General features: G+C 39.7%; 1 protein-coding gene across 1 annotated transcript; it reads left to right on the top strand.

Annotated features, from left to right (window-relative positions):
* The first annotated feature begins 38,032 nt into the window (after positions 1-38,032).
* Positions 38,033-61,417, top strand: FGF5 (fibroblast growth factor 5). The gene is made up of 3 exons (XM_081103264.1): positions 38,033-39,130; positions 46,455-46,558; positions 59,578-61,417. Exons 1-3 carry the CDS (start codon positions 38,788-38,790, stop codon positions 59,926-59,928), a joined length of 798 nt encoding a protein of 265 aa, XP_080959390.1. The 5' UTR covers positions 38,033-38,787; the 3' UTR covers positions 59,929-61,417.
* The last annotated feature ends 10,672 nt before the right edge of the window (positions 61,418-72,089 follow it).

The following is a 72,089-nucleotide window of genomic DNA, read 5'->3' as shown; positions in this document are numbered from 1 at the left end:
GGGTAGTTCAATTGGTTAGAGCCTCATCCCCATATACCAAGGTTACTGATTCAATTCCGGGTCAGGGCACATACAAGAAACAACCAATGACTCTCTCTCTCTCTCTCTCTCTCTCTCTCTCTCTCTCTCTCTCTCTCCTTCCTCTTTCTCAAAAATCAATAAATTAAACAATTTTTAATTTTTTTAAGAAAGAGCTCTGGCCAGTTTGCTCAGTTGGTTAGAGCCTCATCTGGATGTGTCAATTTTGTGAATTCGATCTCTGGTCAGGGCATACACAAGAAATAACTGATGAATGCATAAATAAGTAGAACAACAAATCATCTTTCTCTCTCTCTCTCTCTCTCTCTCTCTCTCTCTCTCTCTCTCTCTCTAAATGAATAATTTTTTTTAAAAAGAGAGACATGTCTGTTGAGCACTTAAAGAAGCCCTGAGGATGTATATATACTCTTGATTACAGTCACACAGAAGTGAAGACACCTTCGATATTTTTCTCTAGGGCCCCCATGAAAATGATTCACAAGAAAAATCTAGCAGGATGTAAAGTTGGATGATGGAATTTGGAATGATTACCTCAAAAAGAGGAAGAACTAGAAGGGACATGATAACTGTCTTCAAATAGCTGAAGTGTTATTAAATGGAATAGCAATTAAATAAATAATTACGTTTGTTTCCAGAGGATGATAATGGGACTAAAAGTGGCAGCACACTTTTACTGTATAAAGAAAGTGAGGGATTTTTTTGGAGCCTAATTATACATTTCCCCTCTATTTGGGTTATACCCTCTTTCTATGGTTTAGCTACTCTAGGTAAAAGGAAGTATCTTCTTCATCCTACAGAAAATTCTATTATGTGAGTCCTTCAGACCTGATTATATATTAAACAGAACTAAAAGGAATGTATTAAATCTTCTCTCAGAGGGGTTCTCAACTATGGGTGTGCTTTTTTCCTCTGTAAGATATTTGGCAGCATCTGGGGAACTTTTGATGTTATACTTGAGGTGGGGTGCAGCTAGGTAGAAACCAGGGAAGTTGTTAAACTTCCTGCAATGCACAGGATAGTCCCCCTAAAAAAGAGACATTTCTGAGGGTGAGAAAGCCTGGTCTATCAAGACAATAGACTGGTTTGCAAAGCTAGCCCTATCTAGTCCTGCTGTGTAATTCTATTTAGCTAGTCAGAAGTGAAATATTACTTCATTCCTTCTCTTAATGTTTTCCAACAAATTCTTATTATCATTTCCTCTTTCCAAGTAGTTTTTTTTTTTTCTTTTTGGGAAAGTGACTTTATTTTTTATTATTATTATTATTAGTTAAGGTATTACAAATGTGTCCTCATCCCCCCCATTAACCCCCAACCTCCCCCCCACACACAAACTCATGCTCCCATCCCCCTGTTGTCCATGTCCATTGGTTTGGCTTATATACATGTATACAAGTCCTTCGGTTGATCTCTTCCCCTTACCCCCGCCCTCCCCTACTTTCCTTCTGGGGATTGATAGCCTGATCGCTGTTTCTCAGTCTTTGGGTCTGTCCCTTTTCATCAGTCTATGTTGTTCTCTATAATCCACAAATGAGTGAGATCATGTGGTATTTATCTTTCTCTGACTGGCTTATTTCACTTAGCATAATGCTCTCCAGTTCCATCCATGCTGTTGCAAAAGGCAAGAGTTCCTTTTTTTTTACCGCAGCATAGTATTCCATTGTGTATATGTACCACAGTTTTCTAATCCACTCATCTGCTGATGGGCACTTAGGCTGTTTCCAAATCTTAGCTATGGTGAATTGTGCTGCTATGAACATAGGGGTGCATATATCCTTTCTGATTGGCGTTTCTGGTTTCTTGGTCCAAGTAGTTTTATATTTTGGGTCAGTTTGATAAAGGTCTTATACTGAAAAAGATGAAGGAGAAAATTATATTTACAATTTTCAAAATATGACCCTTGTTAGGGGTGTCGTAGAAGTATTCATGGATGGCTTCTTAATATGACAGGATAATATTTTGAGCTGCTAATTTTAATCCCTTTACCTATGTATTTTCACTTTCCATGATTTCCATTCATTATGCCATCTGGCCAGAATTGAAGTAAATGTTTTTCAAGACCATCACCCTTCACTTCTTTCTAAAACCCCAGCTTTGGAGTTCATGCCATCAGATTATATATATATATATATATATATATATATATATATATATATATATATATATATAGATGGCCTAGCTCTTAATGATTTTCATATCTATATTATACTTCCTTCAATATCCTTGCCTCTCAGTACCTTGATCTCCTTTCCTCTAATGATCTTGTCCTTCACCACAATCATAGTCATAATGCCTTAACGACACTGACTGCTTTTACTTAATTTCATTACCACTAGCTTTAGCGTTCTCTGGCAATCAAAGAAGTACATTTCCCTAGATCATTCACCTTCCCATTCTTCCAGATGCTGTTCCTTTATTCAATTTCCAGTGCATTCTTTCCCCGTCACATTCTCAGATGAAACAGAGTCAATCAGAAGTAGCTCTTCATATTTGCACTATCACATCTTGAAGATTATCTGAATCCATGACCATTTACTCTGCCTTTCCTCCTGCTATTGGAGATGAATTGCCTGTACTCTTGCCTAGGACCAAGTCCTTCACCAGTGGTTCTCAGTGATTTTGACCCCCAGGGGGCATTTGACAAAGTCTACAGACATTTTTGATCATCACAACTTGACTTTGGGGGAGGGGTGCTTCTTGCATCTAATGGGTAGAGACCAAGGATGCTGCTAAATTTTCTACAATATGTACAATATGTAAGAGAGTCCCCACAACAAGGAATTGTCTGGCTCAGTATGTCAAAGTTGCCAAAGTTGGGGAATCCTGTGCATTGAATCCCATACAACACCTTTCCCCTTCCTCTTTTACATCAGGTTGTTTCTCTTACTTGATCATTTCCATCTTCATACAAACACACTCCCATCATAAAGTATCTCTTATCTTAAAAACTTCTTTCCTCATTCCCACATTCCCTTTTATCTGCCTCCCCATTATTATGGTCCCCTGAACAACAAAATTCATAAGTGAGTGAAAGAATTTCCTCTTTTTTCATTCTCTCTTGACCTAATTGTAGTCAAGATTTCTTTCTCGCCATTCACAGATATAGTATTTAGCAAGGTCACTTATGAGTAGCAGGCTGTCAAATTCAGTGATCAATTCTTTTTTTAAAAAGAATACCACTAACTTTATATATGTAACTGCTTTCAGAGAGGAAGGGAGAGGGAGAGAGAGAAACATCAATGATGAGAGAGAATCATTGATTGGCTGCCTCTTGCACACCCATACTGGGGATTGAGCCCGCAATCTGGGAATGTGCCCTTGACCGGAATTGAACCTGGGACTCTTCAGTCCACAGGCCCACGCTCTACCCACTGAGCCAAATCAGCTAGGGTTAATGGTCAATTCTTAGATCTCTTGTGACTTACCTACCAACATTTAATATTATTGATCACTTCCTTCTTTTAAAAATAATTTATTCTCTTGTTTTCTGGCCACCTCTTTCTCAGTTTTTCTTTTGCACCAGTAATGGTTTCAGGCCTCTCTTGTTTTCATTTTATTCATAGCTTAATGGAGAAGTCCTTAGACTTCTTTTCTACCTACACTAATTTCCTGGGTGACCTCATCTGGTCACAGGGATTTAAATTTCATCTTAAATGCCCATGGCCTTTGAATTTACATCTCGAGCTGGTTTATCCCTAACTCCAGACTTTTATAATTAATAGTATTCAATATCTTCATGTAGTTACCTAATAGATAGCCAAAACAGAACTCCTTATTTCCTCCCCAACACTTACTCTTCCAGTAGTCTTCCCTAGCTCAGTTAGTGGCTATCCATTCTGCTAAGTTGTTTAGTTAAAAAATCTTGGTGCCTTTTTTGGCTTCCCCTGTTTCCCTTGTACTTGACAAATTCTATCCTGTTTCTCTATCTTCAAAAGCTATCCAGCATCCACCCATTTCAATTCCTTTCAATGCAAACACAGTAGTCTAAGTCACATCATCTCAGGACTGGATTGTTTCAATAGCCTCCAAATAGAATTCCCAGCATTGACCTTCGTGTCCATTGCAGCCCATTGGCTACTCAACAGTCAGTCATCTTTTGGAAAATTAATTCACATCATATAATTTTGCTCAGAGCCCTCAGAGATAAGACAGTTTCTCTTATCTCATAGAATAAACTTTGCAATCTTTGCCATCCTATCAGATTACATATGATAAGCATCCCCCTTCTTTTGACCTCTTCTCCTACCACTCTCATTCTCTCTCACTGTTTCAACCACATTGACAAGGAGGTTCTTCCTGAATTGCACCAAACATGTTTTTTTCTGGAATATTTTTCCTCTCTACAACTGCACAGCTTACTTCCTCACTTTTTATGTCTCTGTCCAATGACAATTTGTCAAAAATGTCTCTCTTGACCACTCTATGTACAATAACAACATTCTGTCTTCCAACCTAATATCTTCATCCTGCTTACTCTGTTCAATATTATTGTAGTGGTTTATCATTCGCCTCCACTCACTTCATGGTTGGTTTTGTGTTGTTGTTTATTATGACATCTCTGGCACTTAAAACAACATCCAGTACAAAGTAAGCACTAAGGAAACCTTTTTGAATAAATAGACCACTTTTGTCATTGCTACAGTTGACGTTTTTGAAACCATCACTTTTAAAATTATTATAGGGTATATCAGAAAACATAATATATTCTGAGGTACTGAAATTAACTCTGCTTTGCCACGCAACTCTTCCCTGAGCAGGCCTGACACTTTTGAATACTACTATCTTCCTAGAGGAATGTCTTCCTGTGTGAGACAATTCGTAAAGTAAACATAATAAAATATTGATGGAGTTCCATCACATTGAATTAAAATGTCTTCACACTGTGTAGTTGCATTGTGTCAAGGCTGTATCCAAATGCAGCCGAGCTGCAGTCCTCAGTGACTCCCTTTTTTATAGAATTTTTATGCGGTAATCTGACATCAGTAAATATTTACTCAATAGACTCATATGAGAGAAGTATTTTACAACCATCTATAATTAGCCATCTTGATGCGTAGTCTCAACACGGCTATAGAGCTGATAGAATTGAGGTTATAACAAGATGTTTACTCTCTGATTCCAACCTAAGACTTCTGGATTCTCAGAACATTTAGGGATGCAAGATGGTACTCTAAAATCATTGTTTTCTTGAGTGGATAAAAAGAAAAGCATCACCAATAAATGAAAAAGAAAGTATCACTACGTTTCCTTTCTCTTTGCTTGTATCTCTCCACGGTGGCTGCCGGCTGTGGGCGGCCTTCTGACAAGTGAGCTCTGGGTGGCTTGCGCATCTGCTGGAGGACCGCAGGCTTCCCTGTTTTCACCGTGTGATCCTCCCAAGCTACCTTGGGGCTGCAGGCCACCACTTCCCCTCTCATCATGGTCCCTGTTTGTGCTGTTCAGGGGGTACCTGTCATCCTGTGATGACAGTCTGTTCTGCCCTGCTCCCCCATCCCGTGCCACCATCTCTGCATTTCCTCTGCTCTCAGTAGTTCCTGAACTCTGGTTACCGACAGCTTGCCAACAGCACACTCTGTGCCCTTGTCATCTCTCGCCTATCACACCTGCTGCTGCCACCTGTTCCGGTACCTTGCCAACATCTCCCCTACTGCCTTCGGTGCTGGCCACGCTCCTTCAGGGGAGAAAGGATTTTCTTTTTTTTTTCTAATCAGTGGCTGCTGCTGGACAGTGACACGACTAAACAGTGACATCTGGGAAATATCATGTCATCTGTCCTTGAGATGGTTTACTACTCTTATTGCTGCCAAGATATTCAACCACTCAGTTCTGAGGTGTGTGGTGTGTGGTGTGTGGTGTTTACTGCTCTAAGAACACTTCATTTTCCTGGCTTTCTAAGAACTGCAAGTTCTACTGAAATCAAATCTGTTCATTCAAATGACTCCATTAAGCTTGTTTTTAAAGTCTTTAATTTTTATATAAAATTTTAGTTTGTGGGAGACAAAAAGAGGGATATATTTTAATCTGGTTCAAGCATCACTAACATTAGCTAAAGTAATAAAAATAAGTCTCTAAGTCAAATCGTCCTATTATGTCTATAGACAAGTTGAATTAAACTTATAGTTTTTAAAGTGAATAGTAAGTTAGCATGTGATCTGTAAAAGATAAATAATTAGGATATTGATAACTATACCATATACTTCTGGATGAATGATGTGCTCCATAATATTTAGTTTTTCCAAAATGCCAAAGAGAAAACTGAGGGTGGAAGAGAGAGGAGGTGGGGAATGAGAGAATATATTTGTGATTAATATAAATTTTCAGAAAACAAGATTTTTAAAGAACTTGCATCACTATAGAAGAATAGATTAATGAAGAATCAAAGATTAATGGAAATCCAAAGATATGAATGGGTTATGTAAATAGTAAGCTATTATGCAAACATAAGGATTGTTTTTAGTCAGGTCATATCCAAAACAGTTTCCAGAAATAGTGAACTGATCTCTCAATAAGACAGTTTATTTCATTTATAAACAACTCTTATTATTAAAAAAATATATATATACCAAGCCAAAAGCTGACTTCATTTATACTAATTAGTTCTATGCTCTAGAACGATACAAAACAGTCCAATCTCTATCAAATCCTTTTAAATAATTAAAGATATTTTTCAAAAATGTAAACTCTAGAATAGCTATGTTCCTATAGAAGTGGAGAGTCAGAGTTCCATGCAATGTTGCTGCGGGGGTGTCCGTGGAGAACTATACTTTTTGAAAAGCAATCTAGAAAATGTATTCAGCCCTAACTGGTTTGGCTCAGTGGATAGAGCATTGGCCTGTGGACTGAAAGGTCCCAGGTTCGATTCTGGTCAAGGGCATGTACCTTGGTTGCAGCCACATCCCCAGTAGGAGGTGTGCAGGAGGCAGCTGATCGATGTTTCTAACTCTCTATCCCTCTCCCTTCCTCTATGTAAAAAAATCAATAAAATACATTTTTTTTAAAAAGAAAATGTATTCAAATAAAAATTGCACATAATCTTTGACCCAGCTATCCTAGTTTGTGGAATCTTCTCTCACAGAAATAAAATCATAGGTACATGAGAAAGTTTTGCACTATAAATAATCATAGTAAAAATACTGGAAACAACTTAAATAATGACAAAAATAATATATGTTTATTGTATGTGATTCTATGAAACATAAAATATTTAACATAATAAATTAGATCTTTATGTATTAATCTAGTCCAAGAGGACTACCTTTGGTATATTTTTATGTGAGGGAAACACAAACATATGTGTCAAAAAATCTCATTTCTCCCCTGACTGGTTTGGCTCGGTGGATAGAGCATCAGCCTGTGGACTGAAAGGTCCCAGGTTCGATTCCGGTCAAGGGCATGTACCTTGGTTGGGGGCACATCCCTGGTGGGGGGTGTGCAGGAGGCAGCCAATCGATGTTTCTCTCTCATTGATGTTTCTAGCTCTCTATTCTTCTCCCTTCCTCTCTGTAAAAAATCAATAAAATATATTTTTAAAAAAATCTCATTTCTTAAAGCAAACAAAAACAACTCAAATATACATATACCAGAGGATAAATGTTGGAAATACCATAGGAAAAGGCATGGAATAACTTACTACACATCAACATTGATTATATATAACTATATTTTGTTTGAATAAATTTTCATTCCTGTTAAGTTATTTGATGTCTAAAACAAAACATATTTTTAAAAGTAAAGCTCAATCTATGCTCTTCTTATACCTGTAACATGATACTAAAGTTGCTTCTAGGATTTCTTCTGGTTTGGAAATCACACACATTTTCCCAGTCAAATTTATACTTATGGGACCCTGGGTTTTCAAACAGGAATAATTAAAATCCTGCTCATAGTTGTTCAACTCTAATAAAGATATGATAATAAGGCGTTTGTTATTTTTTAAGTACTCACTTTTATATTTGGGTTGAAACTGGGAATACATCCAAGTAATTGTCAAAAAGTTATTACTAAAAAAAGGTATGATCTTCCCAATTCTATTTCCTATGCTACACATTCCCAGATCCTCCTTTCAAATGATAACATTCTCAGGTATTTTACACTATGTTGGTTGTAATTCTCTGGTTCTGTTTTAAGAGAAGTTTTTCTGCTTTGAAATAATTGATTGATATTTTTCTTAAAGTACCCCAATATTGCAACTGACTTTTAGAAACCTTATCTCAACAGAGATTTACAGAGATCATGACAAACTAACAGCCCCAGATCTTTTACATGTGTATGGTATTTGTGAATGTTTTAGCATAAACTGTATTAGATCCTCTATATCTATCTTGTACTTCAGCAATATTTTTTAGCCTATATGTAGGACTTTGTCATTATCCATGAGAAAATAAAAAGGAACTACATTGTACATAAAGTATGATTGCAACTATGTGAAAGATATACCTACTTGTTAAAAGAAATAAAAAAACAGACAAAAATTATTGATTATACATAAGTTTAGGTGTTAGAATCATAAGTAATTTGCCCTTCTCTTTTTGATAGTCTGTATGCCCTTTTTGGAGAAGTATCTGTTAAATTGAATTGTTTTCTGTGTTGTTGTTTTTTTGGTATTAAATTTTATAAGTTATTTATAAATTTTGTATATTAACTCCTTCTCAGATGTATCATGGGTGGTGAATATGTTCTCCCATACAGTGTATTGTCTTTTCATTTTCTTGATGGTTTCCTTTGTTGTGCAAAAACTTTTTAATTTGATATATAGTCCCATTTGTTTATTTTTTCTTTTTGTTTCCCTTGCCCAAAGAGATATTACTAAGAGAAATGTCTGAGATTTTACTGCCTATGTTTTCTTCTAGGATTTTTATGGTATCAAGTCTTACATTTAAATCTTGAATCCATTTTGAGTTTATTCTTGTATATGGTGTAAGAAGGTTATCTAGCTTCATTCCTTTGTGCATATCTGTCAAATTTTCCCAACACCATTTATTTTTATTTTTTTATTTCTTAAAGTATTCCAAAGAGTATTACACATGTCTCCTTTCCCCCCCCTTGACATTCCCCCAGCTTACCCCACCCCCGAGTGTCTTGTGTCCATTAGTTATTCTCATATGCATGCATATAAGTCTTTCGGTTGATCTCCTACTCCCGTTTGACCTTCTGCTCAATGCTGCTCTGCCTCTGTATCCAATTTTGTTCATCAGTCTACAATGCTTCTCATTATCCACAAATGAGTGAGTTCATGTGGTATTTTTCTCAGCTTCCCAGGTGCCATCTCAGTCTCACAGGGGCCATCTCAGCCTCACAGGGGCTGTCCCCACCTCACAGGGGCCATCCCAGCCTCACGGGAACCTTTTCAGCCTCACAGGGGCTGCCTCAACCTCACCGGGGCCTTTTCAACCCCACTGGGCCTTTGCAGGCTCACCGGGGCCGTCTCAACCTCACTGGGGCCGATTCAGCCTCACTGGGGCCGTTTCAGCCTCACTGGGGCCGTTTCAACCTCACTGGGTCCGTTTCAACTTCACCGGGGCCGTTTCAACCTCACTGGGTCCGTTTCAACCTCACCGGTGCCGTCTTGACCTCACCCGTGCTGTCTCGACCTCACCGGGGCTGATTCAACCTCACCGGGGCCATCTCAACCTCACCAGGGCTGTCCCAGCCTCACCGGGGACGTCTCAGCCTCACTGGGGCTGTCCCAGCTTCACTGGGGCCATCTCGCCTCACATGGGCCGTCTCAACCTCACATGGGCTGTTTCAACCTCACCAGAGCCGCTGCAGGCTCACCGGGGCCATCTCAACCTCGCCGGGGCCGTCCCAACCTCACCGGGACCGATTCAGCCTCACCAGGGTCATTTCAGCCTCACCAGGGCCATCCCAGCCTCATAGGGGCCGTCCCAGCCTCACTGGGGCCATCTCGACTTCACAGGGGCTGTTTCAACCTCACCAGGGCCGTTTCAACCTCACCAAGGCAGTTGCAACCTCACCGGGGCTGCTGCAACCTCACTGGGGCCAATTCAACTTCACCGGGGCCATTTCAACCTCACCAGGGCTGTTTCAACCTCATCAGGGCCGTTTCAACCTCAACGGGTCGCCTTGACCTCACCAGTGCCATCTTGACCTCACCAGGGCCAATTCAACCTCTCAGGGGCTGTTTCAGCCTCACCGGGCCTGTTTCAACCCCACCGGGGCTGTCCCACCCTCACCGGGGCCGTTCCAGCCTCGCCGGGGCTGTCCCAGCCTCTCAGGGGCCACCTCGGCCTCACGGGGGCCGCCTTGGCCTCACAGGGGACGTCTCAGCAACATGAAGTTTGGCATTCTGTCCTTTGTTGGGAGGCTCCTTGGTGGATAAAATCTCCAGGTGTTCCTGGTGGCTGAATATCTGGTATGCTTGCTTGGAATTCGTTTTCTACCAAGTGCACAGACTGCCTGTCTGCTGTCACCCAGCATCCCATGTGAGACTGGATCTGGTGGGCCTGCCTGTGCGTTTGCTGGTACAGAGGTTCCACATCGCTGGCCCAGCCGTGTCCGGCTCCAGCTTCCTCCAAACCTGATTCTGCTTCTTTATTGTGTCCGTTATGTATGCGAGGAGTTGAAATCTGCATTCTGCTGGGCTGGGCTGCAAAAGCGTCGGTGGTTCTCTTTGTGTCACTAGCACAGCTTGGTTGGGGAAGTAATTTGAGTATGGAGGGGTCCCCGGGAATCACCAGGGTGGGGCCAAGGGCAATGGAGTCTCCGCGTCTACTCGCCTCTCCGTGACTCAGCCACTCGCGTCCCCAAGTGCCAGCGAGCAGTTCCGCGAGACAGCCACTCTTGCCCTCCGGGTCGTTGCAAGGCTGTCCCGCTTCTCCCCATAGGGGTCTGGGACCTCAGTATCCCACCCCAAACATGCTCAGTGAATTTAATAGTCCGCATCCCCTTCTGGTTGAAAAAAAACACACATCCAGTTGCAGCCAGCCTGGCGTGCGACTCTGCCCCTCAGCTCCTGGCGATTCACCAGGGCAGGGCCAAGGGCAATGGCATCTCTGTGTCTACTTGCCTCTCCACGACTCAGCGACTCACATCCCCAAGTTCCGGCGAGCAGTTCCTCGAGACAGCCACTCTCGCTCTCCGGCCCCGTTGCAAGGCTGTCCTGCTTCTCCCCATAGGGTTCTGGTACCTTAGTATCCCGCCCCAAACACGCTCAGTGGATTTGAGAGTCCGCATCCCCTTCTGATTGAATAAAACCACTCATCGAGTTGCAGCCAGCCTGGTGCGCGATTCCGTACCTCCGTGCTTGGAGCCTCTGCACAACCTACTCAGTCTTAATGCTCTTCTTTCCTTCCAGTTGTAGAGCTTCCACTGGGCCAGCTTTCTCATGGTTCTGAATGACAACTGTTTCTTTTAAGTTGGTAGTCTCAATGTTGTTGTGGGAGACAGCACGCATAGGTCTGTACCTTATGCCACCATCTTGGTTCTCCCAACACCATTTATTGAATAGATTTTCTTTACCCCATTGTATGTTCTTGCCTTCTTTGTCAAGTATTAGCTGACTATAAAGGTGTGGGTTCATTCCTGGGCCCTCTGTTCTGTTCCATAGATCTATGTCTGTTTTGATTATTATGGCCTGATGTTTTGACTAGTATGGCCTTGTAGTATAGTAGATATCAGGTATTGTGATTTCTCCAACATTGTTCTTCTTTCTCAATTTGAGGTCTTTTGTGGTTCCATATGCTTTTGGATTATTTGTTCTAGTTCTCTGATATATGCCACTGGTATTTTGATAGGAATTACATTGAATCTATAGATTGCTTTGGAAAGTATGAACATTTTAACAATGTTAAGTCTTTCTGCCCATGAGCATGGTATATACTTCCATTTATTTGTATCTTCTTCAATTTCTTTCTTCAGTTCTTATAATTTTCTGAGTACAAGTCTTTTGTTTTAATTTTAAACAAAAAATTAAAATGACCATCTTGTTTGTTTGAACAAACTGCTATATATCTGTTACCAGAGGAAATAGGTTCTTCTGTGGTGTCATGGGGAAAGAATTTCAGAGACACTCACATAGGAGGAGTTTTAAGTGATAGTGGCAAGGTTTTCTAAAAGGAAGGTGACAGTACACTCTCAGAGAGACAGAGAGCGGGCAGGAACAAACTGTTATCTATCCAAGGATGACATAAGAGAATTTGGATGTGGAAAGATTAACAAAAGAACTTATATGCATACTAGAGGCCTGGTGCATGAAATTCATGCAGTGAGGGGGTGTTTCTCAGCCCAGCCTGCACCCTCTCCAATCTGGGACTCCTCAGGGGATGTCCAACTGCTGGTTTAGGCCTTATCCCTGTGCAGACATCCCTCTTGCAATCCAGGACCACTGGCTCCTAACCACTCACCTGCCTGCCTGCCTTGCCCACAACAGCCCTCCCCTGCAGGCCTGGTCACCCCCAACTGCCCTCCCCTGCTAGCCAGTTCATCCCCAACTGCCCTCCTCTGCCCTGATTTTGCCCCCCAACTGCCCTCCCCTATTGGCCTGATCTCACCCCTAACTGCCTCTGCCTTGGCCCCCACCACCATGTCTTTGTCCAAAAGGAAGTTGGACGTCCAGAAGATGGCCAGTCTAATTGACCTGGTCTAATTAGCATAGTACCCTTTTATTAGTATAGATATGCATAACCCATGGACACAGACAGTAGTGTCGTGAAGTCCTGGGGGTGAGGGGCAGATGCTGGCTGGAGGGAGTCATTGGGGGGAGAAGAAGGGAGACATCTGTAATACTTTCAACAATAAAAATAAATAAATTAATTAAAAAATAAGAATAAAAAAGAGAACTTGAGAACATTTAATTGTGGAGTAGCAAGATTTACTTGTGGATAGGATCTTGAATGCTGATATTGTTACAGAATTTACCAGGCAACCAGAAAATACACACACAGGAGTACTCAGAGATACAGGAAAAACCCATTTATTTCCAGATGTACTAGTACCGTGGCTCATTTGATATTTTAGTCTTGGTAAACTTGGAAGGCCCTTCTTCTTTGCCTTGCTGAATATTGAAGGGTTTATTTAGGTTCTGAGTCCCACTGGGGTTCCCGGGTTTGAAAATCTTACCTCTGCTAGAAGCACACCAGGGCCAGCCAGGTGCTCCTTTACCCAGATAGTCATAGCCAACTTTCAAATCATTTCCCCTTCTTTCAGTCTAGCTATCAGCTAAGTCACATGGTTCTTCCAGCAGAGGTTTTAACTCCATTTTTATGGCTCCAACTCCTTTCACAGCCTAGAAAAGCTGGTTTCTGGTGGCGCAATAGCCTCATGGAGGTTGGAGCCTTATCAAGATAGCTCTCCTCCTGAGGGGGAGGCGGGGATTGTAAATCGCCATCTTGGCTGTTCCCTCAGATTGTCCCTGAGTTGCATAGGGAGGGGAAGGACAAGGGTCTCATTGCCCTTTAGGCTTCTCTGCCTTTACAGGGAGAAGGAGGACTGTCCCCTTCCTCCAATAGAGAGCACAATCAGTCTCCTCTTGAGTGACTGGACTTTCATTATGAACATATTTATAATTATTACTGAAAAGCTTTATCATAAATTCTTCATTTTAGTTACATCTATTTATTATATCTTAACAACTTTGAGATTTTAAAGCCAATTATTACCTAAAGCATTAATCTTGTTACCCAACCCAGCCTGCATAGCTTACTTCCTTATGTAATTTCAAGTATATTGTATTGGTCTAATTTAGTTCAAAAATATTTCTTTTTAGGGAGAAAGAATAAATCTTTGCGTCACCTCAGGGACCTTGAGATGTCACAAAGCTGTCTGTTAAATTCTTGAAATACTACATTCAGAAAAGCTGTCAAATATACCCAATTTAAAGATTATCAAAACTTAAACTGGTTTTAACATTAAAGATTTGGTTGTTGTTGTTTGTTTTACTGCTGTACAAAAATATTTTATTTTATTATTTTTTTTTCAATCTTTAATTTCTTTATTGATTAAGGTATTACATGTGTCCTCATCCCCCTGGTTCACCCTCAAACCCCCGCCCCCCTGGCCCACTAATGCTCTCATCCCCCTGTTGTCTGTGTCCATTGGATAGGCTTACATGCATGCATACAAGTCCTTTTGTTGATCTCTCTCCCTTACCCCCACCCTCCCCTGCTTTCCCTCTGAGGTTTGACAGTCTGATCACTGCTTCTCTGTCTCTGGATCTGTTTTTGTTCATCAGTTTATGTTGTTCATTATGTTCCATAAATGAGTGAGATCATGTGGTATTTATCTTTCTCTGACTGGCTAATTTTTCTTAGCATAATGCTCTCCAGTTCCTTCCATGCTGTTGCAAATGGCAAGAATTCCTTCTTTTTTACTACAGCGTCGTATTCCATTGAGTAGATGTACCACAGTTTTCTAATCCATTCATCTGCTGATGGGCACTTAGGCTGTTTCTAAATCTTAGCTATGGTGAATTGTGCTGCTATGAACATAGGGGTGCATACATCCTTTCTGATTGGTGTTTCTAGTTTCTTGGGATATATTCCTAGAAGTGTGATCACTGGGTCAAATGGGAGTTCCATTTTCAGTTTTTTGAGGAAACTCCATACTGTTCTCCACAGTGGCTGCACCAGTCTGCCTTCCCACCAGCAGTGCAGAAGGGTTCCTTTTTCTCTGCATTCTCTCCAACACTTGTTGTTTGTTGATTTGTTGATGATAGCCATTCTGACAGGTGTGAGATGGTACCGCATTGTCATTTTGATCTGCATCTCTCGTATAATTAGTGAGTTTGAGCATGTTTTCATATGTCTCTAGGCTTTCTTCCTTATGTAATTTCAAGTATATTGTATTGGTCTAATTTAGTTCAAAAATATATTTTTTAGGAAATGTTGTAAATGTTTCCCTCCACGTCTCGCGTGGTTCAGGGTTCAGGATCTGGAAGAGGAGTTGCACACAAATGAAAGAGAAAAGACAAGAGATAATTTGGGAATATTGGGGGGCCAGGCGGGTAAGTCCAACTCAAGAGGAAGGACTTCCATTGGTGCTCAGGCCTCACCAACCTTTTATAGTCAGAGGTAAACAAGGTAGTGGTTACCATAGTTACACAGTTCTTGTGATTTTCACTTGTTTTGACCATAGTTACACTTCCTGCAATTCCCTCAGCCCATTAGCTTCCCAAATAAGATCTAGGGAGTGTTATAAGGTCAAGCCTAATTATGCTAAGAGGACTGAGCCCTCTAAGCTGCGACTTGTTTGTGACTTTGCCAACAGGTCAGTCCAAGGCTTAACCCTATATTGCTTCCCCACAGGAAGAGAGAATAAATCTTTGCGTCACCTCAAGGACCTTGAGATGTCACAAAGCTGTCTCAGTTAAATTCTTGAAATATTACATTTGGAAAAGCTGTCAAATATACCCAATTTAAAGATTATCAAAACTTAAACTGGTTTTAACATTAAATATTTGGTTTTGACCACAGAATTAATTATTCTCAATTTGGCCATTAAATTTCTACATCCCAGTAACGTCACAGATGCAATATACTTTGAATATCACAGAGAAAACACTGGAAGGACATGCCTACTGCCCGCCCATTGCCTTGCTGCCGTGCCCCTAAGGTCAGCCTTAGTTTCACCTCAGGTGGCCTGTGTGGGTTTGTGATGTCACAGGCAGGCGCAGACCACCCGGTCCCTGTTTCAGTCCCTGTGCCCATTAATTCTGATGCTGCCAACCTGATGTTTAATGGATGTGATACTGGGTGGGGCTTTGCAAATTTCTCCCATTCTGCTGATTTTGGAACCAAAAGCTGCTTGTCTGAGTAAAACTGCTCCTTTTTTTTTTCTTCCTCCTCCCACCTTGTGGGGAAGATAATGGTTTGTTAATCACAAGCAATCTTGGAATTAGCTGGCCTTTGTTTTAGACATCCCTGGGTTGCAACCTTCACAAATTTTACACTTTTAAATTAACCTTAGAATCTTACATTTTTAACCCAGCACAGCAAAATAATAAATCAGGGAAGAGCAAATTAAAGTCCCTAAAAGTTAGCCAAAGTTGCATCACAGACATACAGACAGAAATCTCACTAGCTAAGAGTTTCTGGCGGGCTAATACCCTGATAGAAAGAGCAAGATGAATCCCTAAGAATAAGGATTCTTGGCAGCTGCTAGGACATCCTGCAATCTCTGTCACGTGTTTAACCTCGCCACACACAACTGGGCTTCCCCCAAAGCAAGAATTGCCCATCTTTAAACAAATTAAGCAACAAAGAGACATAAAACATCAACAAACACTCTCATACAGGTGCACACAAAATACTAAAAGTTCACACCAAGAGCAATGTCTTCTGTTTCTGGTTCAGGGTACTGCTGCTCCCCAAAATCTCAGCATTCTCCCTAGTGGATTATTTTGGGAGAATGTATTTCCCACCCTCAGCCATAAGCTGGGGTCCCCTGATTTCATGGAGAGATATTTGCATTGCAGGTAGCAGTCTGGGCCCTTCTTAAAATTCTTTAGCATACATTCTAGGCAGCAGGTTTAGAGGAACTACTTCCCATGTTTGCAGTTAAACCGTGTAATCTCTCCCAGTTAACAGAGACACAGGACAACACAAGGTAGCTTTTGCTGCACGCAGGCTCTCACATTCACATTCACACACCAGTCAGTCGGAGTTTTGACTTCCACCCACGGTGGGGGGTGGAGGGTGGGAAGGGGCGGGGCCCAGTCATCCAGGCCCAATGCACCTTCCCATCATCAGGGGCTTGATCAAGTGGGTCCTCCTGCCTGCTCTTGAGAAGTGGTGCCTCAAGGGGACAACTTCAACTGTGTGTTCGTGGTCATGGAACCATTTTTTTTGTTACAGAATTTACCAGGTGACTGGAAAATACACACACAGGAGTATTCGGAGATACAGGAAAAACCCATTTATTTCCAGATGTACTAGTACCTGTGACTCAGGGGAGCCTGTTTCCAAATCCTGAGCAAACCAATATGGAGGAAGCTTTCTCTTTATACCCTTTGGTTTCTTTTTCCTCCAAATAAGGATCAAACTTGCAGACCTTTAGTGGGCTTTGCAAAAAGCCCCGTGTGTTGGGATAAAGGACATGAGGCCATACTTACAGGCCTGGCCTGGTGCCAGTGCTCATAACCCCTTCCAGGGGTTGTATATTGTTCATGATTTATGGCCTCTGCAAAATGTGACTATTTAGGTAAATAGGTCCCGCAAGACCAGACAATCAAGGAAGGGGCAGTGACCAGACCATAGGCCAACAGGAATGTTCACCAGGGATACTGATTAACTAGGCACAGAGTCAAGCCGCTGGTCTCCCCCCCAAAAAATGTCCTATTTTCCTCATCAATATGACCTGTTCCTCATCTAAACATATGAAAGCCAAAGGGAAAGGGGAGTTGTTTAATGGGTATAAAGTTTTAGTTTTGCAAAATGAAAAATTTCTGGAAGTCTGTTTTACAACAATGTGTCTATACCTAACACGACTAAACTAATACTACTTAAAAATGATTAAGATGGTGAAGGTATTGCCAGAGGAATTAATGGGCCAGACACAAGTGGGAGTGGGGTCCTTGCGGGTATTGGGGAGCAGGAGAATGAAATGTGCTAAAAGGCTTTATTTGCATGGGGTTACATTTCTTGGCTTCCAAATCCCATGCCCTTTAAACCAGTCCTGAAAGAGTGGCAGCTGGGGTTGCAGTAGAGCCAAAAGGAGGGGCAGTGTCCAGAGCTTCCGTTCCATGTTGCATCCGGGTCCAGTTCAGCATCCAAACTAATTAAAGCCCATTAGTCCATTGTGTGGAGTCCCACATGACTGTGAGCACCCCGTGCAACAAAAGTCAGCAGCCCAGTGTGTGTGAGAGAGTAATAACAAGAGAGTGTGCTCTTTTATTTAGAAGTTTAAATATTCAGGTTTCCGTGCTTACAATGGCCACATCTATTCTGGCCACTGACTTTTTTCCAGGTGTGATTGACAGACAGGTAGGCACCTTCCTACATCTCTAGTCTACTTGGATGTCAGGGTGGTAAACAGGAGGCCTCAGGGAGGCACTTGTTAGCTGGGTACCCCCTGAATCTCATTGTTTCTGAGTTGCCTAGCAAAGATTTTCCTACAATGTCGCTCTTTCTCAACTACTTGTAAATCACTCCTTCTCACTTCTGAAATTGAATACTCAGCCCCCCCCCCCGCCCCTCCTCCCGCCTTTCTCCTTTGTCCAAAATATCTTATATACCCAAAGTGGCCTCACTGTCTTTGGAATTTTCATGCCTATGTGAATTTCCCATGTGCAAATATTAAAAACTTGATTTTCTCCTTTAATCAGTCTCTGTTAATTTGATATTTAGCCAGAAGAACTTCAAAGATAGGAGGCAATGTATAAACTTTTAGCCCCCACAATGGTAAGTTTTATGTTATGTGTGTTTTACCACATTTAAAAAAATGTGTAGAAAGAGCAAAACTTTTCAATATTAGATATGGTGGGTGAAAATGTAACTGATCACTCAAAGCATTCTGGATTGGGCAACTTGGTAGGAGGTGATTGCATTAATGGAAAATGTGAATATATGTGAGGAGGAGCAATTTGGAGTGGAGCTATTAACAGACATGCTGATGCTTTGCACCATCTCTCCTTTACCCAAATAATTTCAGCACCGATGGGGTACGCAGTTTCATGTGTGTAGCCAAGGTCTCTACTGAATTGGGAGCAGTTGCACCTCTCTGCTTTTCTGCCTCAAGGCTTTCTTCTAGAGCAGCGGTTCTCAACCTGTGGGTCGCGACCTTTTGGGGGTCGAATGGCCCTTTCACAGGGGTCGCCTGAGACCATCAGAAAACACATATATAATTACATATTGTTTTTGTGATTAATCACTATGCTTTAATTATGTTCAATTTGTAACAATGAAATTGGGGGTCACCACAACATGAGGAACTGTATTAAATAAAGGGTTGCGGCATTAGGAAGGTTGAGAACCACTGTTCTAGAGCATCAGTCCCTTCAACCAGCACATGGTTGCAGTCTGGAAATGGTAGGAAGAAGAATCCATGGATAATTGTTTTGACTTCCCCATCCTTCTGTGAGACAATTTTGAGGCAGGTTCTACAATGGGTCTACCATGTCCCCAGGAGGCCCAGTTACTGGTGCTGGTAAGCAGTACAATAATCTATTTCCCCACTTTTTTTTTTTTAAATTTACCTTCTTCCACACTTTTTTTTTTTTGGCCTTTTTCTTTAGCGGGCTAAAAAATACTTTTCCTTCTACCTTCTAAATTCTATCTGGGCTAATAATCAATTAATAGAGATAGATTAACAGGAGGAAATGGAGGTACATGCTGGAGGTGTCATAAGATATAAGAACGCATTGGGCAGTTGGGGAATATATGTCATTATGGACAAAGGAAACACTGGGTAGGGTTCTGAAATTTTGAAGGAAATGGGCAATTTACAGGTAGCTGAGGAAGCACAAAACACATATGGCTGGACAAATGGGATAGGGTGGGAGGTTGTAGAATCTAGCTACCAGGCCCTGTGTAGAGTCTTCCTATCTAATGCAAAGGTGTTATTTCAGATTTGCTTCCTGAAGCAGGCCTTTACTTCTGAATCTCGTAGGTAGGAAAGGGGGAAAATCAAAGGTTCTTTCTGAACCTTTTGTTTCTTAATAACCAACTTAAAATCAGTATCCTAAAAGGCACATTTTGGGGATACAAAACTTTGGTTCCCTTCAACTCCCTCTTTTCTGCTTCCTAGGATCATCTTCCAAAGTATCTACACGTATTGCTAGTCTCAGGCTCTGACCAACACTAAGATAAAGATATTGAATGACATTTATGGCATAAAATTTTAGGAGTCTTTAGGAGATTAATTGAAGATGTCCCTCAGAAAGTTAGAAATTAATTAACATCATCTCAAAAATAAGTCTTTTTTATTGTCATTTTTCTCTTCATCTTGTCCAAAAATTGTTCTTTCTGTCACTATTTACAAATATCCTTGTTCTTGTATCTTACTGTTGTTGTTTTTTTAAAGCTTGAAATTTTAAGAAAGTTACTGAACAGGACGTTTGTTTGAAATGCCTCACCTCTTACTTTCTCGAATGCAGGCCTAGTTTCTTTTCAGTCTGCTGTCCCTCTTAAGAATCTGGCCATAGGGCCATACCTAATTTTTTCTCAGTCTAATCCTTCTGGATAAGGGCATATTCCCTACCATCTCTATGCCTTTATTTCATCAAGTGCAATTTACTGTCTTTTTAAAAATGTGAAAGAATACAATAAATATATTTGATCCTGTCTGATTTTATCAGTCTAAGAAAGATTTACATTTATAATAAAATGTGAGTTTTCTTTTCTTTTTTAAAATACCTCTAGGAAACCATTATGTCCACGTGTCATATCTTATTGGATACACAGTGTCAGAAATGTGGTTGAAATGTGGGGAAATCCAGGATCTTTGGTATTTTCCAAGGCCAAAAGAAATCTTTACAGAAATGAAAGCTGTTTGTGTCCTGGGAGAAGTAAACTTTCCTGCTTGAATCAAAATAGTTGTTTCAAAGAGAAAAAGAAAGGAAGGAAGGAAGGAAGGAAGGAAGGAAGGAAGGAAGGAAGGAAGGAAGGAAGGAAGAAGGGAGGGAGGGAGGGAGGGAGGGAGGGAGGGAGGGAGGGAGGAAGGGAGGGAGGGAGGGAGGGAGGGAGGGAAGGAGGGAGGAAGGGAGGGAGGGAGGAAGGAAGGGAGGGAGGAAGGAAGAAAGGAAGGAAGAAAAAGAAAAGTTTGGGAAATGCAATGGCGATTAATCTATTCTTGTAAATTAGAGCCCTCTTCTTTATCCGGTGGCAAGGATGTTGTGATCATGTTTCCTTATCTTATGCTTCTCCAGCACAATGGCCCCCGTCTCCTGGAATGTCATCTTTCCCCTGTGCTTTGTTTCTCTCTGTTTTATACCTACTCTCTATTGTCTTTTTTAAAAAAATACATTTTATTGATTATTTACAGAGAGGAAGGGAGAAGAATAAAGAGTTAGAAACATTGATGAGAGAGAAACATTGAGCAGCTGCCTCCTGCACACCCCCTCCTGGGGATGTGCCCGCAACCAAGGTGCATGCCCTTGACTGAAATCGAACCTGGGACCCTTCAGTCTGTAGGCCAACGCTCTATCCACTGAGCCAAACCGGTTAGGGTATCTATTGTCTTTTTTAGAAATAAATTTTTGTGTGATATTTGCTCTCTTCATAGGTTTATAGGACTTGTTGATTTGACTTCAGTTTAAAAAGAATTGGAAATTGGGCATTTAAAAGACAATCATTCAAGGATTTTCACACACACACACACACACACACACACACACACACACACACAAGAGCAACTTTAAACAAAACATATGAGCTTAACTAGAAAAAGCAAATATTGGTGACAATAAAGTTCAAAATGGTTCTTTTCTTCTCTCACGTTTATATATAAGAAAACACAAGCCCATGCAGCCTAAGTGATATAACAAAGCCACATATTGACAATCAGCACCGCAAGAACTAGCACATAATCTGCCTGCCATTTAATGCAGTATAGTTAAAATATGGCTAGAAAAGATTAGGAGTAGAGATAAGTAACCATTTCTTCTTGATCTTATGTTTATACTTGTCTTGTTTTTAAAAAATCTTAGTGATTGCCTAATCTAATGACTTACATTTCAGAGTGCAGAAAGCCTGATACATGGAGAAAGTAACTTCATAAACCACGTGGTTAATCAATGGAGATCCAGAACCAGAACCCATTCATTCATTCCTTTACTCATACAATGAATATTTTCTGGTGCATTCTCAGTTGCAGGCATCATGCTAGGGAATAGGGACTCAAGCAGTGACCACAATAGACACAGTTTCTGCTCTCATGGAGTTCATGGTAGGCCGTGGCTGAGCTGCTATAAATCCAATGAGGGCGTACGAAAGAGAACTTGGGAACATTTTGATTATGGAATAGCAAGAATTATTAATTGGTAAGATATTGGCTGCTAATGTGGCTGGTTCCCTCAGCCTTTAAGTATAAAAGGCGGTGGGATTATGGTTTTTCTGTTGCTCTTAAGCCAATTGTTGGTTCTTTAAAGGATGGAATAAACCAATGCATTTTGCATACATTAGTGTGCAGAATTGAGAAGTAATCGGTCACATATACTCCCTTGTACACTCTTGTGGTGCATAACCTTTACTATGCTTAATTGTTGTTGTTGTTGTTTTAAAAAACATGTTTTTATTAATTTGAGAGAGAGAGAAGGGAGATGGAGAGATAGAAATATTGAGAGAGTGAAACATCATTGACCAGTTGCCTCCTGCACACCCGCTACTGGGCATTAAGCCCAAAACCCAGGCATGTGCCCTGACTGGGAATCGAACAAGTGTCTTCTTGGTGCATGGGTCCACACTCAACCACTGAGCAACAATGGCTGGGCTAATCGTTGATTTTGTAATGAAGCAACATGAGAGCAATCTTTGCTGCCACCTAGGTTGCCCTTTTTTGTCAGTATTTGAACCCAGATGAACTTTGTGACCCAGCCTTGCTTAAAGCTTATTGTTCAGTGAAAGCTACTAAAAAATATAGCTAACTCTGGAGTTTAACCCTAGGAGGAGGTCCACTGGTGGCAGGTCTTGTGCCACTTGTTGGTTGGAAACAAATTCACACCAAAAAGCTTCCACATTTAGCTTCATTTATTTTATAAATCAGATTGTTGACTTGCAGTTGTTCACACTGATCTTTACTTTCATACAGCCTTTAAAAAAAATCTCACCTGAGGATATGGGTTTTTTTGTTTGTTTGTTTGTTTTGCTTTTAAAGAGAGGAAGGGGGAGAGAGAGAAAAAAATACTATTTTTCCTTAATTGTTTGGTAGAGGTTACCAGTGAAACCTTCTAATCCTGGAGTTTTCAACCAGTGAGAAGGTTGTAAACTACAAATTTAATTCTTTAACAATATAATAGGGAAATTCAAGTTATTTTTTTTCTTTCTGAATAAGCTTTTGTAGTTTGTATCTTTCAAAGAATTTGTTCATTTAATTGTTTATCAAATATATAGGCATAATAAATTCACAATATTTTGTTATATCATTTAAATATATGTAGGATCAATAAGGATATTCCCTTTTTCATACTAGTAAATTGATCTTCAGCTAAGTATATAGAAATTTAGTAATTTTATTGATCTTTTCAAAAATCATCTTTGGGATTTAATAATTTTTCTGTAGTGTTTTTCTGTCTTCTGTTTCACTGATTTCTGCTCTTATCTTTATTTCCTTCAGATTGTATTTGTTTTAGTTTTTTCTTTTTCTAGTGTCTTAAGGTAGAACCTTAGATATTGACTTTAGACATTTCTTCTTTTCTAATATAAACTTTTAGTGTGGTGTCTTTCCCTCTCAGTACTGTTTTAGGTGATTTCAGAAATTTTGATGTTTTGTTCTGTTTTTTATTCAATTCAAAAGATTTAAAAATTTTCTTTGTGACCCATACATTATCTAACCATTAGAGGAAGGTTGGTAGATGTAATTAAGACTTTAATGAAAGAATTATGCTTACCTAATGCCTGAAAAAAATTATTGAAATAAATGCCATATTAGGAAAGACTATTAGGACCAATCAATCAACTCCTTTTTTTTTTTTTTTTTTTTTTTTTTAGCTTAGGCTGTGCAGAAGAAGACAGACATTAAATTAAGTATTCCATAAAAATCAACATAGAAAAAAGGCTGTATAGCTACTTCTGATAAGTATAGATACTTTGAAAAGAACGGGATACTCTGAAAGCAAAACACATAGTGGGAAGTTCTTATCTAGATTTGGAGTGGGAGATGGGTTAGGAAAAGCAGCTGTTAAGCTGAGATATTTAAAAGATAAAGACATAACAGAGAATAAATTGGTCAAGGTGAAGCAGAGGGTTCATTTAGAAGACAGAAGCCCCTGTTCCTCTCCTCTAAAATTTTTCCTAGTTCTTCATATTTTCCATGTAAAGGACTAAGTCACTTATACTTTATCATTTATATTGTATTACACACATATCAGAGCCAATCAAAACCAAACTGAGATTTGACTGTGGTGATGGTTTCATGTCAGTGCATTTGTCAAAACGTAGACCAGAACACCAAAAAAAAAAAAAAAAAAAATTACTGCCTGTAAAATTTTAAAAGAAATAAAATCACAATGAAACAAAACACAACTTAAATATAGCATCTCCCACTGTAGTCCAGTTGTTCCTTTGGCCTCATGTTGAAAAGCAACAAGTAACTGCTAAGTGTGCACAGAATTACCTGTGCTTCCTGGGGATGGTGCTCTTCCCACGTCAATGGAATGTTTGCTCTTGCTTCTGTCTGAGTGCTTTATGTTTCTAACACAAGAAGGACTCTTTGATATGGCTGTGCTATGTAGACAGGCTGGGAAAATCTCTAGAAGAAAAATATTTTTGGTAACATACTGATTTGACAAATGGGGTGTCATTTGAAGGCTTGATTCTGGCATTACGTGACAGGTGTCTTTGTTATCTAGAAGAGGTATGGCTGCACTCACTGATAGAACACATGCCCAAATGCCATCACTCCATTAATGGGAAGACATGAAAGATCATTATTTCATATCCTGCAAATCTTGTGCACCATTTTGTTAAGTTGGAGGTCTGTCATTTATCTAAATGTCGTAGGATGACATAGTCTCTAATATTGATGACAATGGATATCCCAACTGATTGGTACCACTCAGGTTGAACAGTGTTTTCTTTACCTTTCACAGATTTAAAGAAAGCTGACTTTAAAAGAGGAAAGCCTGTTTAGATACACTGTTGATTTGCATCACAATATGAATCCTCCTCTCCTCCAACATGATTTTCTCAAAAACCTGGGAGAGGAAAAAGAGGGATTATATTTGTATGGTTATCCCTAAGTGCCAGGAAAGGGCAATACTGCTTCATTTATGTGCATTAGCTCCTTAGGTTTCACACCAGTAATCAAAACAGCACTCAGCTGCAGAGGTTATTACTGTTTCTGTTATGCAAAGGAGGAGAAGGGGGCCCAGAGAGGTTAAGAAACTTGCTCCAGGTTGCAGAACTTGGAAGTGTCCTTATCCCTGCGCCTGTAGCAGAGAACTGTGTGTTTTATGTGCCAAGGTCAGGTGTGCTTGGAGAGGAGCAACGCTGAATAATTCACTCCGCAGCCTCTGATGCTGATGTTGAGGTGCATGCAGATTCCTTCCCCTCAGGTGTCTGCATCTGTGTCAGTTCCTCAGTCCTTCCTGGTTCCCAGCATTTCCAAAGAAGGAAGTCTCCTGTGATTCCCTCTGAGAAGCTATAGCCAGACTCCTCAGAGATTCTGCTTCATTAACAATCTCATTTTCAATGGCAACAGATCAAGTGTGAAATAATTGCAAAGGGAAGTGCAAGAGTTTCCCGTCTCCTTATTAATAAATCAAAGATTAGATTTTAATAACAATTTTAAATGTTTCAAATGCTTTGCCATTGAAATAGGCAATTCCTTCATTTTTCTTAAGACATCAACCAAATATTGTGCTACATTAAGCATAACTTTTAAAATTAGTCAAAGATGAGAAAAACGCTTACAGCCAGCAAGTTTATTTCTCAGTTTTACTAATGGAGAAAACGAGGTAAGAATGGCTTAGATGCAGCGGTTCTCAACCTGTGGGGCGCGACCCCTTTGAGGGTCAAACGACCCTTTCACAGGGGTCGCCTAAGACCATCGGAAAACACATATATAATTACATATTGTTTTTGTGATTAATCACTATGCTTTAATTATGTTCAATTTGTAACAATGAAATTGGGGGTCACCACAACATGAGGAACTGTATTAAAGGGTCGCGGCATTAGGGAGGTTGAGAACCACTGCTTAGAGATTGTTCCAAGTGTGGGAGTTCGGATGAGTGTCTCTGGAATGTGCCACCCTGGCATACAAACAATTAGAGCCCAACAAACTCAGGAAGAGGCCTTCTCCTTCTTCTTCTCCTCTTCCTCCTCCTCCTCCTCCTCCTCCTCCTCCTCCTCCTCCTCCTCCTCCTCCTCCTTCTCCTTCTCCTTCCTTCTTCTCCTCTCCCCTTTTCCTTCTTAAAGAGATTTAGATAGGAAACAAACAAACAAGCAAACAAAAAACCCTGCTGCAAGAAGGGACCTTGGTACATTTGAATTAAGTGTGGCAGAGGGAAGGATCCAAGCAAAAAACTGTTCACGTTCACTAGATCCCCTCTGTCCCATCGTTTCTGAGTTGCCTAGCATAGACTTGCCTGCCACTGTCTCTGCAACCTGTGGATGTCTATTTCCCCTTGGACATCCCAGACCTTCTCCCCCCCTTTTACTTTTGTCCTGTATCTCTCATTTTGCCTCTTTGTCGTCGGAATTTGTATGCTTATGTGAATTCACCAAGTACAAATATTAAAATTGATTTTCTCCTGTTTGAAGGGGGAAGTCTCCCAACCCAACACAAGTGATCTTCTCCAGCACTCAGGCACTGCGAGATTATTTGTTTGATTTTAAGACACATAGTTGTAAATTCCACAGCATTCTGGTGGCTGCTATAAAGGTATTCATTCAGATGTGGAAATCTGAAGAGAAACCTCTTTCATTTACAGAATGGACAAGTTATCTGGACAGATCCTCATATCCTGCAAGGTCCTGGGGGCCTGAAAGTCAGAAAAGCTGACACACCAGTGACTCCGGCTGCCTTTCCAGTTCTGGCAATACAATGGGGGGGGGGGGGGCGGGAATAAAGACACATTTGTAATACCTTAATCAATAAAAAGTTAAAAAACAAAAGAAAGGATCTGTATTGGAAGAAGGCAGTTGAAAATGCAGATGGGCTTCTTTACTTTGACTATCTTCCTTTCCTCTAGTGTTCTTCAAAATAAGGCAGATAAATCTCATTCGCCCTATAACTTACACATGTTCACTGGAGTCATCTTTCAGTGGCTGAAATATCTGTAGGGAATCGTAACCCAGCCTTGTAAAAGCTACTGGACCAGGCTCTTCTGCTATAAATTATGGCACACAAGAGCATTAATTTTATTTATTTTACTATCTACATCTCTCCAAAGGCAAGATGAACTGATTAAAATATTTTTTTTTTTTTTTTTTTTTTTTTTTTTTAAATATATTTTATTGATTTTTTACAGAGAGGAAGGGAGAGCGACAGAGAGCTAGAAACATCGATGAGAGAGAAACATCGATCAGCTGCCTCCTGCACATCTCCCACTGGGGATGTGCCCGCAACCCAGGTACATGCCCTTGACCGGAATCGAACCTGGGACCTTTCAGTCCGCAGGCCGACGCTCTATCCACTGAGCCAAACCGGTTTCGGCTGATTAAAATATTTTTATACTCATACATTAGATAGACATTTTTGTATATTAAGGAAGTAGTACATTATTTTGACAAATTTAACACAAACAAGTAGAATTTTAATTATAACTTAAATTTGTGTAATGATTTCACATGCCTAGTCATGCCTGTGTTCTTATTTACTTCTCAGGACAAAGGACAGTGGAACAGAAATTATTACCCTTATTTTTACAGAGAACATAAATGAGGTCATGAGGTTGATCAGGGCTACTGTGTGTGTGTGTGTGTGTGTGTGTGTGTGTGTGTGTGTGTGTTCTTTTGTGCAGGTAAGCTGTAGAATTTAGAATTCAGGTGCACTGGGTTTCATTAGGCAGTTTTGTTGTTGTTGTATTTTTTACCACTCCCCCAGCTGAAGGAAATTGGGAAGCATTGCAGGCTTTCACTTTGCTGTGCTGGAATTTTACGAAATCTGGATTATGAGGTCTGCTTTGTTTTGTCTTCAAGTATGGATACCACAATGAACCAGAGGCATTCCTGTCCCATAGTCCCCACTTTCTGACTCCAGAGCCTGTGTATTGTCTTTATTACAAAATTCTTACAGGAAATAAAGTTTAAAGGCAAACTAGTGTTTAGTTTGTGTGTAAGAACAAGAGTGAACCTCCCCTTTCTCCTTCCCTTACTTATTCTCAAATCTACCAACTCCAAATATGGGGTGGTTAGGGGTGGGTGGACTTGTAAAGGAAACTTAAAGAGAAAACAAAATCAGAGGGAAATAATGCTGGGAGAATGTTTGTTCTGCTCACCCAAACCATGCATTCCAACCTGGCTGGAAAGACTACAGGAATTCTTCCAGAGATCAACAACTCCGAGCTGCTGCAGGTGCCGGAGTCCCCGAGTCTCCAGCTCCAAGGTGGACGAAGCTGTGGTGGTTCTACAGCAGTGATGGCGAACCTATGACATGTGTGACACGCGAACTCATTTTGTTGGTTGATTTTTTTTTTGTTAAATGGCATCTAAATATATAAAATAAATATCAAAAATATAAGTCTTTGTTTTACTATGGTTGCAAATATCAAAAAATTTCTATATGTGACACGGCACCAGAGTTAAGTTAGGGTTTTTCCAAATGCTGACACGCCGAGCTCAAATGGTTCGCCATCACTGTTCTACAGCCTCATCACGCCAAGAAAGAAGCTGCCCAGAAGGTGGGTGCTATTGCTGCTACTACCTCTTAGACAAGGAAAAAAAATCAATTCAAAAGCCAAATAACACCTCCTGGATTTCAGCTCAGGGTTTGAAGACTTTCTAGCTTGCCCTATGGACCTCACCACCAAGAACCACAAATTGCAAATTTAATAGGTCATTTTGTATCCAAAGGTGAATTATGAAGCACCAAGAATTATTTTAACTTTTTTTCTAATGTGGGTTATGATCCTTCCCCCAGAAATTGGTTTTATTTGATCTACTCAAGTCAAAGTTTCTCAATAAAGAAAAAAAAAACTCCATTAAAAAAGGAAATAAAAGCATCAAACTAAAGGGGTCCATTTGCCTGTACTGATGAAAGCTCAATAAGACAGGCATAGGAGCTTGCAGCAAAGAAAATTAGGGGTTATTAGTTGAGGAAGTGGCCCACATCTGGAGTCACAGGTGAGCAATGCACGAAGACCTAGCTCTCCAATGGCTTCCAAGAGAAGGGGAACAAATCACTAATCATGGCAACTAAGAAAGTTAGGGTCACGGTTCGGGTTGTGGTGTTTATTGATTGGTCAGTGCTAAGGCAGGGAGTAGTTGACCACTACCTCTGGTTCTGATGTCAGCCATGGCATTGTTCTGTCTGGTTTGCAAGGATTTGGTCAGTGGAATATTGCGTTTTCCCGCATCCAGAGCTGAAACATAACTGAGGCCTAGGTGTTATCTTCCTCTGTGGTCACTATACTTAAAGCAAAAAGATTTTTCCTTAAAGGGGGTTTAATGATGAAGTGGTTGTGCAAGAGGGAAGGAGGCAGGTGAGTCAGGGTGCTAAATAAGGCCAGTTTGAATCAAAAGGAAAGAAAGGGGAAAAGGCCATACTAAAGAAACGAAGCTTATGCACAATTACAGCATCTCTAAAGCAGTTTCACGCATTCAAAAATTACAGGGTGAAATAAAATATATGAACCAGAATGCTGTTTCTCCTCATTCTTTGCCATGTGAAGCCTCATAATAGATGCACCAATGTCCCTGAGAAGGAGATGTTTCGGTAACTAGTCTAAAATTACGTATCTCAGGATGGGATGAGAGCAGACTCTCAATCATCCAGTCTCTGAATTCATACAACAAATATTTATTGGACACCCACAATGTGTCAAGCATCATTCTTGATGTTTGGTAAATATTTGTGAATACAGGAAAGATCCTTACCCTCATAGAGTTTACATGCTAACAGGGTGAAACACACAAAAAACAATAAACATAATGCAAGAAATATACCCTATAGTATAAATGCAACAGAGTGGAGTTGTAAGAGCATTGCTCCTGAAATCACAATTTCTGAGTTTGAACCTCAGCTCCACCACTTCCTAGCTGTGTGACTTAGGTAAGTTACATAGTCTCACTGCTTCAGTTTTCTTCTGACCTATTAAATATACAAGACAGTAGTACCTTCTCCATAAGGTTGCCATATGCAGTAGATGAATTAATACCTGTCTAGAATGCCTGGATTATAGTAAGAGCTATGTAACTGTTCATTAAATAAATCATTGCTGTGAAAGAAATTTAAAGATACATGCATGCCAGGGAGTATGTGGAGCAGGTAATTTTTCATGAGGTTGGTCAAGAGACATTTGAGAAGAAAAAATATGAGCAAAGCCTAGAGGAAGAGTTAGCCAGACAAGTATATTGGGCAAGAGCAGTCCAGTGACCTTTTTGAATGTCCAAAGGTAAGCATGTGACTGCTGAGTTGGGAGACCTGTGTCTTGAATGGAGTGAGCCTAGGTATCAGGTGGGAGTTTGAGGACCACTGGGAGGATGCTAGCTTTTATTTTGAGTGAAATGAGAAGTGACTGATAGTTTTAAGAAGAGGAGTGCTATACACTGGCTTTTATCCTTAAAACGATTATTTTGCTGCATTGAAAACAAATTGTAAGGCAACAAGCCAAAAGCAGGGAGATCAGTCATCCATGTGAAAGATGATGATGGCTTAACTCTGAACGTTGCAGGGGAGGTGGTAAGAAGGGTTTGGATTCTGCTTGTATTTGGAAGCTAAAGCCAAAAGGAGTTCCAGATGGGTTGCATGGAACAGGCACAGGAAAGAGAAAAATCCTGGTTAGATGTAAAATGAAGTGTTCTCTCTCTCCTTTTGCTGCAAAAAGCTTTATTGTTTCCACTTGGTGAAATGTTCTCTTAATGATTACTCCTGTCTGCCCTCCTTCCTACCCCATTTTATTCATGTGCCCCCATTTTATTTTTGCATGTAACGCCAAGAAAGCTCCCAAGTCTAGGAAAAATCATAATGTAAACCAAGGAGAGTGGATTTGTGAGAACCAATGGGACAAAGGAGAGAAGCGTGGCCCATTTGGAGGAGGCATTCAGGCTGGCGGCCCCTCCCCCAGGGTATCCTGGAGAACAGCTCCAGCCTGAAAGAGGTGCAGACGGAAAGGCTCAGCAGCCCCATCCTGGTGGTGCCCGGCTTGGGGGTAATCTTTCACAGGGTGAGGCAGGCTTGAGAAATGTCTCTGAGCTGGCATGGATTTCTTTAAGTCTACATTTGGGGAAGAAAAAGATCAGGGGATCTAAAAATAAATATGGGTGCTATCTTTGAAAAAAGAAGGCTTTTTATCTCCCCTCTCTCTTTCCCAGTCCTTTTTGTCATTTCATTCTCTTCCTTCTCCATGGGTGGGAATAAGCCATACTTATACTCTTACACTGTCAAAGAATAATTGATTTTTCAGGAATTGATACTGACTTTTTCCAATGATGCCCATTACACTAGAATAGCCATTGCTACATAGAACCAGCCCAGTATCTCCAAAGCACTCAAAATGGTGATTTTCTGAAGAAGATGATCATGTGAAAAACATCTTCTTTGTCCCGTTTTCCACGCTCTGCCAGTGTTTGTTTGCACTCTCTCTCTTTGTGTCTTGCTTCCCTTTCTCCACTCTGACCAGCTAAATATTCATCCATAAAAGCCATTTAGAGTTTAATGCCTCAAAGCCCTGTATCTATGTAATGTACAATCCCCTTTAAAAAGGAATTTTTCTGGAATCTGACCACATTCATTCACTCATTAACAGATGTTGCAGCCCCAGGCTGTGCTTCTCTGGAGCAGGCAGAGGAAGGGAATGGATTCACCACATCTTCTGTCAGAAGTCAATAAGCTATCATTCAGCCCTCCTGGGCCCTGAGCAGGTGCTCCTTCCTTTCTTGTGACAATAGCAAAGGTTCCCAAGACCCAGGATGACAGCCCCTGTGTTAGTACTTAGTGGCTCTGCTGACAGGTGTTTCTCAGCACACACAGACAACAGGTGTTTGTCTGGTGCCTCCTGCCAAAAGCCAAAGAGCCAGAGTAGAAAGCAAAGCCCGTTTGCGAAAATGATTGCTGTAATTAAGAGCAATGGTAATGCAGACGATGAAAACACATACACACTCACACTCACACTTTCCCAAATCCCGTGTCCCCTTGATAGAGAAAATGACAGACACATTACCAAGCATTACAATGTACTTTTCTTCGTGTTTTCTTCCTTTTATTTTTTAAAAAAATATAGTTGACATACATGCAACATACTTTTAAATGCTAAAGATATAACTTCTTTTGGATAGAAATTTAAATGATTATTAAGCTATCTTTTGAAACCATTCTTCACAAGGATTCTCAATTAGGAATTATACTTTGTTGTGCATTTGGGGATTCCAAGGCAGTGTATGCTGAAAGAAGTCTGCCTTTGAGGAGCTTCTGATTTACTAGAGACCATGCATACCCATAAGAAAAGTGAAAAGAGCAGTAATCAAGTCACAATACTTTTGGTGGGGACCTTCATCACAGTTCCATTGTGTGCCCACCCCTCTGGCTCCCAGCAGGAAATGGCCTCAATTACAACCAAGAAAAGTCCTGATGGTAATATGCTTTATGCTCCTCAATCCATCCTTTAAGGATCATGCAGGAACTTCAAAGATAGGGCACATGGCATAGTGGTTTACATAAGACAAATTCTTCTTTTTTTAAAAAATCTGTGAACAGGAATTAGTCACTCATTTTTCTTTTTATTCCAAGAGCTAAGGATCCTCTCACTGCTCTGATCTGAACCACTACTGGAATGAAAAGCAAAGGATGGTGTAGGCCAAAGGATAGGACACAGATAGGTCAGAAGTCACAGACATTGACAACATGATTTTCATATTGTGTATATAGGATCATAATGTTCAAAATAAATTCTGTGTTGGGTCCCTCTGCTCCATTTTAAATCCTCTTGTATATGTTTCATGGGAGTTGAAGGGACAGTCATTTAGGTTGTTAATTCTTTTTTAAAGTATATTTTTATTGAGTTCAGAGAGGAAAAGAGAGGGAGAGAGAGATAGAAACATCAATTATGAGAAAGAATCATTGATCAGCTGCCTCCTGAACGCCCCCTACTGGGGATTGAGCTGGCAACCCAGGCATGTGCCCTTGACAGAACCCAGAACCCTTCAGTACTTTGGTAGATGCTCTATCCACTGAGCCAAATCAGCTAGGGCAATTGTTAAATTCTTGATGTTGTATACTGTGATTATCGAATGGTACAGGATTTTTGAGCTAGCAAATTTGCAATGGAAGGAGAAGGAGAAGAAGGAGAGGGAGAGGGAGAAGAAGAAGAAGAAGAAGAAGAAGAAGAAGAAGAAGAAGAAGAAGAAGAAGAAGAAGAAGAAGGAGAAGAGGAAGAAGAAATAATAAGGGCTGTTCACAAATAATTCTCCTTTGAGGGGCCACAGGAATGAATGCTGTTTTGTTTTGTTTTAAAAAATTTTGGTTAAGCCAAAATCACTTTTTGTACTTCTCAGAAAATTTCTCATTGTAGAAAATATATGCAAGGAGTATTTCTCTAGAAGGTAAAGCCTAAACTTTTCTTGGGGGAAAAAAATTAAACAGAAACAAAACATTCACTTGCTGTTGTTGAAGACATCCTTAAAATTTTGTATACTTGCCCACCAACAGTTGCATCTCCAATTTTGGTCCCCCTACTCTTTTAGCAATGAAGGAAATAAGCATCTTCTTGTGTGGAAAAGGAAAACAGTCTGTGTGGACTAGCTCTCAGACTTAGTCTGAGAAACCAGCTTTGAACAAATTACTTCCTGAACAAATGGCCTTTGGCTGGGTTGGTGAATGAACAGCCTAGGCACCCTGGGTTTCAGCAGCTTCCTGTCTGTTTATCGCTGGTACCAGGCTTGGTCTCACTTCTGTTCTCCTCCCTCCTCTCACTTGGCACAAGACGGACGTGTTAGAAGAGGACACTGTGCTTCCTTTCTCTCTCTCCCCCCACCCTCATTTTTCTTGAATGAGTGCCCATTTGCCTATGGCCTGTCTCGCTGATACAACCCGAACATCCAGAAGGCTAGAGCTATTCCAATAGCAGCGATTCTAATTTACCCTCTTTCTCTCTCATAGATGAGGGAAGTCTCTGATTCTCCACTCTTGTTATAAGGAATTAAGACTGGAAGTACCACATGTTTCCACCTGTACTCAGAATGACTTCTCTAGACATTATTATGTGCAGATGTGCCAGGAACAGAACCCATTACAAAGGAAAGAGTGGGGAAAAGGGATGATGACATGATCTTTAAAAATGACTTTTGCACTCAGTGTAACAAGCCCAAGGAACTGCATCCTCCATCTTCTTTGCCTGGCCCTTTAAGAGTGGTTACTTTCCTGCAATTGGACAGTGCCTGCTGAGATAACTGGGGGCCTTAGTGCTTTGGGAATCAGTGCATGGATGTACCAGAAGCTACTTGGCAAGCACCTGAGTTGAGCTTTATAGGTGAACTTTCAGTTACTTTTCTTTTTTAAAGTAACTGATTACATTGAGTCAATTCATGTCACAAAACCTTTTCTACTAGAAAACATTGCTTTGTTTTCTGACTCCACAGATATAGAGAAGACCAGCTGCCTGTGGCCATTTCAAAACACATGCCCCTCGGAGGGAAGTAATAGAACCTGGAGAAAGAGGAAGAGATCTAACCACAGGACCTGCAGAATTTCCAATCACACCACCCTCACCCTGCATGTACACGCTTAGTCTGTTTCCTTCTCACAGTCGGCCCTTCCTACCCTCTTTAGCCACAGGCTATCGGTTGTGTGTTTGCTGCCAACTTGGCTGGTGAGCAGCCAGGCCTGGAGGAAATAGAGGGCCCTGGCAAGAACACCAACTGAAGGCCCCAGCAGGGGCAGCTCCTGATTCCTCCCACAATACAACTGCGCCTCCATTCAACATCTATGGAACTAGAAGTCGCTCTGGAGTCCCCAGGGACCAGGTTAGCAAAAAGTGGTCCCGCTATCTGGATGCGGCCTCTGAGTGTGTGGCAGGAATGGAGAGGGAGGGCCACCGGGTCTTTTACGGACAGGTTCAAGCAACTCACTTAGGAGAACATTCTAAAACCTCTGGGCTCTTGTCTGCTTGGATCAAACAAAGAAAATCCATCCTTGTTTTCCAGGGTAACAAACCTCAGACCAGGCAAACCTCATGGACTGCGGTCACCTCCAGGAGCTGAGATTTGGTGTGACTGACCGAGGCTCTCTGAACAATGCCTGTGCGAGGTCCACTGGCAGGGCAGCAGCGTGGTTCTTGGCTTGGAGAGTCTCCACACACTGTGTCTTGCACTGTCCAGGGTTGCTCATCTTAGCCTACTATCTGCCTCCTTTCCTTCCCGCAGTCCCAGCAGATGCCCCGAGGGGCAGACCAGGCCCTGGCAGCCTTGCCTTGGGAGCACTGGCACACAGTGTCTGTGTGCAACCAGAGGAAGCTTGTAAATGGAGGCTTGTCCCTTCAGCAAAGGGAAGCGTGCTCATTGACTTCTTCTCCCTCACCCCTCTCTCTCCTTAGGCTTTTGGGTGTCAGCCTGAGGATTCAGGTTTTGAGTTGATTCCTGTAGCTAGTAACTGACTGGATCATACCTATAGCTATTCACACCCCTCCCTCTCCTTTTCTCGCGCAGAACTGGGGGAAGCAGCCAGGAAAGAAGGCTCAGGGGCTGGGTTTGGGAAAGGGGAGACTGAGATGGTGGGGCTTCCGAACTTGCCACGGGGTTGAGGAGCTGGGGAAGGTGAGTCCCAGGGGACTCGGCCAGGAGGGTATGCGCGCACTGGGAGCCTCCTAGGTGGCTGGTGGGAAGCATTAACCCGTTTAGTTAGTTTTCCGGTCCCCTCTCCGGTGGTCAGGGTTGAGAACCGGTCTTTGGGAAGCATTCCCTTTCTCTCCGCAGGTAGCCAGGAGCGTGCACCCTCTCCCCAACCTTGCTTCCGGGCTGGGAGAGCGTGGGAATTAACAACAGCACCGCGCACCCCCCTATCCTGGCGGCTTTGACTAGAGTCTGCGACTTGGGAGTGGACCAGGGTAACGTCTACAGCCAGGGGGCCATTGATTCCAACCGCGGAAAACAAAACGTGCTAAAGGCTTGCACTCTCTGTCGAGTGGAATTTACGGAAATAGAGCCTGGAATAGCCCAGACGATGAAATGAATTTTTTTCCGAACGCAGAGTTTTCCGATGCCGACGAAGCGGAGATGCGGTGTGCGGCGGATTAGAGGGCGCGCCAGCCCGGGCGGGCGCAGTCCAGGAGCGCACAGCGCTGCGTTCCTCTCTCCGCCGGGCTGCGGGGGACGGGGCTGGAGGCTCCGCGGCCGAATGCGCCCAGTGTCGCCACCTTTCACAGTTCAGTGTCTGCAGGTCTTTAAAAAAAAAAATCCAAACACATAACACTCTTGTTACAGATTTTTCAAGTTTAGTGGCATCCACCCTATTTGCTTCCCCACACCATGCCAATGCGGTTCTAAGAGCGCGCTTTTTTTTTTTTTAAACCTCCAGTACCCAAGAGAGTTGAGAAGGGGCCTTGGGGTCTGATTTGCTACATTCAAACACTGCCCACAAGAACCGGTCATTTCTTTCCCATAGCAAGTGCCCAGCTTTTCCTAACGTCTCACCCTGGGGCCCCGGAGCAAGTGGGAGTGCACCTTGCCATCCTTCAGGCTGAAGTGGACTAAAGCCCAAGCCTGCCTGGGTCATTCTTAGACAAAATTTGATCTCCAACTGGAATCTTGCAGGAAGGAGAGATGCAAGAATGGCTGTTTCAGTAGAAGTGGGGCTTGAAAGCTGAAACAAAGAAGAAATAAGAGGTGGCATCTCCGCTCCAGAAGCTTGGCCCCAGAGTGGTCTTATCTCTCTCCCCTTCTCCCCCTCCACACACACACACCTCACCGCCGGGGTTTGGGGAGGAGGCAGGCAGTATGTCGGTCAGGATCCACTCTCCTGCTCTTTCAGCAGATAAGGGGCCTGGGCAGACAGACAACTAGATTTGCGCTGGAAAATCTTTGCCACTGGAGGCATCAGCGGTAGGTAGACTGAGTGACATGCAGGAAAAAGTGCTGGTGGCATTCAGCAGCACCATCAGGCCTTAAACCAGGACAGTTTTGTCATAGGCACAAGGGCTTCGCGCACAGAAGGCACAGCGTTCAGTCCCAGTATCTCACAATTATTCACCCTGGAAAGAGGTCAAGGGAACCATTCTGGGCCACCAGGATTGCTTTGCCTACTTACTAGTTAAGTAGTTAGCACAGGGCTCCAGCCTCCAACAGTGGGAAGAGAAGGGGTGTTCAGCCCAGGACAGCATCTTATCTAGTGTGTCAGGGGCATTGAGCCCAGCTATGCACATCTATGTGTGGTGTGCTCTTTTTTCTTCTCAGTGGCTCTACTAAGTTGTCAAGGTGACTTCCTTTTACAGCTTTCTCGATATTATGTATTCTAGCCGTGGACGATTTCCAGTCCTGAAAAAAATCTACATACTTTTTATATGCTTTTCATTATGGAAATGGGAATCCTTAAGTGGGTACTCAATAACGGATAATGCCATATCTTAGCGGCAACCTTGGCTTATGTGAACTGACCTTATCGGTTAAAATCACAGCCTTTTCATTAACATGGCCAATGCATAATGTATCAGAGCGCTGTTCAAAGCTGCAAATGTGTTTTCAGACAGAAACATTCCAAGAATGCAAGTCAGGTATATTTCTCAGATAAATGACAGTAGGGGCATTGCATGCACTGAAATTCTCGGTTCTCAGGTTTCCTGAAACGCAGCGCGCTCATCATTAATCATTCATTGGGGTCGGCCCTTCCGTCAATGGCAGCTCTGAGTAAGCCGAAGCGAGCTGTTAGCTAATCCTTCCTGCCAAGAGGATCCTGGGGTGAGAGAGGACAACTGGATAGTCAGTCACACGTGCTGGTGCCCAGGCATTGCCCCTGTTGCCCGGCTCCGAGCGAGCGAGCGTGGGTGTGCGTGTGTGCTCACGCTTTCGGACACATATCCAAGGCTTCCCAGAAGGAAAAACAAATTTGGCCTAATATTGAGTGCGACTAGGGTTTGCAACAGAAAGCAGCTCGAGTTGTGGCGTAATGGCTCAAGGTGGCCCTCTAAACGCCGAATAAACCCATTCCTTAGCTCTTTAATGAACCAGTAAGAACCACCATCACAAGAACGGTCTTCTCCAACCAAAGGCGCCGCACAAAAGCCTTCCCAAGTTGGGCTGCGAGTCCTGGCGAGGTTCCCCGCGGAAGCACTGCACGTCGTGGGCTCTCCCGGCGGGACTCACCTCCCCGGGAATCCCCGGCGCCGGGTAGTGAGAGCGGAGCCTGCGGGGCCTACGGAAGGGAACCTGGAAATTGGGTCCCGCCCGCCCGCCCGCGCCGGCCAGAGTGCTGGGCTGGGGCGCAGGCGTGCGGCAGAGGCGGAGAGGACGGGAACTCACTTCCACGCTGTAACCCCCTGTTTCCGTCGCGGCCCCGGGGGGACTCGGCTGCACGCGCGCAGCTGAATTCGGCGCCGCGTTGGCTCCAGCCCCAGGGCGGCCGTGGGGCGCGTGAGAACCCGCTGGGATGCGTGGCCCCGGCGCGCGCGCGCCCCGCGTCGGGGTGCCGCTCCGCTCCACCTGGCTCCTCCACCCCCTCCCTGTCTCATGCCCTCCCTCCTCCACACCCCCGCCCCCGGGACCCGCCGGCGCCCTCCTCGCCCCGGCCAGAGAGTAGTACACAAAGCGGCGGGTGAGGGGAAGCCTAGCAGGCGTGCACCGCGCAGTGAGATCACTGGCGTTATAAATATCCCAGTGCCAGCGCCGGGCTCCGTTCGGGTGGCCTCTCTCTCTCCCCTTCTCCCTCTCTCTCCCCCGAGGCTATGTCCGCCCGGCGCGGCGAGGGGGGCAGCGCCAGAGGCACGCAGCCGCGCGGGGGCTACAGAGCCCAGAGCCAGCCCTACAAGATGCACTTAGGACCCCCGCGGCTGGAAGAATGAGCTTGTCCTTCCTCCTCCTCTTCCTCAGCCACCTGATCCTCAGCGCCTGGGCTCAAGGGGAGAAGCGCCTCGCCCCCAAAGGGCAACTCGGACCCGCTGCCACGGAGAAGATCCCGGGAGGCCCCAGCAGCCGCCGGAACAGCAGTAGCACGTCTTCCTCCGCCTCCTCCCCCGCGACTCCTGCGGGCAGCCCGGGAAGCGGCTTGGAGCAGAGCAGTTTCCAGTGGACGCCCTCGGGACGCCGGACTGGCAGCCTCTACTGCAGAGTGGGCATCGGCTTCCATCTGCAGATCTACCCGGATGGCAAAGTCAATGGCTCCCACGAAGCCAATATGTTAAGTAAGTTGCTCGCTCTCTAGCAAAACCTGTCCTAAGCGGGTGGCCGGACTCTGGGGAGGGACAGCCAGTATTCCCAGGGCCGCCGGCTCACCTACGGAAGCCCCTGCCGTGGAAACAGCCTGGCGGGTGGCGTGCAGACGCGTTTGTGTGGCGTGCATACACGCACCCCACTCGTGGGTAAGGAATGGCGATCCGTGAAGTGTAGCTCCCCGGAGGCTGGTGCACAGAGAAAGGTACCTTGTTTCCTGTTTGCTCTGGTCTCGAAGAGGAGCCTCCAGCCCGTGCCTGGAAAAAACCCCTCAAATCTCCTCCTTCAGTTCTCTTTACTTTCTGCTGCTGTTTACGAGGCTAGCATTTTTCATTAGCCATCAAAGTGTGTCCCTTTTCCTTACCCATGACTTGATATTTTTTTAGAAGAATAAAACTGACATACCCCCTGAACCACCATCATAAACCCCCAAATAATATGAATATATATAGTATTTAACATATATGCATACGTATGTCTATTGTGTATGCGCATGTGCACATTATGTACATATAGAGTAACGTATATGTATATTCGAGGGAAGACAGTGATCTGGCAAACTGGACACGTTTAGAAAGGGCATCGCGGTGGACATTTGCATTTTAGCTCTAGAGTTGGGTTTAGTAGCATTTAATATCTTGAGACCAAGAAAGGCAACACCTTTCGAAAGAGCGGCTAGCCTTTGGCCCCCAAGGACAATTAGGGTCAAGTTCTTTATTTTAAAAGAAATTCAGAGGAGGTTCAATTCGGTACAGGTGCAAATTGTGTAGGTTTTTTTTTTTTTTTTTTTTAAGCCAGGCTTTACATTTCCTGAGTTTTCGCTTTAGCTCTTTCTTTCGCTACTTTTTCATTTCTCTTGTCTTCCACTCGGCCAGCATTTGCAGATATCACCTCCCTCCTCCGCTTCCTCTCACCGCCCCAGGCAGCTGGGGGTGTGCGCGGGCTGCGGCGGCCCCTGCCGGGCTTTCCCTCGGTGGGGCCCCATCGCTCTTCCAGCGGAGTCAGTCCATCAGGTAGAACCCCAGCTCCGGCCCGGACCACAGAGAGAGAAGAGGTGTCCCGGAGACAGCGCTGCTCTCATGGGCTCAGGAGTGTCAGCCTGGTAGCTCCCAGGTGTACTCCCATCTCCACCCTCGGAAAGTTCCATTGTTTTGATCCCTTACTGTTGTCCTTCTGCCTAGCCCTAGAGCAATGCTTGGCTCTCGGAAATTGCTCACTTAATCTGTTGAGTGTCTACATTCCTCACCTAAAGATGAGGAAACCGGCTGGGAACTTGCTCCGGCTGAAACCCAGGACCATACAGGCAATAGGGCTTCTGGTCCTCCAGGCTCTGGAGGAGCGCGGGTGCCACAGGGGCACTGACCTCCAGAGTGGAGGTGTCTACGACGGTGGGGGGACCGGCCGGCAGGCCAGCCTCTTCCCTGGGGCTCAGGAGGCAGGAGGCGGGGTAAAAAAAGATCTCCCGGCTGCGGAGGTTCACTCCGGAAGAGGGGCGGGTCGCCGCCCACCCCCTGCCGCAGACTAGCGGCTCAGGCTGTGCAGCTCCAGCTGGCCGTGCTGCACGTGGCAAGGTGGCCTGGGCACACCCGAGAGAGGCCCTCCACATGCGCCTCCCCAAGTCCCAGGGCCTCCCACACGCTTCTTAGAGGAGCCCATTTCTATGTTTTAAGGTTCATGTCACCATGATAAAAGAACTCCCTATCTTTGGTGATAGGGCGAAGGAAGAGGAATTTTCTGAGATTTCAGGAGCAGGAAAGTTAGGTCTCTTTCAGTAATTTCATTTGCCCTTATTTTGTCCCACGCAACCCTTTGCTCCATCAGACATCAGAGCTCAGTGCCCACTGCTAGGACTCTTTCCTCCTTTATCTTACGGAAAACCTTTTTTATTCTGTTCTTGTAGTTTATCTAGAAAATTAGTACCACCACAGGGTAACTTCTGGGTTCCCAAGGGCAGACCCAAAGTTAGCATGCGTTAGACAGCAGTTTGCATCCCAGCGAATTAAAGAGTGTCTAGGGTGTGTTTCATGTGCTAGGTATCTCTGAAAAACAGACTTATTCCCAAGACATTCACCCTCTTCTCTTGGATGGAACCATATGGACCTAAATAAATAAATAAATAAACAAATGCAGCTTAGGCCTTGCCCAACGGGCAGTTGTAGAAAAGTATAGGAAGGAAAATGTGAACAGCTCAACAAAGAATATTTTCAGCTGCAGAAGACATTGACCAATATGTTATTTCTAAGATCTAATTTATTTTAAAATTCACTTTGAAAAATGTCTACAAAAGAACAGATATCTTTTCTAAACAGTGACTAAAAGAACCTTTTTTAAACTATCACTTTCCTAACTAATTCCAATTTACCATAGCCTGTCAGAGTTTAGTCTGTGTGTTTCACATGGCGTGTGATCATTCATTCATCCATTCATTCATGCACCCGATATAGGATACCTATTTCACCCAGCCTGAGATTTTGGTTACTATTGGACTCATGGGGGAATATATTTTTGTTTTTGACTGCCATAGGTTTTTGTCAGAGGAAACAATAGCTGAAGTGTTCAAATCATGGTGACTTTTCTGCTTTGTGATGCCTGGAGTGACCAATACTACTTCATAAGATTGTGCTACCATTGATTCATGAAGAGTGCATGGAATATGTCATATTTACTAGAATGGCATGTAATTTGGAAATTTAAAATGAATCTCTGCCCTTACGTAGCTGTGAAAGAGAAACAGAAGCCTGGTAATTACAGTTGGCCACATACACCTTTGAAGGCACAGCACTTGATGGTTTCCTGACATATGTAAACTAAGGCATTGGTCACGGACTGTTGGTTAAAGTACCCGAGGAAGCATTTGTCTAAGTATCACAAGAGACACTGAAAAAGCTGGTATCACAGAGGACAATAGAGGATACATCAGAAATTTACCTCATCAGCTAATTCTACTGTCTGTGAGTGAGCAGTGACAGAAAACATTGTGTGTGTATGTGTGTGTGTGTGTGTGTGTGTGTGTGTGTGTGTGTGTCACAGCTTGCTACTTCAGAAAAGAGTTAAAACTTTGCTCTGAAGCTGCAATCTTTTAAACTCGATAGTTTTCTGTGATATTTGTGAGAGCAAACATATATATCCCAACTATCATGTGACATAAACATTTTTGCAATTGTGAATGTTTTCTAGTTTTACTGTCAGACATACACACTAGCCATAGATTTTTGAAATAGAATTTGTATATTTAAAATATACCACTGAATATATTCTTAATTTCTCTTGTACAATAGTTATCCCAAATTTTGAAGACAGAGAAAAGAATCAACCTTATTGCACATCTACTCTTAATATTGGGAAATATTAGGGAAGGATTAAGAAAAATGGGACAAAAATAGATGATGAAATCCAATTACTGAATAGAAACAAAGGCTTTGCTTTAATTTATATTAAGGTTAGTTTCAATACAATGCTTCTGCTGTCTTATCTTGGGCTATTAAAGCATAGGCAATTATGTATTTCTCAATTTAGGGACCAAAAGTTTAATACTATATAGAATATCAAAGTCTTCATATAAAATATGAAAATTCCAATCATATATTTTGGTTAAACTGAATCTTTAATTTTACTGGTCTTCAGAAATCTGAATTCACTATTAATTTTGATGTTATGTAGAATCAACCTTTATATAGTCTCCCAAACCTAGATTAAGCAGAATCTGTATCTGTTGCATAGAAAAACTCAATTAGTTTGTGTTACTAATCTAATCAATGAAAAGAGATAAACTGGATATTTAAGACTCAGACTTTATAATGACACAGCACATCTGTTGCTGTGTGAACAAAAATAGAGAAACTTCAGTTTTAAATTATTTTTCTTTGGGGATTTTCAGATGGGCTGTTGAAGGCTTTTGATTACATGGAGTATCTGCGCCTTATTAGGAATAGAGAGAAAAGAAAGAAGCCTATATAATTATATTAGTTGTCTCTACTAGAGTCCTATTGTTTTAAAAAATCTGGAGCAGACTAAAAAGTCTAGGTATATATTTTCTTCTTGAAATACACTTATTCTGCATTGCATGCCTATGCTTGTAAGTGGATTAAACAGTGTGTATATAATCTGAGAGACACCAAATGTTTATTTCCTTCAACCTAGATGTCAACCCCAAAATTCCCGTATGAAAATTCCTTCTGTGAGCACTACACTTTTCCTTTGATCCTCTTAAATGTGACTACCCTAGGAAAGATAACATGTTGTTGCTAGCACTCTAATGTGAATTCATTTATACTGATCTCTATTCCCTTGCTCCACTCCCCAAGCAGGAGAGGGCCAACATAGCAGGAGAGTGCTAAAATAGGGATGTGTGCATGTGGGTGTCCTGAAAAGCCAAAGAGGGTCAAAGAACACAATCCACCTTAGGGAACATTCATTGACTATCTGTGATCTGTGAGACGCAATTTGCCTTACACACTTTTGCTGAAGGATACCATCCTGGCATCCACAATATAAATTGCAAATTTTCATCAAATTTATTATTACCGACTCACAACAAGAGTTAGGAAATTACTGAAATTAAAAAAGAATCCATTTTTGAGAAATGTTTCTTGGGATTTATATATGTATGATTTAATGCACATAGATTTATTATATAGTATATTATGCAAAAAATCTTTAGTGAGTTACTGAGATTTGGCATAGTAAAATCATAGTAATCTCTTGGGGAGACAGGAAGTTGAATTATAGGGCTTATAGAATCTGCTCTAATATTTTAGAAAAAGAAACTGAAATTACTTTTGAATTTATGATTTTACCAACATTCACAATATTATGCCATTACATTAAGATTTAGAAGGTGATACCAAAGTTGCCTATGTGAAAAACTATTATTTTATTGAATCTCGTGTCTTCCCTTGTGGTCCTCATTATTTTAAGTAGAATGATATATGTGAAAGTATTTTTTAAGCTTTCAGTTAGATATAATCTTCTTAAAATGATAAAAATCCTTTCATTTTCAGACAATCTATAATTTCAATAGTGGAACTTACAAGAAAAGAAACCATGCAGTATGTAATAAAATAATAACAATTCACATATATTATGAATTTCATCTTCCTCATACATAAAATTCATTATAATGAAAATTTTACACAACATATATCCACACAGAATGTACAGTTGTAGAAAACAAGTTAAATGTGTGAAAATGGGTCTTTCTTAAAAACAGAACATGCTAGTTGTTGAACCCAATAGTTTACATAGGCAATGTTTCCACTAAACAAATATTTTTTGGAGCCCTTTTATTTTGACCTCTTAAATGTTAGCATGCAAACACTTAGTGAAATATTTATCTTTTATGCTGCTATGTATTTTTTCGCTAGTACAGAATACATTTGCATTTACAAAACCAGGTAATTTTCCAGAGGATGGAATAAAACACCTCTACCAATGTAGAACCATGGGTAAATTGCAATCCAGTCTCTTCTATGCACTCCATATTGTCTCCTTTGCAGCTATCATTCACACCTAAACAGTTTCTCATGTTCTCCCTATCTCACTTTGTAACATATTTACACAGTAAATTCATTACATTCCCCATCTCTCATATATCTAAAATTACTAATACTCTTTGCAAGATCATTCTGTAATTTTGATAGAAAAGTAATTTTGCATCAGATATCTATTTATGTTTTATTAAATATGCTACATCCTATAGTGTTTTTAACTTTACAAAATATTCTGTATACTTTGTTACTATTTGATAAAATGATAATACTTCTAAATCTTTGGATGTGCATCAAAGTAATAATTTATATAGCAAAATCCATTAGAAATAGCATTTTGAGATAGCAGTTTCTTTCTAAAAGCAAAAGAAGTTTCTTTTAAATAGTTTTTGGGTGTTTTTTTCCTTCTAAAGAAACATCTACTAAAAAATCAGTAGCTGCAGTTTTCTTGAGATGTGTTTTTTTATTCTGGGTTAAGAACATATTACAAAAACATAGTTCTGCAACTCCTCCCCCCCATAAGCTTTCTGATCAAGTATTATTCAGAAATTGAGTTTAATAAATAAGCAATAGTATTTGCTGCAATTCTAGGTATTAGCTCACTTTGTGCAACAAAAGTGCTCAATAAAGATATTCATATGTATTTATTAAGTTTATAAGTGTATCCACAATACCACTTTTTTGTAAATTGAATAAATTTATATGTATTTAAAATACTCCAGGGGGAGATTATTTGGAGAAAATCAGGTGAAATATAACTATATGCTCAAAATATTAAATATTGAAAAGTTGAACTTTTTTCCCTTGTCATTCCCATCTTTGTTTCCTTCCTTTCTTCCTAAGACTGGTCCCTTTGTTGCACCAATGAACTATATTATTTTGTTCTTTTTTCTTTTTTACAGTTTGATGTAGGCAATTAACAAAAAGCACTATGCTTTTCTTGTGTTCATATAACACAGGAAAAGAGGCAGGAATTCCAGTTACATACAGATTGAGCCTCATTTTTTTTAAAATTCTTTGTGAACTGTGGTGTATGATTTTCTTGACCAAGTAGATGTGGGCTTTCAAATTATAGGAGACAGAGGGACTTTGACCTGATAATGTTAACTCTGAAATAGCAAATATATACATTAACAAAATAAAATACCTCATTCAATTTTTTCCAGAAAAGTCATTCAAAATGTAAGTTGTCTCAAACCATAAACCATTAAACACCTCATTGAGCCAATAATCCCAAGTGATTTACATTGCCTTTAGTATCTTGTTATGTGTAATGTTTAAATAAGCTGCTCACTAAATGATCGAGTTGGTAGATATGGATTTGTATTTTTATAATGATGGTAGTTTGAGAGGGTGGTTTTCCTTTATGTGAATAAGTATTGTTTTTAAGGCTTTCACCAGTTTATGTTCATCTGCAGTACAGATGTTATGTGCTTTAATTTTAAAGAGCGCATTGTCTCTGATAGAAAAACAATGCATGAGAATCATTTTGAAATATAGTTTTCAAAGTCCTTCAATTTCTTTAGAAATTGAAAAGATTCTATTGTCAACCATTATTTACTAAAAGTGACTGTATGAAAAAAAGAATTACTAATGAAGTTGAACTACATTTTTGAATCTTGAAATCTATCATTTTAAATGAACACTTGATTGCTAGCCTCTTTTAAAATAATGAGTATAACAAAAACTGTTAAGTACTTTTTCTAAAATTGCATTAGTAAAAAATGGAAGGAATTTATGTAGAAATTTAATTCTTCACAATGGTATATGGAGGCCTCTGTGTTTTATTTTGGGATTTCTGTCATCCTAGGTATTTTGGAAATATTTGCTGTGTCTCAGGGGATTGTAGGAATACGAGGAGTTTTCAGCAACAAATTTTTAGCGATGTCAAAAAAAGGAAAACTCCATGCAAGTGTAAGTAAAACCACTTTATATTTGTTAAAGGTGTTACGGAGATTTTACATTTGTACAATGGAATGAAGTGACTTTCTAAATTAGTTAGTAGGTAGGAAAACTTGCCCAGAGAACTTAATGTATATAGTTTTTGTAAAATTATATGTATTTTTAACCAAAATGTTGTATGTGTCTTTGTAAGTACTCATGTAAATATTTTATTTACTTGAAAAGATAGAGTCCACAAAAAATTTAAGGATAATGGCATTTGAAAATAACATTCTCCAAGTGATTGCCATTATTTATTGTTTAAAACTTGTCCAAGTGAGAGAAATATGAAAATAACATTATATAACATTTAAAAAATTTATATATTTATGATGATTATGTGTATTTAGTTGATCAGGTTCTTTTTTAATTTTACAAGTTATTCATGATGTCAAAAATTGGGTCACAGTAATATAACATATTTATATTTTAATAAGTATGGAGGGAAGAAAGCAATAATTAGGCCACTTTGACCCTATATAGAGAAATTTTATTTAATCCATTTGTGAAATATTCATCTTATATTTTTGTTGCATCAAAAACAATTTTTTAAACTATGAAGACTTAATTTTGCACTCATAAACATTTCTTCAGATCATACACATTTTGTAAGCAATTTATAAATTATAGATTGCTTTGCTTTGTTCTGAAAATGTTGATTACTCTAGAAGCATTAACGCATTTTAAAGATAATAAAATATGTTTAGCTTAGTTTTCCTACACACAAATTCTGTTTCTATTAGTATATATGCACAGCACTTAAAAATAATGTATGCTTTTTCTATAGTATACTAAGTTTTGTCACATTTAAGTCATTTGAAAAAACAAGTCTTTAATGATAGTCCTTTAGTCCTTATTCCCTTTGATTCTTATTACAAATTAGAGAAAGATCACTTTTCTAGTTTTCAAAATATATAGGAAGTTTTAATTGAGTGAAATTTACTAATTATGATTTTTACTTTACAGACCTTTAAAAAACTCAGTGAGAACTTCATTTGATTCAGCGTGTAAGACTTTTAATTTTCCTCCCCCTACCATCTAAATGTGACTTGTTAAATACCACTTGGGAGAGGCAGTAGCATTCAAGCGATTTCTACAGTTATTTAAGGATTAAATGAGATAACACATGTAAAGCTTTTAGATCAGTGTTTGGTACATTGTAAATGCTCAACAAATATTACTTATTAGTATGTGATGATCTAAATATAGTAATCTACTGAAACTTCAGTTTATGAAGATAAGTGAAAAACCTTTTTAAATCACCCACCACCAGAATTATAAAATGATTTACCTAGTTTATTTTCCGAGCTGGTTATTATATTCTAGTAAGCTATAATATAGTATTCATAAAATAATTGCTCTTTGATTTCTAAATTATTTTAAGGGGCAGATTTCTGCTGGCTTTGGAAATGTAGGACATGCCACTTTATTTTTAAATTTTGATTTTGAAAAATCCACATATCGAATAGAAAACGATGACCAAACATCTGCACGGAAAAACTTCTCATTCAACTTCAAGCTTATAAAAGGTTGAAACACCTTCAAAATCCATCAGAATAATATGCAGTATATGTATAAAAACTTTCTCTTACTAGTTTGTTTTGGGTGAAAATATTGATTAATTTTTTTTCATATTCATGCCCTAATACATGAAAAAAAAAATAGACTAAACTTAGGCCAGCTTAAGGATAATTGCCACAGAAAGCAAAGTATTACAAATGGATGCCAATTAGAAAGGTCAAACTGAGGGGTTAGGATACATGATTCCTCTGTCAAAAGCAAGTAACAAATTTCCAGAAATTTGACCCAAATGTCTAAGGATGGCTGGCTGAAATAATGCAGATAATGCAAAAACAGCATCTGTTATTCTTTCTCATCTTGGCAGGCTAAAGTTATTTCATGGAATAATGACTTTTAAACAGCACAAAGCAAGTCTTGCTCTTGTCACTCACAGAAACTCTTTGATATAAAAGTCATTCTGATGACTTGGAGCTGAATTGTAGATAAAAAATTAAGCCCCATGATTATGCGGATTCTTTTTAAACCAGTTGTCTAAGCCCACTTTTTCTTATCGGAGCTTTTATTAGCACTTTTTTTTTTTCTAGCTGGAAACCTAATTAAATTATAAAGTGATTCATTTTGAAGGAAGTTGAATTTAGAAATGGTATTAATCCTAGCAATTATCCGTTTTAATCCCAGATGTTTTCTTTCCTGTTATCAATTTCCACTTAAACATGTTGAAAAATTGTTAGTGTAACTTTAATATACTTACAGTATTTGAATTAGCTGTTTTACAAAATTGTATGATAATTAAAAATGCTAAAAAACCTTAAATTTTTAGGATTAAATGTGTAATTTGTAATTTGTTTCAAATTAATAATTGTGTAGAGGCATATAGTATCTTTATAATCATTTTCACACACACACACACACACACACACACACACACACACACAAAGTCCTCACTTAATGTCATCAAAAAGTTCTTGGAAAGTGCAAATTTAAGCAAAACTATGTACAGTGGGCCCTTGACTTACTAGTGTCCCGACTAACGAGTTTTTTGAGATACCAGCTGTCTCTTGGCCGATTTTTTGCATTGAGTTGATAGAGTAATTTGAGTTAACGAGCTCCTTAACGAGCTCGGTCTTGGAACGAATTAAACTCGTAAGTCAAAGCCCCACTGTATAAGGAAACCCATTTTACCAAAGGCTAATTGATATAAACACAAGTTAATTACTATGGCATTACTCATTACAAAACTTCTAAATAAAGACCCCAAACACTTCTAATATTAAACATGGAAATATACAGATATTTAAGAAAGATTATTAAGAACAAGTAAGATCATTCTTTTACAAGCCACTTATTCAGTTCAAAGTCGTGCAACAGCTCAGGGCTCAGGACAGGAACACATCATGGCCTGGACACCCTCCACTGAGGGTGCAGTCACACACACCCACGCTCACCCACACTCACCCACACTCACCCACACTCACCCACACTCACCCACACTCACCCACACTGGGACAATTTAGACATGCCAGTGCAGTTCATCTCAAGTGCACGCCGTTGGGTTGTGAGGAGACACTGGAGTCCCCAGAGAAAACCCATACAGACATGATGAGAATGTGCAAACTCCACACAGACAGTGGGCCCAGCCCAAAATAGATTTTTTTCCTCATCAGCACTATAATAAAATGATATTGAAGGAAATAACATTATTCGAGGGCCTGCTCTATGTATACAATCATCACGTATATCTTAAACTTATATACAAGTTATATGCCAATTATGTCTCAATAAGATTGGAAACAATTTAAAAATTAATAAAGACTACTTTTAGAGTTTTACCTATAAAGTAAATGTGAAATAAACAATGTAAAGTATTCATATAATTATGGGGAAAGTAAATCAATAGTCTATTGAGAACATTCATGGATAATTGTACGTAGATTCTCAACCTGATTTTCATATTAACGATTAGAATATTAAATATAAGTTACTAGATAAAGATAATGTATTTGCAGAATTCTTTAAAAGCTCTTTGACTCACAGCATCTTATTACATAGAGGAAGAGTCTCAGAGATATTTAAATATTTCCCTAAGTTAACACAGTTAAGTGATTGAACTAGACCTATATCCTTTTAAAATTCTGTCTTTCTCTTTTCAGGCTATAATGCTGATAGGTAAAAGTTAGTTTCCAAGAAGATATTATGTTTTGTTTGGAACTAATTACATTGTTTTTACCTATTATTTTATAAGAATTAATAATTTCATGATTTAATAATACTTATTATTACATTTTATATTACATTTTAAAGAACAAATACTGTGGTTTATCTTTAGAATATTTTGCTTGTCCCTCCCCAATTCTCCACCCCCCACCCAACACCATCACACTCTCTCTCTCTCTCTCTCCCTCTCTCTCTCTCTATTTCTCTCTCTCATTCCAAGCCCTTTTTGAAATATCTTTTACACCATCTACTTCTGTATTTCCCCAATGCTTGCTTTTAAAATCTGGAAAAAGGGGGATGTGTCTGCCACAGAACTTATCACTGAGTTTGACAAATGTTGGTTGTTCAATGTGATGATGACTTTCTTAGGGAACCCCCGTCAAGATGAACTTTCAAAACAGGGAAGAGATCTGTGGTGTCCACAGAAAATCTTCATTTAGAAAATGCATCATTGCCAATGGACACAAAGATGGGAAATAAAAATATCAGCCTAGAATGGTTAGACTTAGGCAACATTTACTCTGATTTATTTTGTGTGCTAAGTTTGTTAACTCTGTTAGAAGTTTTCTTTGAACTTCAGCCATCTTACTATGCACTGCTCCATGCAACTCATCCAATGTACATACTCTTACTAATTTACATGCAGCTCTCCTTAAAACCTCTGCTAGTATAATCTAAATATACAATGCAATCAAATCCTACCATGCAGGTTTGTTCAGCATTCTTTACAAGGATGAAAGTGTATGGTCTTCTCAAAATGCACTGGGAATCAGAGAGAGTAGGAGTAGAAAATTGCTCAGCAAAGAGCTGTGAGGGTTAGTCAGAGCCCTCTCCGTGACCTCTTTCTCAACTCATCATTCCCAGCCTGGGATCCCTCATAGAACTGAGCATGCTTCTCTTTCTGCCTCTGTCTTTTTGTCTGTCTTTTCCTCCTCTTTCTTGACACTGTTCCTGCTCTCTCCTCAGGTTTGTTGTGTTTATGGAAAGTCCTATAGAGAGCTTTTCTGCATTTGTCTGAGATGGGTCCAGATATAAGAGGCCTTAAGTGTCGTGGTTCAGAGCACAACTAAACTGTATCATTATGTTCAAATTTTTCTATTTATTGGTTTTTATCAAGGTTGAAAGTAGGAAAATTCAAGTTACAATCTATTGTGATAGTTGAGCATTTAAAATGAGATAACACACTTAGACTAGTGTCTGGAAACTATATCACCATTTCATGTTAAAAACAAACTTGAATTGCTCTCAGGCAGCTGTTTGATGACCCTCAATCTCTTCTCTTAGAAGACTTTCTGATTTGGGGGTCAGGCAGCTGTGACCCCTCAGATATTTAGACCATTCCCAAATCCTATTTATTATTGACCTTTTTTTCCCCCTTGAGGCCCAAACTTTTCATGTATTGAGCAGCCCTTATCTCCTGGGTTTTTCTTTTTTCCAAGGAACCTCATTTGAAAGCAAAATTCCCAAGTTCAAGCTCTTAATGAGACAAGGATTTCCAATGCTCATAGTCGTAATTCTTTCAGAGTCCGGTTGTGCACCTTGTTTCTCTTTTCCTTCCAAAAATCCCAGAAAAGGTGGTTACCAGATATTCTTCACTCTAAAGTATGCATGACAGCTTATTGCCTATTGGAGAAAAGCATTTCAGTTTATTTTAAAGATCCAGGGAGAAGCATGTGGTAGAATTATTTTTGTTTCTCAGGGTTTTAGGGGATCATGTTTGGAAGGAAAGCTAATTGCAGAGTTTACGAAACAGGCCTGGAATGTGTGCTTGATCAGCCCTAAGCAAGGACGGGAACGTCCTGCTTTCTCGGTTTTGGAGGGTGCCAGCTGGCTTGCCCAGGATGAGAGTCTGAACTGGACTTCCTGTGCTGGGGGCAGAGTGAGGGGGAGTGGGCAGTCCCTAGAGCTGGGCATGTTAACTGAAAGGGAAAATGGAGCCTTGAGCAATAGTTATCATCATTAAAAAAATAACTTATTAAGCATTCTACTTTTCCAGTCAAAACCATGAGCTTGATAAAGACACTTGAATAGAAATTCCCCTTGCCCTCTAAGATCTTTTCGTTTAGATAGTGGAGTTGAATGTGTAGTAATCCATGCTCCAAAATGGGTTCAGGACTCTGTTTTTTCAGTAAAGACCAGTGTTCCCTCTTTTACACTGTGTATATCTGTTTAGAAGGCCTGTTTTACTGAGGAAATTTGGTTGTGAGGATGTGACTTGTAGCTTCAGAAATCCATTATAGCATAAAGCATGAGCTGGTGTTTTATTTCTCTGATGGCTTGGGGAGTGGCATTTGGTTTTCATCTGTATTTTACCATGAAATAACTTCAGGGCAGGTGAAACTATAAAAGCCTAGGAGATGCCCATGGGTTGTATGGTGTTTTGGAAAGAGCTTGAATGTAGGAATCAGAAGATCTGAGATTTAAGTCACAGGCCTACCCTGGCACTTGATGAATGTGGGGTTTTCGATGAATCATTTTCCTTACATCTCTGACTGGAAAATCAGATAAGAAGTTTCTGATAGTTATGGAATTATTGTGAGAATTAAATAATATATGTGAAACACCTCAGTAGCCCAGCTTTATTGAGTAATTAAGAGCATTAGAAAGAAAAATTCTATCTTATGTTTCCCCAAGTGTGGCCTTCACCTCACCCGCATCAGAATGTCAGGGGATGCTGGTTAATGATGCAAATCCAGGGTCTCCTCTCAGACTTACAAAAACACCATTTCTGGACATAGCACCTGGGGAATCCACATTTGGAATCAGCTCCTTGGCTAAATTTCTTTTTTACAGTCTACAGTTTTTCATATTTAGAATTAGGCAGCTGGACTCAGTTTAGAGGATCCCGATCTTGTTGACAACATCCGAAGCATCATAGTCAGGAGCCAGTCCAACATATGCCTTCTTCTCTCCATCAGGCCTGATCAAGGTTTTGACCTTGGCTACTTCAATGTCAAAGAGTGTTTTCACAGCTCCTTTGATCTGGTGCGCGTTGACCTTGAGATGCACAGTGTACACAAGTGTATGGCTGCCTCTATCTTCTTCATGGCTGACTTGGTAGTCAAGGGGACTTGATGATAGCGTAGTGGTCAAGCTTGATTCAAGTTGGGGTGGTTTTCCAAGCATATTTAGGTGTTTTCTAAGCAATAGAGTCTTCTGCAATAGGAAGGTGTGTGTGTGTGTGTGTGTGTGTGTGTGTGTGTGTGTGTGTGTGGCTGAGAACACCTTTTAAAATTGCTTTCTTGGCCTTCAAAGCCTTTGGCTTCGGCTTTGGGAGGGGCAGGGGCTTCCATCTTCCCTTTCAGCATCATCTTCTTTAAAAAATTCCCTGAGTAATTTTAAGTCAATTCATGAAATTTGGACTAGAAATCCTATGGTTGGCATTCTTCACTACATGACTTCAGGTTAGTTTATTAAACCAACTTGTATGTTCCCTTGGTTGCTGAGGAGGAAGAACTGAGATATAGAATGGACAGTTGAGCAGGGATAAGCAGGAGATGTGGCCATGTCCTGGAGAGAGCATTGTATGACTACAACTGACCCATATGAGACTTATAGTAAAGAGTAAAAGGCCGCCTCTCTGTGAGCATGGAGCCCTGTTCTGGGGTACTTGGCTTGGGAGCAATTGGAGCAGAGCCTGGCTTTCAGCCTTCACTCACCATCAAAAGCAGGTGCCTTTGTGCTGGGAACATCCTACACAACCATGCAAGACAGCTCAGGTTAAGAGCACCTGTCAGGGGAAGCCCACTAGTAGGAGTGGGGATGGGAACGAAGAAGTACTTCAAGGATGCAAGGGAACCAGAAGTGGAAATGCATACAGCAAAGAAACTGCTTAGAGCACAATTTGGTCTGTAATTGTTTTTTATTATAGTCTATAATAATATTTTAATTATTTAATAACCTTACAACCTATAAAACATTTTAATTACTTATATTTGGTTATTTCTTAACTTTATAAGGTTTAAGGAAAAGAGGTGAACTAAATAAAACGAAGTGCAATAAAGAATTAAAATTGATTAAATACCCAGCAAACATCAAGGTTTATGCAGGTGCCAGTCTGAGTTCACTTCTATACCTCTTTCACAGACTGCACATTTACCTCTATAGTTCACTTAATAGGAATAGGTACTTGTTTGAATACCCTCAGTTCATTTGTTACAAGATTCTTAATTACCATACAACATGATATTTACTAAGAAACAAAACCATCTTAAAAGAGTTTAGAAATACTTTTAAAATACAATTTCAGAAAGCATTTTGTTTGATTTAATTGACCCTCAGATTTCAATTAGTTTTTTTTGAATATCCCAGTTAATCAAAGTTTTACCTTCTTTGAACTAAATTTGATCATTCTTCTAAATATCCACTGTGTCCTTACTGTGTGCAGAGATGGGTACAATCAAGGTAAAGTGTCCCTCTAACCCCAAAGTTCTTATTTTCCTTAACACCACCATATTTTCCCTCTGGATAATTTGGATATTCAAGCAAAAAATAGTTTAATTTAATTTTTATTTGTTTTGTTAATTAAGACTATATTAAATTACATAGAAATTAGCTGATTTGAACATTTATTTTTAATTTTGCAATTATGGCTTATTAAATGTAACATTTTGCTAATCTAGTTATTTTTTAAATTTCTTTTTAATAATAGTTGACATACAGTGTTAAATTATTTTCTGGTGTACAACAGAGTAATTCAACATATATACCTTGAAAAATGATCTCTACGATAAGTCTACTACCCCCTGACACTGTACATAGTTATACTGATATTAATGACTCTGTTCCCTATGTGGTACATTATATCCCCATGATTTATTTTATAACTGGATGTTTGTAGTTCTTAATACCCCTTTCCTTTTCTGCTCAACCTCCTACCCTCTACCTTTCTGACAACCATCAGTTTGTTCTCTGTATCTATGGGTTTGTTTCTTTTTCATTTGTTTTGTTTTTTAGATTCCACATAAAAGTAAAATCACATGGTATTTGTCTTTTTTTGTCCAACTTATTTCACTTAACATAATGCTCTCTAGCTCCATCCTTGTCATAATCACAAGATTTTATTCCTTTTTTATGGCTAACTAATATTCCATTGAATGTAATTTGTTTTTACACTTGCAAGATCAAGGACAAATTAAAGAGAAAATCATAGATAATTTAGGCCAACAAAGAGCTTGGACAGGACAATGTGTATATTGTTTTTCCTTGTGAAAGTGGTGACTAACACAGTGTTTGGCATGTAATACAGTCAATAATCATCTGTAGAATAAATTTGTGGAAAAAAAAAGAATTTGAAACATAGATAAAGGTTTTTTTATGAACATTTTAATAATTGGTTTTGTTGGAGTGGCCAATGGAGGTAGGGCAATGAGGTGGTGGAGGTCTTGATTTCAATAGGTTATTTGAAATTTGATTCACCTGTCCACTTCACAGCTTAACTGAAGAAAAAAGTCTGTGTATTAACTTCACTTTTCCTAGGGAAATAATACAGTTCTATTATTTAAAAAGTACTATTTTGCTGAAGGACTTCTTATAATTCAAAGGAGATTTTAAAAGTAGCCCAGAAAACTTATTATCCAAAATTGTATCATAGTAAATGTACATGCATTTAAATTCCTGTAGCTGAGACCTATGCTGCTTACTGACTCTGCTATAAGGATGCTCTGCTCGTGGTTGCGATCTTGTCTGAACAAGAACTCACAGGAGCAGCCAGTCCCTCAAGAAGAAACTAGATCTCCTGATGAAAAAACTCCCTACAATGTTTGTTTCAAATGGTTCTGTTCCATTATAGCTGGAGGAATTTTTCAGACAAAACATTAAATTAGAAGTCAATTAAGAAAGCCAAAACAGTCTGACCACCATACCCCTGTCTTCATGTGGGATTTAGAAGGGCTGAGTGACTGCTAGTAGTGTGTGGTCCTCAGGTTCTGAACACTTCCACCCCGAATGACAATTAGGTGACCCTGGAAAAATCTAGAGCCTGAACAGCCACCTTTTCTCTTAAGAAAGATCTTAGGAACATGAATCTTGAGGATGAAAAGAGAAAGTTTTTAGATGAAATAATTTTAGTGGGTGGAATCAGTGGGCTCTCACTCATGTGAAGACTCTTAAGGTGGAATTGCTATAGGTTTCCTTCAATGTGGGGTGTGTGTGTGTGTGTGTGTGTGTGTGTACCACACCAATAAAAATGACATGCCTTTTCTTTATTTTCTTTGACAATGTCAGGGGAAAAAATAGGTTACATAAATGCAGGACATTTAAACCTATCTGTGAAAATTGGATAATGCAATCACAGCTATCTCTATTTTAGGAAAATGGATTTCTGAGAAACAGTAGTAGAAGTCAGGTCAAGGTGTAATGCAGTATGTACTTTTTAAAATGTATTCTGAGAAAAAAAATGTTAGCCACAATAAATATACCTGCTACTTTTAAAAATGAAATCCCTCACACCTTTCTAATGCCTATCCTTTTATGTAGCAGATAACATTCCAAATGGCTATAGCCTTTATTTTGAAATAAAGCTTTGGGATTATCTAATTGAGTGAAAGAGCGTTCGAGCCCTTTTAAGAGCTAGGCACCCGTAGACAAATGTAGATTTTATTTGTAAGCAAGTCTTTTTTAATTAAAAAATAATAGGAGCAATAAATGAGCTCTTCTAAACTGATATCAGCACAGCACCCTTGGCTTAGAGCCAGGGGTGGGCAAACTTTTTGACTCGAGGGCCACAATGGGTTCTTAAACTGGACCGGAGGGCCGGAACAAAAGCATGGATGGAGTGTTTGTGTGAACTAATATAAATTCAAAGTAAACATCATTACATAAAAGGGTACGGTCTTTTTTTTTTTTTAGTTTTATTCATTTCAAAGGGGCCGGATCCGGCCCGCGGGCCATAGTTTGCCCACGGCTGGCCTAGACATAGGCTGTAGGTTGTGGGACGAGAGAAGAACACCTGCTTCCATCTGCTAGAGGTCAAATCCAGAGAATCACAGTAGCCTTGTGGACGTTCCAGATAGATAGCTGCATAGCCCCCAAATGCAGAGCTTTATTGATTGAACTACACTTGAGTGGAAAATGTCACACATACGGTAAATGTGCTATTGGAGATGCTCTGGAACTATTTTTTTCTGTTGTCAGTATTTTGCACAAACAACATTCCATGTGACCATATCAACAGATCTGTGTAGATTGCCTTGCAGTGTTTAGACTTTCAGACTGGTATTGTGATCTACACTGCAGAAAAAAGTTTGGCATAATTAGAAAAATCAAGGACATTGAATCCCAGTGTAGAACCTCTTGGTCTGACATAGAAAAAGTGTATCATATACAGCAGGTCTTCAAATAACATCGCTTTGTTCCATGTCATGTCATTATAACATTGACGAGGAAAAAATATTGAATCCTGGCCAGTGTCATTCTGCGTGGTGTCTGCCATTGTCCCATGTCTGTGTGGGTTTTTTTCTGGGGATCCTAGTTCCCCCTGCATCCCAAAGATATGCATGTGTGGTGAACTGGTGTGTCTAATGGCCCAGGCTGCCCTTGACCCTGAACTACAATAAGTGGGTTGGAAGGGAATTCTCTTACTTGTTTTCATTAATCTTTCTTAAATGTCTGTATAGCTCACATTTCTTTCCATGCTTAGTATTAGAAGGATTTGCTTCTTTATTTAGAAGTTTGTGGTGTTTTGTGATGAGAAAATATGCCATAGGAACGTAACTAGTGTTTATAGCAATTAACCTATGGTAACATTGGTTTCCTTGCATTCCCTTTCACTTAAGTTCTCATTGTCCAAGAACCTATTGACAACATTAAGTGAGGACTACTGTACATATATTTAGTGTTTTTATATATAGGCATCAGATATTTGGTATTTCCAAGCCCAGGAATTCTGTACAAATGGCGCTCCCTGAAATTGTGAAACCTGGTGGTATCTGGTTCAGCATAGGAATTCTAATGCTTTTGGGGGTTGTGGACTCATGTTTGATGAAAGCTACAGATCTTTTCCCTAGAAAAAATATTTTGATTTTCCCACTATCCCTATGCATGTAACGATTGTGAATATAAAGAATCTAAAGCTAAGTCCTCATTTGGCAGAATTGGTCATTGATCACGTTTGTTTGATTCCATGCTCAGCCTCTTCCCCCATACCATAATCCTTCTGTTTCCACAACGAAGCCATTGTCGAGCTCACGCTGGCCTACTTTGTCAGCCTGATCTCTTGCTCCTTCTCCCGTGCATCCTGAGTAGATGCCACACTGCATTACTCACAGTCGTGTCATGCTGACCTGTGAACACGCTTTCCTGCTGCTCTCTGAACATCCCTCATCATCTGCCTCACTACCTCAAGACTCAGCTCAAAGGTCACCTTTTTTAGGAAGACTTTCCAGCCCTCTTTCCTGCTGCCTCCATCCTCTTAGATCCCCCTCCTTTACACTACCATTGTACTCTGTATTCCGCAGTCATAATTCCACTTACCACGCTGCACTGTAATGGATGGCAACTTGTCTACTCTTTTACTATTTCAAGGGCATATATTGTGTGTGTGTGTGTGTGTGTGTGTGTGTGTGTGTGTGAGAGAGAGAGAAAGAGAGAGAGAGAGAGAGAGAGAGAGAGAGAGAGAGAGAGAGAGAGAGAGATTTGGCTGAAGTATTGCGAGTGATTCAAAAAAGTAATTTTTTTCTTCCCAGCATCAGATATAGCCTCTTGTATCAGTGTGAAGATATATTTTTCTCCTAAAGAAATCTAACACATGCAATATTAATAGAGCCATATGCTAGCCCTCTCTCAGTACTATGGATCCCACTGATAACACTGAAAAATGTATTCTTGTTTCAAAGGAATAACATGACCCCATTTCTCTGATCATGAATTCTTGTTTTACTAGGCAATTGTTCCTTAGCAATACAGTTCTATTTTCTTGATGGCTTAAGAAGAGAACATCTTATAAGTTAATTTTTTAACTACAATTTTCAAAGTAATTTAAAAGCAGTAAGAGAATTTGAATATAATAAGAATTCCTGCTATCTTTTATATATATATTGATATATATTGATATTATTTTACTAAGTACCTAATAAACAGAAATCAGCATTACGGAGATGAATAAAGACTGTTAAACAAGCAAGTATTTCTTTATAAAAGAGAATATAGTAGGAGGGCAGGGGTCGACGGAATTCTTGTTTTTTCCTTTATAGTACAAGACCTCATTTTATCACACACTGAAAATATTACTGCTACTTAAATGTCTGTTTCTCCCCCAGGCCAAATTTACAGATGACTGCAAGTTCAGGGAGCGATTTCAAGAAAACAGCTACAACACCTACGCCTCAGCAATACATAGAACTGAGGACACGGGGCGCGAGTGGTACGTGGCCCTGAACAAGAGAGGGAAAGCCAAACGGGGCTGCAGCCCCAGGGTGAAACCCCAGCACATCTCCACCCACTTCCTGCCAAGGTTCAAGCAGTCTGAGCAGCCAGAACTCTCTTTCACAGTGACTGTTCCTGAGAAGAAGAAGCCACCCAATCCTGTCAAGCCAAAGGTCCCGACCCTTACTGCGCCCCGGAAGAGTCCCAACACAGTGAAATACAGACTCAAGTTTCGTTTTGGATAATGTTCCTCTTGGCCTTGTGAGAAGCCACAGGCCCCCCTCAGGAGTTTCCACAGGTGTCTTTACAGCTCTGGAGAAAAATGTGGACACGGCTTCAGCTCCTCTACACCGCAGGGAAGTCAGGTCATTTGTTTCAGTGGGACTGAAACAAAAAAGTTTGCTGGCAGGTACTGAACTGGAATTCTTTGTACGGATACAGGGAGCACACTGCCTCAGTTCAGCAAGACAGGAAGCTTTTTGCTCTATGCTTAGTGCATACTCGGACTCTGTTTTCAAGAAGTTAAACAGTGTGGACGATGTATTTTTCTGACTTTTACAGATCAACCCAAAAGAACATACATGACGTGTTTATTTTTTTGTTTGTTTGTGTGTGTGTTTTTTTTTTGGTTTCTAAAGAATATTTTGATGCAGATAAAATATTTTATTAACTTTTGTTTTTTGTGTTTTTTTAAAAAAGTACCTCTGCATTGAGCATATTTTCTTACTTTTATTATTTTAATTAATGTGACATAAACAACCATTTTAATGAATTATAAGTGTGTTTATAGTCCATATGTAACGTGAATTTCTTTTTCATTTTCCTTATTCACTGCACTTTTAATTTTTATTATATATTTTTATCATACCTCAGATAATGTAAGTTTAGTTCTACATCTTAAAATGTTTAAATTTTCTTCAGTACACCAAAGGCTCAGCTTGGATTTGTGTGTGTGTGTGTGTGTGTCTGTCTGTGTGTATGTGTGTGTGTGTGCGAGTATATGCATTCATGACATGTGGAATCGTCCCCCTTTGATGGCGGGGCTATAATGGGTTAGAAGTAAGGACATTTTGATGGGATTAATAGTTGGAGATAAAGAAGAGGATTAGAGGTACAAGTATACTAAGTTTGCAGCATTTATTGAGATCTAATTCTGCCCTGACTTCACTTCTCCTTTCATCTACTCCCTGCCCTCATTCTTGAGCAGCTGGAGGAAAACATTTTATTCTGTCCATCAAGCATACACGATGAAACCGGAGTACTTAAAACACCTCCTCTATGACCCTCTGTCGTCCCCACTGTATCTATCCACGGGGAGCAACCCACTTACCGGAAACACAGGGAGAACTGAAGAAGATGAATCGTGTGACAGTTATTCAGGTCCAGTCCCATCGTCAAAAATATTCGTATTACTCAGTAGAACACGCTTTAAGTTTCCTATCCTAATGGAAATTATTCCAGTGAATAGATTTGCTCTTTTATAAGGAAAATTTCTGATGTATATTTTTAAAAAGCCAGCTGTGTGATATGGGGAACTTAATTTGGGAATTTGATAAATTGAAAAACGGCATTTAATTGTCAAGCCAAATACTGAATGTTGGGCATAAATCAGAAAATTTGGCTTAAGAGAGTTTACATTATTTATTTATTTTCGTAGGTAATCATTTTTATGGAGTTCTATTGTATACAAGTGTTTATCTTCCAAAATATTGCAATAAAAAGGTATAGCTAATGTTTGGAAGTATGTCTTTCATAGAAAGAGCAAGAGTTCACAGGAGGTTTGTGATTTCTATTTAAGCATGCTGCTTTTCTTTTAAAGAATACTGATAATCTTTCTAAAAAGCAAAGTCTACTTTATTTTGGTGCACAAATGCAAAGTAGAAACTTAACAAAATTGAACTTACTACAATTTAAGCAGCTTGCTTTGTTTTAATAAGACAAACTATACCCACATATGTGTAATATACATAATTATATACAAAATCCATCCATCAACTAAAACATCATGCATATACTCTAGTACCGTGTTTTATTATAAAGCCAATAATTTAATTGAACATTCTCTGAATTTAACGCATGATTTTAAAAAATATAAAATGAATTACCAAACTTTATGTTAAAATTCTCCTGGGTTAATGAAACAATGGAAATTTGCAAACAAAGATATGTCCAACTCTTATCCAATTTCCATATCACTTTATATCACAGTAGTATAAAGCTAAATATAATACTCTAGTTTATGCCAATTTTTGTTAAGAATTGTGCACTGTATATCAAGTTCTTAGTACACATAAAAATTAAAGTTGTAGAGCAAGAGAACAGTAGACAAGATGATATTAATGATGATAAATAACCAAGTAAATTAATGCAAGGCATGTATTGCATTAGGCTAATGTTGCTGATAGTTTATGTTAACTAAAAAATAATAGCTTATCTTGTACCTCTAGTTTGATTTGATTAGTAAATGAAGGTTAAAGTAAGATAGCTACCACATATATATTATGCAAGTCAGGACTCATTAATTTCAAAATTTAGCACCAAGCTAAAAATTTAAAAAAGCACCTTTAAATTATACTTACCTTTAATTTACTGGCCATACATAATTACATTTAATTAAAGCTCACTGAAGCAAAAAGTACCTAAATTAATTAATTGAATGAACTCATCATGTACAGAAAACATGTAGAAATATGATTCCTTACTAATAACTAGAACTTTCTAAGGGGGTCCGTATGTGGTTTTTCATGAGTTTTTAAAGTAACTGGACCTATCTGACATCAAATAAAGTTGTTTAATTGTGATTATGTTCATCTAAAAATGTCAGTGAATTTTACATTAAAATTTAGGTACCTAATTTGCCTAGAATATTGATGAGAGACACTTTCACACTGATATTTCAATTTAATTATATTATGTTTAAGTTATGATATTCTTTATTTGGAACACCAGTAAAGGCAAGTAAGATTTTTAATAAGATATATAACACTGTGGTTTTTATTTCACAAAATATACCATCCCTTCCTTCTACTAATTTGAGAGTGTGGATAAGTAAAAATTACCTTTGTTCTTTTAGCTGAGTTATAGAGGCCTAGCAATTCAAAATCATGTGACAACAATAGAGGATCCTAACAAAAGTTATTTCCGAATTTAATAATCATATCATCTTAGATGCTTTTATTTCATGTGGTTGAAAATAAAACCATAAATCTGATCGATAAATTTCTATAAAATCGATCTTGAAATAAAAACTTGAACAATTTTCTTACTTTATCATTTTTTAGTCTTCCAAAGGAAACAGCAACTAAGCTATGACTTCACACATTTTCAATAACAAAATGAAAATATTGCACTAAGCCAAAACTTGAATTCTGGCCCCATTTTTACACTTGCAGGAAGTTGCACAGTAAATTTGAAAAATAAAAGCAATATTATAGAAATGACTGTAATGTGAAGAAAACAAAAATAACTTATCAAAGGAATTCTTTAATATCTACTTCATGGCTACATTTAAATTTTAATCATGTAAAATCAATTTTAAGCCAATTGATCCTTTAAAAATTTTTGAAAGAAACTTTTAGATAAATGAACATGCCTCATATTTTCTTTTTTAGAAGTCAGTCCAATTGTACTGACCAGTGTTTGAAATAAGATTATCAGATGATTAGGTGTTGAAGAAGTTACCTCCCACAACTTACTCTCTGGGAGGAAAGGGAGGAGAACCCAGCCTGAGCTGAGTCAGTGGGGGCATTTTTACATCTAAGAATCATATGCAACACTCAGACCATTGGACAATTAAGCTACAAGTCATCCATCAGTATTTCAGCAATTTTACGTAATATAAATATTAGATTAGATATCAAGAGTCCTTACTTTTTATTTTATTGTGTTGTGTCCTGACTCTGCCATATAATTATCACAAATAATAATTATCACCTTTTAGGTCTTGCTTTGTCCTTCACCATATGATCTCCAATGTCAATTCCAGCTTTGAATCAATGACAGCGTAAGTCCCGAGTCTCAAAATGTTGAGGTATCCAAAAAAGGACATTATTTGTCTTCAGGTGAAACTGGATAACCACACGAAAAAAAAAATGTCAATGAAGCAATAAACATATTTGTAAAGCCTTGTCTTAGATTTTAAAAAAATTAGGTAAGAGTGAGATTATATCAAAAGATTTTAAAAATGAGGCCCAACTCCAGGCTTAGCATTTTATGAGGGACTTAATATATTTGAATTAATCAGGAGGGGAATGGTCAGAGTAATGTCATTATTGATAATAGTTCTCAAACCTTAGTTAAACATGAAAGATTTGACCATCTCTATTTTGACTGAGATCCCACTCTATCCATAAGCCTCCTAGAAATTTGTGAAGAAATATCAGTAATCTCATCTTGACACACTCCAAATAAGGATAGCTAGTAACATAACTTTCCACCACCCTTTCCACCCTTCCCTTCCCTTTCCAATAATTCAGTATTTTCTGAGTTCTTGCTCTGCACAAGGCACTCAGCTAGTGAAACATTCCTTGATTTTCTCAGAACTTGTTCACTCCATTTCTTGTGCATGTTAACATCAATGTACTCTCAGATTTTGAAATTCCAGAGGAAATATAGCTGTCCTCACCTCATTGCACATTGCCCAAACCAGGCTCAAGCTAATAAAAGGGACTTATGACATGCTCTTCCCTGATAGTAATTTTGAATGTATTCCTCCGACTTAAACACTCTGTGGCGGTATTGGATATGCTCCTAATTCACAGAACTGGGTCTGTAGTTATATTTATAGGTCCCTAGAATATTTTCGGTGCTCCAAAATGCTTATAGGATGGCTATTGGTGCTGAATAAAACTCATTTGAAGATGATAATTAAGATTAAGAGAATTTCATGTAAAATATGAAATGGCTCCTACAGCAAGAATAAGAACACCAGGTAACCTCGTCACTGTATTTGGACTTCTCAAATGCAAATCCTGAGTCCAAACTAAAAATTTCAGGCACTCATATTTTTGGAAGCTGCATTTAAGTATTTATAAATTAGTCAGCATATGAAACTTCAATTTCATTGTCAATCTTAAAAATAGGTGACTATGCAAATCCTGATGATTTTGTCATTTGTAAGCCAAACGAGAAGTCCAGTGGGATGTCGGTAGATCTGAATGGGAAAGTGAAGACTGTTCTTTTTGGTCATATTTTTCTAGATGTGTTTTTTTCTTTTTTTTCAGATACACTCTCTCAGGGACGACTGCCTCTTTCTGTACCCTACAGAGAGATTAGTGAATGCATAATCACACAGTAACAGGTCTGGTTCCTAGGCATTTCTCATTAAATTCTCTGTCATTCCCTCTGTGGGAAACTGGGAAACTTATCAGATTTTCATTCAGGGAGGTGAATTTCTGCTGAGGAGGCAACACAATGGCTTTTACTCTCTGAAGTGCAATTATAGCTGCTTTCCCAACAGTGCTTCCTTTTACCATAGGGTTCTCTCTGTAGGATGTATGTGTTCCATAACCTGACACAGCTTATATATTCACATTTTTTAAAGTTCACTAGTTGTTGTACATTCTGCTCAAAAAAGAGACCCTGAGAGTAAGCGGGATTGTTAATTGTACTAGAATATTAAATGTACCAGAAGAACATACAAAGACCTCCCTAACAGTCGCCATGCAAATGGAGCACGGGACAGAATGGGTTTCAACTTTAAAAACAAAAAAGCTGCATGAAAGCTGGACATTCTCAGTCTTTTACTTTTTTTTCCTCTTTTGCATAAGTGTGCATTACAAAGGAGTAAAACGTTTTCAATTTAAGTAATGAAAGAATAAGTCATCACAATGCCAACTATAAATCCCCACGGAGGCCTGCAGTTCTTGCAAATTATGATTAGGGAGGTAAGTCATGCCCATTTATGTTGCTACCTTAGTTGTATCACTGGGTAATAAAATTGGGTCAGCCCGAGAGAGAGTTTGTTTTCACCTTAGAAATCATGTTGCTTAAGATCCTCAGCTTTTACCAATGATGAGCAAGAGACCAGATGAGAAAAAGACACATATTCCAGCTTGCTGGCACAGAGCACAAACCACAAGATCTCTGTACGAGTCCAGGGAGTTTAATGTTTAATGATTCAACACAGTGTAGCAAATTCCAAGGAGCCTATACAAACTGAAAGAATTATGATTTTTTGGTTGCTAATAATTTATGGCAGAAATCTCTAATAAATGTCTAATAAAAACATTTAGTGTTTACTTAACCCCTTACAGTATAGTGGTGCTGTGCTGGGTCGTGGGAATGGAAATAAACATGGCACCTGTTTGAGGGAAAACTTACATTCTTACTTATATTATCAGAGATGTGGATCATATCTTTTGAGTGTTATATCCACTTCTCAGTTCAAATGACACTTAATCTTGCCAAAGGAATTTAATGTCAGGATAGTATTTGCAGCAATAGACCCAAAAGCTTAAATTTGGTTAGATTATATACTGTGGACGTGCTTCACAAATTCCCTTGGCGCTCCCTTGGGGAGTTATGGCATACTTTCCATTGGTTGACCAAATGCATAATTATTCTAGTCTCATTAAAAGATAATTAGGGGCCTAATAGAACATAGAAAAAAAGGGATGTAGGCTATTCTAGGGAGACTTCAAATTCTGTTAACCAATACTCACTTGATAGCTGGGATTGGAAGATCAATGGCCATCTAATTTCAGAGTTGCTCAGAAATGGAAAAACTGATGTGTGCTTCTCAGTCTGATTTATTTCTCAAGACAAAGATGTGTACAGGATAGAAAGAAGTGTGTGGATTGAAAAATTAAGATGTGAATTTAGCTCTCTTTCTATCTGCTTGCAGAAAGCTGTAATGTTGTTAACAATTTAGCTCTTTGAAAAACTAAAATAAAATACAACCTCCCACTGTTGGTCTTAAACAAAGGACGATATCAGACTCCTTGGAGAACAGCTGCTGCTTTTTGGAGCTGCTAGGATTAGTGCAAACACACCTCCCCCAGGAGATTTGAGAGGGTTGGCAAATGTTGCTGTGTCTACCTTGGGTGTTACAGAAGCACACTCACCATGGTTTCAGCCAGAGTTCCTGTAACATTGGCCTGCAGTCAATAAATATTTCATGTTTCTTGCCCAAGGGCATGCTCAGAGGACCACCCTGCAAGTGTCTGCCTCTGTAGTCACAGCTTCGTGCTGTGGGCGTAAAGGTGGGTATGGAGCCAGAGGCAGGATGTGCAGGCAGGATCCGATGCGGTTAAAATTTGGGATCACTGGTCTGGCTGTAGGGGAACTGGAGATTTCTTCATGTCAACACTCATTCTGGAAGGAGAGGCATGTCCACCAGGGGATTATCATCAAGCATCAGCGTGACTCACTCAAGGGTTAATGGAAACATTCATAAGAGGTGAGGTTGCAGGTTAAGAGAGAACGAGAGGCCTCTTGTACTTCTCTCCAGGCTTTCAGGGCTGAGGCGAAGGAAGGAAACTTCTAAATATCCAAATGGCAGGGACCCAAGGGTAACAGGGTCCATGTCTCATTAACTCTTTAAAACATGTCAAGACTCGTACATCAAAACAGTAATATCAATGAACTGAATGATTTGGGGTTTGATCAAGGTTGTAATTGCCTAATAAAGAGACTCAAAGACCAGAGAAGGTAGAACCAGTTTTGTATCCCAAAGAAAATGAAAGGAAAAGTGCAAATGGTGTCTCACATTGATTTTTGGGCCTAAAATCAGCTTTGTTCCACTGCAATGAAGGTTGGGTCTTGCTGTTGTAAATTATAATTTACATGGCTTGCTTATTTATTTCCTACCTGTGTGTTTTCCATAGAGATTGGTTGAGTGATTGTTGAGTGACTACTATAAGCTATGCCTAATACAGTACTAAATATTGGGTACACAGAGTTAAATAAGACATGGTTTCTTCCCTCAAAAAGTTTATAGTCTAGATGGGAGGATGAGCAATTAAGTAAATAAGCCCCACCCTGGCCAGTGTGGCTCAGTTGATTGGGCATTGTCCTGTGCACCAGGGGGTCGCTAATTGATTCCCAACAGGGAATCAATGCCTGGATAGTAGGCTTGATCCCAGGTAGGGGGCATGCAGGAGGCAGCCAACCGATGTTTTACTCTCACATCAACGTTTCTCTCTCCCCCTTCCCCCCCCCCTAAAAATAAATAAAAAATCTTTAAAAAGAAAAGGTATTATGATCAGTAAACACTAAGGAGTACCCTGGACTGCAAAGGAAAACATAAGGAAACAAGAAAACTATCTAGAAAGATCTCTTTCCACATTTGGGAGGGACATATTTCAACATTCTTATGGGCACAAAGACCTTTACACTCATAAGCAATGCCAAAGTCATAAATTTCAGTGCTATTTAACCCTAAACTACTATTTTCCCAAAGTGTAATCTCTAGGCATTAATTCTTCACTCCACCATACAAGAAATTAGCTGTTATATTTATTATACCAATGTACACACACTGTATTTTTCTAAAATTATATAGGAATGTTAATCAGTTTGTGACTTATTGCCAAGATATTGAAAGTCTCTTAAAATTAAAAGTTGATCACTCCCTCCTTCTTGAAATTATTATTCCAAATTCCACATAGTCCTGATCTTTCTGCCAGTGCAGTGGCAGCTTTCCCCATGTCTTTGCTGAGCTCCTCTTCTATCTGACCTGTAAATTGTGCAGGACTCCAGGGCTTAGCTTTTGGCTCTTTTCTATTCTCGGTCTAAACTCACTCCCTATGTGATCTCACCTCTGCTTAAATATCATCTGCATGCTGATGACTCCCAAATTTAAATCTCTAGCCTCAACCTCTCCCTGCGCTCCAGGTTCACCCAATCAGCTGCCTACTCTACCGTGTTACTTGGATGTCTAACAGGAATCTCAAACCTAGCATGTCCCAAACTCACTTCTTGTTCCCAGACCGGTTAAGCTTCCTGACTTCCACAGTTTAATAAACAGTGTGATGATTTATTCATTGATGTGAGCCAAAAAACTAGGAGTCCTTCTGGTGCCTTCTCGTTCTCTCAAAACTTTTATCCAATATTCCAGTAACTCCTTTTGCCTAAACCTTCAAAATGAAACCTGCATCCTATTGCTTCTCTCTATCTTTACTCTATCTTTACTCTACACCTCATATATAGTTTGATCTATCACTTTTTCTTGATATTTTTTCACATTCCTTAATTACCTTGTATACTTCTGTTTCACTGGTTTCCTCAGGGGAATGTAAATACTCTGTATCCCCCCTTCCCCCAGTAGTATGTAAGTACCTGCAGAATGCAATATTGATTGAATGAATGGATGTAGTCAGTTCTGCTACAACGTTTGTTTTGAAAACACTATGTTAAAAAATAAAATTCAACTGAGTAAATTAGAAGATATAATTTGCTTTATTCAGCAGTTCATAATTTGGACAGCATCTCAACAAGCAACTAGAAGGGTGCACCAAGGGGTTGGACAAAATGAAAGGTTTTTATGGGAAAGAAGGTGAGGAAAAGTGGTTATTAGCAACAACAAAAAAATAATAATACAGAAATATTTTAGGGCCCAGACATCTTTTTTTGGGGGGGTAGTGGGAGAAGGAAGGGGTTTTTATCATGTAGATTGCCTCTTTTTTTTTTCTATAAGGGACAAAGAGGGCAGATTAATTTACTGGTGCTTGACCAGAAAATTCCAGACTGGTTAATTAAAAATACATTTCTGGGAGAGGTTGAAACTGCAATTAGGTGAGATTTAAATCTAGGTTTGGTATCATGGGCTTTTAGCATAAGCACTGAGATTTTGGACCTGTGGTTTCTTTTCTTTAACAACTAATTTGTTCCAACCTAATTGATATATAAGAGAATAATTTGAGCATAAAGTGAATTTTGGGTTTATTTTGTGCAATTCCATATCTGAGAAACCCTAGGTATTTCAGCTCAACCAAGTTGTATAGAAATACACAATATATACTAAACATAAAGTTTTTGGAATCAATAATTCCAGTGTGTGTGTGTGCGTGCGTGTGTGTGTGTGTGTGTGTGTGTGTGTGTGTGCGTGCGTGTGTGTGTGTGTGTATAGGGGGTTTCCACACCAACAAGCAATTCTCTGACACCAGCTGGGGTATCCTACAATTCAAACTGCATCCATATATCTATATCTATCTATCTGACTATCCTATCCTATCCTATCCTATCCTATCCTATCCTATCCTTCAATGGATTATGTGATGTCCTTCCACATTATGGAGGGTGACCTTTTTTATTCAGCCTACCTATTCAAATGCTTCTCTTCCAGAAATATCATCACAGACACAACCTAAAATTATGTTTTATCCGTTATCTAAGCATCCCTTAACCCAGACAAGTTGACATGTAAAAGTAACCATCACAGCTGGGTTTTCTGCTTCTTCTCCAGCCCTACTTCCACATTGGCTCATTTAGAGATGAGCCTTGTGTTTAGATGGTAAATGGTATCATGGAGAACTCTTTGTTCCTTCAGCAAAACTCTACAAACCTCTGCATGCTCCCTGTAGAAAGGCTCGAGTGGGTAGGCAGGAATAAGAAAGTCTTCTCTACGAACACATAGTCCTTGAAACTTTTGAACATGCTGCACTCAGAAATGACCAATTTAACAGTCACAGGGTGGAGAGGATTCCAATAAGAATTGATTAGTTTAATCAGGACAGTTAACTGAACGAATAAAAAAACAACAGACATTCCTTTATTTCTTTTGCTGGTGTTTGCCAACTCTCATAGGTCTTTCAACATTATTTATTACTTTGGAGTAGAAGGAGTTGATAAGATTCTTTTAATTTAGTGGTAACCAAAACCTTTAATTCTCCTACTAGATTTAAATCTTGTTTTTGATAATCATCTCCACATAGATAACACTTCCTAATGTAGCTCCTATCAATCCACTGATACATAAGCTCATTTCTCTTTTAAGACTCTTTTCTTGTTTCTTAGAGTTATTTCCAAATGAAAAGAGAGAGAAAAAATCTAACAGTTATAAACACAACCATGACAAAAAAGCAAGGCAAAGATAGAAATGTATCCACCGAGATACAGAAAGCTGGACTCAATTGCTTCTAAAGCGCTATCCAAATCTAAGCTTTTAAAACATGCATAAAACTCACTAGTTAGAAGCATGTTAATTGACCAGTAGCTACATTAATTATAATTTAAGTCCTTTGTTCAAAATATCACTGAAGAAAAAACTCTGGTAATAGCCCTCATAGGAACTGACCTTAAGATGTGCTTAAATATTTCAGCAATAAACCACACATTCAATAGTGAGGCACTCATTCAGAAAGCTTGTGATCTTGTCTCTGAGAAGGTTGAAAAGATTATTTTTCCACACATCTTGACTGGGAGAAATGAGAACACAAATGTTATCAAGAACAACAAAAAATGAGCAGCCTGCTGAATTCTACAAAAGATGGTCTGTTTTGTCTTTAAAATACAGTAGGGGGCACAGAAAAGGGCACTTTAATAAAAATGGCATGCGTATTTTCAGCAGAAGTTATGACCACTCAAGTGATTCAGCATAAAATATGTCACATCCACATCACAGCTTCATGCTTGCTATTGTGCTAATTGAACTATGTACTTTTGATGCATTCCCTATTCATGTTAAAGTGTGGGGAACGAATGATGGTAGTCGACAGTCACGGCAATTGGACACAGTGAAAATCTTTCTTCTATGACTGAGTCAATCTCCTCAGTGGATTACTAAACACATTCCAGAAATCTCATAAGTTACTACTGGTCTAAAAATGGATATAATTAAAGATGAGTAAACCTACCGCAGAGCTTGATGTAATCTTTTAGAGTAATTAACACAAACTATTTACAATGGACTTTTTTTCTACTTTTCTAAAGATTGCATATATGTTACTACAAGTTCATATACCTTACCATTACAAAAAGTGACCCCCTCCCTCACGTACTTATACAAAACCAAGAGACATCTGCCCCGTAACAGTTCTGAAGGGGATAGATCCAGTAACTATGTCTGTAACTTTGACCAAAACCAGGCTAAGATCTGGGAATTCTTCATGAATTTCATTCATTAAGGATTTATCAGGAGATATCTTTGGGGTTGGGAATACCATGATTTGGAGCAATAACTTCCAATGCCTAAGATCTGATAGCCCCAATGAGGTGACATTTCTTGCTATGCCTTTCCACCAGTTGCTTTTCAAGGTCAGGGGAGAGATGATTCATTCCTAAAATTCTTCTTTTCTGTTCTGACAGTGTTATTAAATTATAGAAAATGAGGCTCTTTTTCTTGCTGTTTCCTAGTTTTCTCTTAACTCAGACACTAACTTTCCATAGTAAGACTTTCCATCATATGTGGACTTACTAAAATACCCAAGGTAGGGCATTTCTGGATAATGTGCTCTTTCTTTTCATT

The sequence above is a fragment of the Myotis nattereri genome (genome assembly GCF_964212035.1).
Source record: "Myotis nattereri genome assembly, chromosome: 1".
In the NCBI taxonomy this organism is placed as follows: domain Eukaryota; kingdom Metazoa; phylum Chordata; class Mammalia; order Chiroptera; family Vespertilionidae; genus Myotis; species Myotis nattereri.
The sequence above is the reverse complement of the archived record's forward strand: the minus strand, read 5'-3'. Positions and strand labels throughout refer to the sequence as shown.

Coding starts and splice junctions, on each gene's coding strand:
- FGF5 (XM_081103264.1), top strand. CDS start 38,788: ATGAGCTTGTCCTTCCTCCTCCTCTTCCTCAGCCACCTGATCCTCAGC. Junction 39,131..46,454: donor CCACGAAGCCAATATGTTAA/GTAAGTTGCTCG, acceptor CTGTCATCCTAG/GTATTTTGGAAATATTTGCT. Junction 46,559..59,577: donor AAGGAAAACTCCATGCAAGT/GTAAGTAAAACC, acceptor TTTCTCCCCCAG/GCCAAATTTACAGATGACTG.